This window comes from Protopterus annectens, chromosome 8.part0 (genome assembly GCF_019279795.1).
Source record: "Protopterus annectens isolate FY-2018-M chromosome 8.part0, PAN1.0, whole genome shotgun sequence".
In the NCBI taxonomy this organism is placed as follows: domain Eukaryota; kingdom Metazoa; phylum Chordata; order Ceratodontiformes; family Protopteridae; genus Protopterus; species Protopterus annectens.
Window position 1 is genome coordinate 1,800,833,291 of NC_056741.1, and position 72,089 is coordinate 1,800,905,379.

Below are 72,089 nucleotides of genomic sequence, written 5' to 3' on the forward strand. Positions count from 1 at the left end.
GTGTACATATAATGGCCACAGTAAAGCATTCCAAATAGTTTTATACAACTGCATACCAGACTAATTACTGTTTAACTTCATCTTAACAGTAGGGTCAGTCCTTTCCATCAATAAGGAGACATTGTACCTAGTAATTAAAGTCACATTGTTGACTGTGTGCAACCCATTAGAAGTATTTTATTTGTTATGCACACACACACACACACACACACACACACACACACACACACACACACACACACACACACACACACACACACACACACACACACACACACATTCTAAAGAACTTCACCTTACTTCACGCAAATGTATACAAGTCCTGCAAAGCCAAATTGCTTAAAATGAACAGAGTATAAGAAGAAAGGTTAATTTAACCCACAGAAAGGGCCACACCAGCAGTTATACTGTTAACTAAATTCACCTCAGACAGCTTTCTGTGATAAAAAAAAATAACAGTAATGCATTACAAATTTGTTACACACAAACAAACAGAAGCCACAGTATAGTACTCCAGCTCACTTCAAACAAATACATACTAGTCCTGCAAAGCCTGATCAAAGACTGCTTAAAATGAGCAGATGACAAGAGGGTATGTTACTTTCATTCACGGGCATCCCCATCCACCAATTATAGCCATTTTGTTAACTAAGTACACCTCTCTCAACATAGTGAAACACCTTATCATAATAAAGCATAATGGCCATAGAATGTATTTCAGGATTTTACACACATAGACACATACCAACCACAGTGTAGTATTCCAAATCCCCATATTGTACAGTAGTAGCACTAAGCCATAATAAAGGCTGTTCAAATTGAGAAACTGATAACTGGGAAATTACTTTAGTCCACAAGCAGAGACCCACATTCATCCAGCAGTTATAGCCACTTTGCTGAGTACTCCTCAGATGATGAATAATGGTCACAGTAATGTATTCAATGTTTGTTACACGCAACCACATGGTAGCCTGTGTAATCACTTTAAAGAATTCTAATTTAGCTTCACACAAAATCACACTAGTCCTGCAAACCTAGTTAAATTACTGTTTAAACTGAACAGATTGCAAGAGGGTAAGGCACTTTTCTCGACATCTAAGCCTCCCATTCCCAGTCAGCAATTAAAGAAGTGCTGTTGACTGAATGTAATTAAAAATATTAGCCACACAATAAATATGTTTCAGATTTGTTTCATACAAACAGTAGACACAGATTAATTTGTATTCTAGTTTGTTTTAAAAATAGCACATTAGTCCTGCAAGGCCACAATAATAATCAATCAGCTGCAGAGAGACATTTTTAGATAAAAGACAGCACTCCATACCAAGCAATTGCAGTTAATGTGGTGTCTGTGCACACCTCACAAATGCCATACTGTAATAAAATAAACCAAAATAAAATAATAGCGAATCAGACAAATAATGTGTTTCAATTCCATTTTATACAAAAGTGCTGCGGGTCACCAGTTAGCCCAAAAGCAAAACACTCTCACTCTGCAAAGTTTCTGCTGCTAATATATGGCTGCTTACCAGGATTTAAATAACTTACCTCACATTACTGCAGCTGCTGCTCTTTTTTCCACAAGGAGTCAATGATCTCTCTACTGTTTAATACATGCTGACTTTTTGCTCTCACAAATTGACTGGTTAAGTGTGCTAACCTCTGACAACAGGGGCTCCATGAGCCATGTATCCATTTTTTATTTGTTTGTTTATTTTTATCTAACAAAATGTGTTTTATGTAAAATGTAAAAACATGTATACAAAAAAGAAAAAAATGTCAATGACACCCCCGTTCAAAGTTGCTCTAGCTGTGTTGTCCTTCTGTGCTGCCCATGGAGTCCCTGGAGCTGTGGGGCCCAGGTAGCAGCTCATATTACCACTGCTCTATTTTGCTTCAGTTGGTGACTATACATATTAAGAGCAGAAAGTCTCAGTGTAACAAAAGCTGTGTTGAAATGGTCACTTTTCTTTTCTGAAATATCCTGTACACTGCTAGGATAATAGCCATGTCTACTTTGAAAATTTTCAGCAGATGTCTGTGCAGACGCTTTTGAATTAAAGTGAAGTATTTCATAGAATGGCTGGTTGTATGCATAGCCAAAGGGGATGGGGATTCTGTCTATAGCTCATTGGTATTACAAGTAAAAAATATATTTGACTCAAATATTGGATACAACAGAACCTTTAAATATCCTTAAAAAAAATTGAAACTTATTTCATTGTTCTTGAGAGTATAAGATGTACTGAAGACAGAGGAATAACATTTGTAACATTTTTCAATAAATGTTATCACTGAGATTAAAAAGTAAAAAGTCACCTGAAACAGAAAATACTACAGATGTGTGATAACTGTTTCTGCAAGTGCATGGACATGCACATTGGAAGTAATTTTTATTTAAACAAACACAGATCAGCATATAAATATTTTTAATACTTTTTTAGGGTCTATATCATATGATCGAATCACACAAATTGCGAACACTCATAATATCGAACGTACCGGACCTTGAAGTGCTTTTTCTGAGATTGTGGTACAGTGAAGAATGGGATATTTGCCCTTTCCTCACTGTAGTGTGATCTCGGAGTTGGAAAAAGAAGTTATGTCTTACCATAACATTCCATCTGAGTTGTTGATCTTCTTCCAGTCATCACTGATGGGTTCAGTTCTGAGCCCTCGGAATCGAGTCAGCCAAATACCAAGCTCGCGTGCAGCAAAAAACTCTTGAGCTAAGCTGCTACCCACAATGCCCTTCTCCCAGTTACCTCAGACCGAATTTGCATGCAACATATAGAAGAAACAGAAAAACAGAGGCCATTTCTGCGCAGAAACCCTGAAACACCACAAGGACTCAGAAGGTCCACCAGGAGCCTTTGTTGGGGGACAGTGAGAGGGTGTGATGACTGGAAGAAGATCAACAACTCAGATGGAAAGTTATGGTAAGACATAACTTCTTTATCTGAAGTTATTAATTTTCTTCCTATTCATCACTGATGGAACAGAATCCCAAACTACTTGGAGAACCTGGGTGGCCCTTATGGAAGAACATTCCTGAGAACCATTGAGCCGAAGGCCACTCTTCCCCTGGAGATCAAATCCAATTTGTAATGCTTGATGAAAATATGGGGTTTAGCCCAAATGGCTGCTGCACAAATGTCATCCATGGAAGCCCTGGAGTGAAAAACAACTGAAGTTGCGATGGCCCTGGTTGAATGAGCTTTGATTTGAACAGGTTTAGATTAATTCGCTAGAGAGTATGAAAAGGTAATACAATCTCTGAGCTATTTTGATAAAGTAACTTTTGAGACAGCACATCCCATTCTTGGACCAGAAAATGAAATGAAAAGCTGGTCCGACTTGCGGAAGGACTTGGTCCTGTTCAAGTATAAACATAATTGTCTATGTACGCCCAATGAATGTAGACAGTATTCTCCCTTGTTAGAATAATTTGGGAAAAACACAATGAGCTCAATGGACTGTTTAATAGAGAAGTCGGCCACCACTTTGGGGAGAAAGGATGGGTTAGTACGTAGGGATACTCTGTCCTTATGGAAGATTAGATACGGGCTCTTGATGCATAAGGCTTGTAACTCAGATATTCATCTGGCTGATGTGACCACTACCAAAAACAAACATTCCCATGACAGGAATTTAAGATCACATGTCACAGCAGGCTCAAAGGGGGGTAGAGAGAGAGAGAATGTAGAACCCAAAAGAGATTCCATGTCTCTACAGGTTGCCTGATAAGAGGTCTGCTATGAAAAACTCCCTTGAGAAAGGTCTTGTAAAGGTGGGTGGAGATAAGAGGAACGATATCCGAAGCGTTATGGAAATTGGAAATAGCTGCTAAATGGACTTGAATAGTAGAAGCTGATGCCCCACTGTCAAACAACTCAGAAAGATACTGAAGTATAGCAGCTGTAGGAGCTAAAAAAGGATCTAGCATCTGATTATTAGACCAGATAGCACATTTTTTCCATTTGTCTCTGTAGAGTTTTCTGGTGGATGGTTTATGGGAGGCCAGAATAATATCACTGACAGGTGAGGAGTGGATTTCCTGCCTGGCGACTAACAGAAGTGGAGAAACCAAGCTGTTATCTTGAGAGTGGACAGATTTGGGGGAGTCAGCCCTTGTGGGTGAGATATTAGGTCCTGACAAGTGTCCAGGATCCAAGGAGGTTGTAATAGGTGAGGCCGGAGAAAGGGAAACCACACTTGTCAAGGCCAGAAAGGGGCAATGAGGATCACTTTGCATCTCAACCAAATTTCTTTTTTTAGAAATAGGGGTATCAAAGGTATCAGAGGATAAGCATAGAGGAGACCCATGGGCCAAGCATGAGTCAAAGTGTGTCTTAGTGATTCCCTGTATGGGGGAAAGAGGGCAAAGTAGCTGCTGCATTTTTTGTTTGAAGGGGAAGCAAAAAGATCGCAGCAAGGCTAGCCCCAGTGGCTGAAAATTTTTGCCATCACATTCGGGTTGAGAGACCACTCATGTGGATGAAGGATGCATCTGCTCAGTCTGTCTTCAATCACATTGGATCTCCCCGGGATATGGGTTGCAATTAGAAAGCTGTTGGAAGCTATCGCCCAATGCTAAATTCTCATGGCCTCGAGACATAGGGGGTAGGATTTGGTCCCTCCCTGTTTGTTTATGTACCAGATGACTGACATATTGTATGACTGGATTACAATCATTCCCAATGGAAGGATCAGATGAAGTGCCTGCAACGTTAACAGCACCACTCTTAACTCCAGGACGTTGATATGTAAGTTGACCTCCAAGCTGGACCACGTGCCTTGGACTGTCTTTCCTTGGAAATACCCCCCCCCCCACCCTATCAGGGAAGCATCTGTGGTCACCATGGTGTTGGGTTGAGGAGTCTGGAAGGGGAAGCACCAAAGGTTCCTGTCTGTTCTCATCCACCAGAGAAGATATTGCTTGCAGGAATTGGTGATGAGGATCTGTGAGTTTAGAGGATGGAGATTGGGTACCCACTGGGAGAAAAAGAGCCATTCTAACAGTCTCATATGCAATATTCCCAGGGGGACAATCAGGATGGCTGTTGCCATAGACCCCAAAGCCTGTAGAACTTCCCTTGTAGACACCTTCCTTCGACACAGTATCACTTGTACTTGTAATCTTAATCTCTGAAGTCTGTGAGGAGGGAGCAAGACTTGGCTTGTCTGAGTATTGAATACTGCTCCTATAAATTCCAATTGTTGGGTAGGATGAAGGTTGGATTTTTCTCAGTGTATTGTGATACCTAGGAACTCTGCTAGTGCTAGAGTGTTGCGGAGGGCCATAACCAGTAGGTGCTTGGTGGGGGCAGAGAGGAGCCAATCATCTAGATATGGAAACACCTGGAATTCTTGAAGTCTCAGATGAGCTGTTACAACTGCTAAGCATTTCCTGAACACTCTGGGGGCTGTCGAGAGACTAAATGGCAGGGCTCTGAATTGGTAATGATTGGCTCCCAGCCGGAAGTGAATGAGACACCTGGAGCACTTGTCCATTTTGATGTGGTAATACGCATCCCGGAGGTCTATTGAGCACATCCACACATCCTCCCGAAGATATGGGAGAATGGATTGTATCGTGACCATGCAGAATTTGGTCTGAGCTATTGATTTGTTTAGTTGGCTGAGATCCAAAATGGGTCTCCAGTCCTCGGTCTTTTTTGGCACCAAAAAGAATCTTGAGTAAAAAAAACAGATCCGTACTGGTCTGGGGGGAACTTGTTGGATGACTTGTTTTTGACACAGCTTTCTTATTTCTGAAGCTGCTTCTTCCCTTTGACTGGGTGGAGCATCAGGAAGGTATTTTGGAGATCTTGGGTAAGATATTAGAGGGATGTAATAATCTCTGGAAATTATTCTCTGCAACCACTGGTCATTTGCAATGGAGTGCCAGGCAGCTTGGTGCAGAGAAAACCGAGCCCCGACTTCTTCCAGAGGAAAGCAATCTGGCAGCACTTTAGGACTTCTGATAAGGTCGTCCAGAGAAAGAATCCCTGGAGTCCTGGCTTTGGGGACCCCCTCTGACCCTAAAGGGGTGATTTCCATTATTGGAACCCCCTCTTCCTCTGGGGGAATCCTCACCACATGCACTATGGAAAGGGCCTTGAGATTTTTTGCACCATATCTTTCCACTCCTCTGGTTCCTGTAGAAAGAGCGCTGAGGTTTGGAAAAATGCAGGCCAATGGCAGACAAGGTTTTTCCGTCTTGCTCGCTCCTGGCTAATGTGTCCTTCACTTTAGAACTGAACAAAGCAGACGGTTCGATAGGGGCGTTCAAGAAGGAAGACTTGAAGGAGTCTGCGATGTCACAAATACGCATACAGGCGTGGCATCTCATAACTACACCTGCACCCATAGCGCTAGCCATTCCTTCAGTTGCATGGGACAGCAACCTCATGGTAGCAAGTTGAGAAGCAACTTTATTGCGCGCCCCATCAGAAACTTGACCCGCGAGGGTTCCAGAGACTTCAGAGATGAGATCCCTTTGGAGCCTCAAAAAATGTGCCAAATAGTTCAGAGACCTGACAGCAAAGGTCCCTGAAGCAAAAACTCATTTCCCTAATCTGTCCACCACCCGGGACTCTCTGTTGGGTGGATGGATAGTAGGACATTCCTCCACAAGGTCCTTTTTTGTGGCAGCCGCCACGACCATAGCATCTGCTGCTAAGCCTCTAAACCAATGGGGCTGTTCCTCTGGAGGGGAAAGTATTTTGTCTGGTCTCTGGGGAATGGCCTCAATGGTATCAGGGTACTTCCATGCCCTCTGCACGATGAGCTGGACTAACTCATCAGCAGGTGGGATCACCCAAGAAGTAGAGGGCTGAGAGCAGAAGGCCTGCAGGAATATGGATTCCTCCAAGGAAGGATTGGAGGGCTTCCAGTCACCCCTCTGCCTCAAAATTTCCAGGATGTCTCCAAAGGAGACATCATCAGGGGGGTAACCGTGGGGAACCTTCCCCATCATCATAATCTGCATCTTCAGTGAGTGACTCCTCTGGGGAGTCCATGTGTTCCTCTTACATGTCTGTTTCTGAGGTGGTTCTTCAGTGGGAGTGTCTGAGGAAGACTCAGAAGGGAGGTTATCCTGTACATGGGTCTCCTGAGGCTTGCATTCTCGGAGTCCTGGGGAGGTGGCCTGTGATAGCTGCAGCTCAGAAGGAGCAGGGGGAAGGTCCGACATAAGAGGAGCGCTTCCTGAAGCAAGCACCCCCTCTATCACCCAGAAAGCAGGCCCACCCAAAGAGGAAAGGGAGCCCAGAACCGTGGAAGACAATCTTGGAACTGGGGTCACACCCCACTCTGTGTGACCCATTTTTGGGGACGGAGCCTCAGGCAAAACCAGAGTGGGTGTCGCCCCAGATCCAAAGATGGAACCGATGAAAAAACTGGAACTGTACCTGGAGCCTGGGGTTCCACCCCCCAATCATGAGATTGAGAAAGGGGTGGTTCCGAAGGAACCAAAACCCAAAGGGGTCTCAGAGCCTCAGAAAAGGTCAATGTCAGTGCCGAGGAAAGGATTCCTCCCAAAGATGTCAGAGCTATGGGCCTTGGAACCGAAGTATCCAAGGGAGGAGAATAAGTGGGAGTCATGGGGGCAATGGATCCAAAACCCGGAGTGGGATGGGTTTTAGAAAAATTTGTAATCCCTCTGGCTGTCAACAGCTAATCAAACAGGTGCACCACATCCAATTCAGATAGACTCCTGGTGGACCTTACTGACACTCCTGAGGGGGAGTCAGATTGGTCCAAAAAAGGGCTAAAGGCTTATCCTGAAAACTCATCCAAAGATGGGGAGCACTGGGTCTGTGGTGTAGGAAAAGTTGGCACTGAAGATTCTAGCTTTGAGATAGGCAAAAAGGGGACTATCAGTGCCAAGAAAGGGCTCGGAGCGGAGGGAATAACTGGAGTGGAAGTCATTACCGGCTCCAAAGAAGTGGTCAGTACCAATCTCGTAATGGAGATGGGTGACGTCAGTGCCGAGGTAATAGCAGGCAATAAGGCTGGAGCTGAAATTACACTTGGAACCATAGCAGCCGGTGCCGGGGGCGGTGCCAACGTGGAAGTCGTCAAAATATCTGCGGAGATCACTGGAGCTGAACTCGGAACTGAGGTGGTCGGAGCCAAGGAGGCGATCTTGTGCTCCGTGGAAGACTTGTGGGCCTTATGCTTATGAGGCTTGCCCTTATCACCAGCCAGTGAAGAGGGGTCAGAATGAGGACTTTTTTGTCCTTTGATGGAGGGGTTGAGACCTCTGATGCAGAAAGAGCCTCAGAAAAAGGTGAAGAAAACAGTCCTTTCAAAATAAGTTTTTTTTTTCATTCAGCGTCTGCTGACTGAAACTGACACAAATCTGATAAAGAGGCTTCACAGACAAGTGGGAAACCCCCAGACAATATACACAATCATCATGCAGGTCGCTACTGGGGAGTTTTCCATTGCAGGAAGTGCAATGCTTAAACCCCAAAGTCTCTTTCTTTTCAGACATATCGATTCAACAAACCAAAAAATTATAGCGAAAGGAAGGAGAAGAGAAAAATACCAACAATGGTATTAAGAATACCACGAGGGTAAAGAAGGACACAATCAATACTTGAGTTAGCAATTGTATGAGCTGGGTAAGTTGTCCATAAAAGGGATCAAAGTTGAAAACCATCCATGTTCACTACCTTGCTACCAACAATGATAAGAGGAGGATACCCATGGGTAGAGCTGGTTAAAGATAACACGATATAAACTTAGAAAATACAGAAAATTTTGAGCTCAGTGAAACACTGCTATATGGATGTGTGGCAAATGAGATCTGAGGTAACTGGGAAAATAGCATTGTGGGTAGCAGCTTAGCTAGAGAGTTTTTGGTGTACGCGAGCTTGGTATTAGGCTGATGATGTTCCGAGGGCTTGGAACTGAACACATCAGTGATGACTAAGAAGATTAACAACTTCAGATTATATATTTAGTGGGGGGCACAGCCCCCCACAATAGGAAGTTCAAGGTCCAGTACTTTCGATATTATGAGCATTCGCAATTTATAAGATTCTCTCATATGATATAGACCCCTTTTTTATACTAAACTGTTAAATTTGTTAGTCTTGGTCTGTTTGGTGTGTTCTGAAAGCTCTTTGTATGTTTTAAACAGAAAATAAACATTAAATGCTGGCTAGATTGCAGATTAAATATAATGAGTGATTAAAACAGAAACACAGAAAACATGCATATAATGGCAAATAATGAATGCAACAAAAAAGGAAAAAAGTAATATTTAGCTGAAAAAAGATTACTTTAAGACACACATACTTAATTGGAGCAGACCATGTTTTGCCTGCTTCCTAGGGTTACAGGTGAGTCAAAGAAATACTGTTGGTGTCAGTCCCCTGTTGCATATCATTACACTCAAAGAACATGAGGAGCAATGCTGTACTCCCCCAATATATTGATGTGTTATCGTGGGCAGCTTTTCACTGCTCTTTATGCTTTATGCCATGTACATGGCCTCTAGGTGGTCTGGAGTTTAAGGCTGCTTGGGATGCTCAAATCTTGCTTGTACTTATACAGCCAAATATGGAACTGGAGAGTGTTTTAACTTGAGTAAGGAGTTGATCAAAACCATTCTACCCTGGGTCATGTTAAGTATGCAGATAACTCAACATTAAATAGAAATGGATTCTAAGATCCATCCCACTGTGATCTTGCAAAAGTACCATGGCCCATAAATGCATGAGGAACAGATGGACTTTCAGAAGGTCACATTCCATTGTTAGCCTTCATTGTACTGGCCTCATGCTGAAATTAAGGGTGACCAGGTCTGAAGCTCCAAACTTCCATTATGTAGGTCAGAAAAGACCAACCAATATATATGCTCAAATCCCCAGAGACCTCCAAGAAAATGTCAAAGAGCAATAATTAGAAAGCAAGATACATAAGGTCTCAAGACTTGGTAAAAATAATGTGAGTGTTGGAATCATTTTGTGTGTGTGTGTGTGTGTGTGTGTGTGTGTGTGTGTGAGTTGGGGGGTAGGTACATATCTGCTGCTGTGGGTCAAGGTTAACAATCATGTCTGTCTATCCTAGTTTTTATAATTACCTCTCTCTTTATATATATATATATATATATATATATATATATATATATATATATATATATATTTTTTTTTTTTTTACAGTTTCAGTGGTCCAATGCAGAGTCTGTTGCAATATAGGTGAGCCATGTCCATATCAATAATCATTAATCCCAGTGAGTTTTCATGAAAACTTTCTCTTAACACTGGGAGTTTAGAACCTTCTGAGCAATATAAACTAACAGGAAGAGCATAATTCCTGTTAACTGTCTCTTAAACAGCACAACTGCTCCTTGAGTATCTGAACATATTTCCTGCAGTTTTTTATTTATTTATTTCCATATGTACTTGTATTTGTTAACCTGGAAAAACACTAATCCAATAGGATTATTTCAGTCCCTGTCCAGGAGTGTGTAAATTCTCATCAGAGATTATATAAAATACAGAGGAAAGAAAATTATAAAATATAAAAATAATGCATATACACTCAAGGTGAATTAAATAAAGCATGAGAAAAGTAAATTTACAGATAGATTGTCTAGTCTTTAAGCCTTGACAGATTGTGCAAGGTGAATTAAATGCAAACCAGGTTAAGCAGAAGAAATATGTTAATACAGTGAAATTAGAACCACAAGAGTAAAGATATACACTTCACTTCTTTTTAAATGTTATCATCAATGGTTTATTTCTGAAGAATACAATGCATAGAATCACAGAAAATACAACAGAACTGGACCCTGTGGCCATTTACTGACCATTTATATTTTGCCAATACCCCCTTAGACCCTACCCCTTTTTTCAAGTAGCAACAAGTCAGCCATAGAAGGGGTGAATTTGTGAATACCCATCCCATTGTTTAACTCCTTTTTGAAGGAAGAACATCTGTCATATTGTTAAATTTGTAGTGGAAGTTTGTTGCAGAGAAGGGATAAGCATTACGTGACAAATCTCTTTCTGTCTTTCCCCATCTTGTTTTGCTTATTTGCTGAAGTAGGTTTAGATCTTTGGTTCTAGTATTAGTGGGGCTGTTTAATTTGTGGAGATACAAGATGTCTTGGATTACTGGATCCCTAATGGCCTGAAATGCAAGGCAAAGATTACTCCTAAGGAATCTATAGGAGACTTCCAGCATCTCCTGATAGCTCTTGTCTTTTAAGTTTATGATCTTTTTAGTAATGACCCTGTGGGCCTTCTATTTGCTTAAGATGCCTAAGTAAAATACATCCTAAAAGGGGCCATGTATTTGAAAAGAGGGCTGTTCAATGCTAAATATAGAGAGGTAAGACATTTTTTGGATCTGGGTCACATGCCTTGTTTCCTAACCACTGTTGCAAGTGAAGATCAAAGGCAAAGGGATTATCTATCCATATTCCAAGGTGTCTTACCACACATTAATTCTGAAGTAGTGTTATCTATAGTATTAGACAGATGAAGCGATTGTTTACCAACAGTGTCAGTGTTGCACTTTTTAGCATTTCTTTTCAACTTGCTTTCTCAGCACCAGTTGTTGGACATGTGAGTTCCAGATGAAACTTCTGTATATCAGGAGGAGACTTGAGTCCAACCCCACATTTGCAGTTATCTGCAAAGTTGGTTAGCCAGAGATCCCCATTTGTAATTGGAGATCTGTGAAGTAGATGCCGAATAGTAGGGGTCTCAGCACAGAACCCTAAAGAGCACCAACGAGCACCTTTATGTTTACTGAAGACACACCTGCCACTCTCACTACATGGATTCTATCCTTTATTCAGTTTGATACTGCCCAACTATGTTGGGGTCAATTTGGAGCTCATTCACCTTGTATATTAAGTTTGTATATAGTATTGTGTCAAAAGCCTTAGGCAGGTCAAGGTATGCTGGATGGACACCATGTCCACTGCCCACAGCTTGTGTTACTCTTTTGAAGATGTTGATTAGATTCATTAGACAAGATCTACCCATAGCAAAGCTGAATTGCAGGGAATCAAACTTTATAAGGTTCTTGATGATATTATCAATTAGGTTGGTATGATACATTTCATGGCTTTTCAGATGAGACTACAACAATCATCAAGAAGCTCAAATACTCTGAGCTTTGTGTAAGCACAAACAGAAGACCATTTTATGCAGCTTGGAGTCATTTTAAGGTAACCCACCATCTTATGGTGCAACATCCAGCTATATGGCATATAGCCAGAGCTTTTATTTATGTCCAGACCTATCCATGCTGAAATTAAGGGACATCTTCAAACCTGGAGAGAAACAATCCCATATTAAGAAGCTTGGTTTCTGAAGAAATGCTATGTATAGAGGTAATACCACTTTTGTGATACTTAGAGCTATATGATATGGAGTTTTATGTTTCTAGTAGGGTCACCTTTGGCAAATGTAAGAGTTGGGGTCAGAAAATTTACCCCTAATAATCATATCTCTCAAATGTTCATATTTTTTGCCTCATATTTTTGGTCTGTTCCTCATAAAATGTGTGGCTTTCTGGCAAATCATTGAGGACTGAAATAATTAAATAATGACATAATTTAAGTTTCATACTTCATATCTTACTAAAATGCATACTAATAAAAAACTGTTACTTTCTAAGTTTATAAGAACAACATTTAAATCTGGCCCTCATTTTGTGCCTTTGTCCCCCCATCATACCTCTCAACTGTACAGATTTTGGCAGAATGTCCAGATTTTTGGCTCATATTTTTGTCCTGTTCCTCTTTTTTCCTGGCAAATCACTGGAATGATGCCAGGATTGAAGTCACTAAATAATGACATACATTTCAGTTTCAGACTTCAAATCCTTCAGAAAATGTACATTAAAACAAATCCTGTTACTCTGGCAACTTTCTAAGTTTATAAGAGCAATATGTAAAATATGTCCCTATTTGTACCCCCATTTTGTCAAGATTTGTCCAGATTTTTTGCATTAAAAGGTTAAGAGGTATGCCCCCCCATTAATTTTGGCCTTGTCCAGTTTTCTTGTGCTGAGAAGTTGTGAGTTAGGCTCATGATGGTTCCTTCAAGGAATGAGAGAGCACTATCTGAAACAGGAGTAGTAGGTCACAAGACTGGAGCCTGGCCTGACAGTAATATTTAAAAATCAGTGCTTGGGAGCCAGGAAAATCATATAATTTGGTCAGGCTCAGGTCAAAAAAGCTAAATGGAGTCACTGTATGGGCTCATTACTCATAAGGCAAAGGGCAGGATTCATGTGCACAACCAATCAGGTAGGAGCAGGAGCAGAACATATTACAAAGGACAAGATACTGTCAGTGGAAAGAATGCAGCTTGTCTTCAACATACCGGTGACTGAACCCTATATGAAGGATCATTAGTGTGTGTGAATGACAGGTTTTCTTCCCCCAGAAGGCTGAAGCTGCAGTATCACAGGGATTTCCCACTTTCCCAATGATGGTGTAACCTCAGAGGTGGTGATTCTATTAGTAATGGGATGTGAGGTGTGCAGGGTGCAAGTTTTTTTTGCTAGTCTTTTTTTTAATGTTGTGCACATTTGACTGATTTCACTCTACTGTGATTGCAGTTTTGATGGAATCACAACAGAGTCAAATACCTGTCATGAAGCCAGTGGAAATTGCCTCTTGAGATGTAAAATGTCACTTGACAGGTGGGGAGAGATCTAGAACTTGTGAGAGATGTTCAGAAGTATATTTTTTTTCCTGTTGCATAACTGAGATAACCAACAGCCAGCTCAAATACCTCACTCAAATACTTCAATGATGTTATAGATTTGCCTGTGAGATTTCATATTTCTCTTGTGGCTTTATCATGCTTTTCCAGGTAGCTTCTTGGATAAGATTATTTCTGGTCATTCTGGCCACCTTTTTATGAGGTGGAATTTTCTTCTGGAAGAACCTTCCTTACAAGATTTGGCCCTTGTTCATTCTACAGCCATGAAAATAAGCAACATCTGCAATCTTTTAATCATTATTATTTTATTCCAGTACTGGAGGTCACAAACAACTATGCAAGGAAACTAATAATTTCGCAGTCAGTCATAAAGTAGTTAAGAGGCATTTCTTCTATAAGAAGGTGGTAAGCCTTCGGCACCATCTACCAGTTAAGGTAGCAGGCACAGCAATAAAACAGCAATACAAGTATGATATGCTTCATCATACTTTTGCTACTTGAGGACACTGCAGGACATGGAGAAACCTCCATACAGTTCTGCCACCAAAGTATGTCACTGTACCACTGCTAGGAAAGTGATATAATGTTATTCAGTATAGCTATATCTATACCTTTTTTCTGTATCTGTAGCCCTATCTATCTATCTATCTATCTATCTATCTATCTATCTATCTATCTATCTATCTATCTATCTATCTATCTCTTTATTTGTCTGTCTTTCTAGCTGTCTGTTTCTGTGTCTACCAGGTGTGGCACAGTGGTGGCTTCTGTGCAAAGAGAACACAATACCTTTAAGTCCAAGACAGAGGAGGCAGGCAAGATTTTACAGGCAGTTAGTGCCTTTAGGGAATATAATAGACAGAGAAACAGACAGGTGGTAGATTTCTGTTTACCTGAATGCTGGTTAGTGAAAGGAGTCTCCAGGGAACTTGAGTCAGAATGGAAGGCTCTGGCTATAGGCTGTTCTTATAGGATAAAGCATGGAAATATCCTTGAACCCTGAACAGGGAAGGGAGCTTTTGAGTGGAAGTTATCTGAACATGTGAGTGCTAAAACCTGCTGATTGTAAGTAATGATATACTTTAAAAATCAAGTGAAGAATCTCTGCAAGGGTAAAGTATTGTACTTGGTAATACTGCTGTAAAGAACTGCATTTTCTTTTGTCATTTTATGCAGTTTACTATGAGGAAGCAATTTTTCAGTTGCCCCATGTAAATAAACCATGCCTTCTGAAGAAACCTTTTTTCTAGATACTGTTCATTGCTATGAGTACTATTACATGTTACTCTATCTAGCTGTCTGCTAACTACCTACCCATGGTACTTGACTTGCTGGTTTGATACTTTTTCTTTTGATACTGTTCATTGCTATGAGTACTATTACATGCTACTCTATCTAGCTGCCTGCTAACTACCTACCCATGATACTTTACTTGCTGGTGTGATACTTTTTTCTTTTGATATTGTACTTTTCTCTCCACATTCCAAAGGCAAGCTTTGAGGCATTGATGTGCCAGGATTAGTTTCCCACTGCCTTGTACCCTCTGTGCCCCCATGATACTAATTTACTGGATTAGTTAATAATCAGAGAATGACTGGATTAATATACAATTCAGGAAATGCAGATAAATGTTTCTAGGTCATTAATTGCAAGGTCCAGCTTGCACCTATTTCTCATAAGTAGTGTAGGCTAGATATCCTCTCATGCAAAGAATACAAAAAGATGCAAATTAACTGTTAAAGCCTGAGAATAATTTGAAGCTTTCATAAATCTGTCATTAGTACTTGTTCAGGAGAGATGTTTAATTCATTGGTTTACACCTAGTACGTGTTTTACTAAATGAAACAAATTCCACAGATCGGTCTTTCTATCTCTCTTCTGTAATGCATTTGGTATAAGTAAGTGATGAGACTTAAGTTTCCTGGTACTCTTTCCGAGGGAGAGCCCATAATATAACCTTGCCTTCCCGACATTATTTTTAATCCTGACTTTGAGTTACCCTTGTTAATGGAACACACAATATATATTTCTGCATCAATTAATACTGGAAATGTAAGACTCTGTAAGTAGCAGAACATTATTACATCCTCTGACCTGAAAATCTTGGAATAAATCAATGGCTGAACTGAGTTCTACATTTATGATCGACAACATAAATGCTAAGTGTATGACGGTTTGTACTAACCAAGAGAATGTTGCAGCTTCAGTTACATATCTGCTTATACTTTTTACACTGGTTTTGTGTGCCTTGTCTCACAGCCTTGGCAATCCATGCTGAACAATAATATTTTTTGTATGTGAAGGACATATGTTTACTGGGCACAGAAGGGTGTACTTAAGGTTCCCTCAAGAGATGACTACAAAGTACAATTGGGAGTCATTTTTTTCCTAATGATACCTCAGTCAAATAATGTTGTCTTTAGTTGTCTAGAGCTACAAAGCATGCCACACACATTTTTTTTAAAATATATTGCGATGTGCAGTTAATCTATTGTCATGTGTACTGCTTGTTTGTAAGGGGTTATTTTCTGCTACCATGGACTTGATGCAGAGTAATGACAAAGTAGGTGAAAGTTATGATAGTTTTCCATACCTCTGAAGTGTGTGATAGCCACAAAGCCTCAGTGGTTTTTGTCATTTTCCTACATCAAGGGAGTATGCAGAATTACACAAATTCTCTCCTGCCACAAAGCTATTTTGTATAGCAGCTGGAGAAAACAAATTTAATAGAATTTGAATGATGTGCATTGGTTCTCTTGTAAGCAGAAAAGAGAGCTGTCACTTTAATTTCAGGCATGCTACCTGTCCCTTATTGTCCATCATCCACAGAGGTGGGATGATTCACAGCAAATACCAATTATTTGAGAGAAACATTTGTTTATTCTTTCTTTGTTAAGGTGGTATAACCACTAGTCTGAAGTATCTGCTTTCAGAAGTGAGAGAGCAGTTTTGTTCCATGTTATTGACTTAATATGAATCACACTTAATTCACGAGACGGCTGTGGGAATCAAAGTTGGTTTATTCATATAATCTAATAAACTATTTTGTCAGCCAAATAAACCTGTTACAGGGAATGTTATGGTATCTGAACCATTAATCTGAATCATGTGCTTAATAGAATCTGAGGTAATTGCCAGTCCTCACATAGTTTTGTTAAACTTAATATGAAAGGGTACCAACTTTTAAATGTCTGATTTCATCTTTGGACCATATAAAAAGTTCCTTCCTTGCCCTCTGCCATCCGACTTTATTACTTCTACAAGGATATTGCATGAGTACCTCCATCCACACTGGAGATACCTCAGCAACCCTAATGATCTGACTGACTTCAGCTCAGTCAGACCAAGGATTTCCACATTTCTGTCTGTGCATCAAACTCCAAGTAACCCCGTTTGTGCTTACTTATTTTGTTTACTGGGGGGGGGGTGAGCCCTGGCTGATCAAAAATAACCAAACTGAGGTCCAGCCTGGGGAGAAATGCAAATGCATGGCTTGAAAAGTTAACAGCAAAAACACCTGATGCTAAAAATAATGATAGCTCAAAGGAACAATAACAAAGTAAATGATCACAAGGTTAGTTTGAGTACAAAAAGCAATGTTTTAATATATGTCAGCTGTATTTTACATAATGAAAAAGAAGACTGTATTAATAGAAGGAATCTGCAGTATGTTTAAGACTCAAGGATCCCATTACTTTGGATGTCCTTGAGAAGAATTATTCCTAGTCCTTCTGGTGACATTTTTATTAATGGACACCTGCTTTCTGGAGATCTGACATCAGAAGAGTTCTCCTTAACTCATAACAGAGCCAAGAAGATACATTACCTCTATAAGCTTTTGAACAGTACATTCATTTGATTTCAGACAACTTCTGTTTTATATTTCTATGGACTGTTTTATCATTTTAATAAATGTTGGCAGGTTTTCAATGAAAGCAAGTTTTATCAATAAGTATGCAGTTTTCTGTAATAAAGAAATTGTATTACTGATTGTTGACAAATGCTAATTTATGGTTACTATTATTTACTGACCTTTCATCCTACATTTTAGAATTGATTTCTAGCCACGTATTTAATAATGTTTCCACTAGGGTATTCCTTATCTGCATACGGCTGAGTTTAGAGTACCATCCCCTTCTGCACTTTCATATAGAGTGGGGTGACCAAAGTGCTGTTAGATTCAGCTGTTGTAATGGGACACAACATCCTAGCAGGTGTTATCTTAATAGTCTGGAGGATGCATGTAGAGAGTCTGCCTGTCATGGCAGGCCAGGAATGGAACAGTACCTCTTTGATCAAATAGAGGACACTGTATATCAGTACAAGGTCTGTCAGCAGCAACTAAGGATCATCTTTGATCTGTGTCTGAATGTGGACCTTATTTTCACAATGGAGGCATGACTTAGTGATAACATTGGCCCATATTTAACAGTTGCTGTGTTCTGGTATCTTCATTCTGCAGTGTCTTCAGTGTTTTTTTTTTTTCCTTTAATGCCCTATCGCTGCTTTGAGTTCCTTATGAAAACACTAAGCTCTCTGTGTCATGAGTGCAGGAACAAATTATAGATTTTTTTTTTTATTTTACCATCTGCTGGGTAATGCAAAATATTTTCTGTAAGAACCCACTTCAATTCAGTATTGGTTTAATTGATCTGGTTAGTTATAGAGAATTTTAATATCAGGATCAAGTATAAGTGATGGCTTTTTATAAGAGACTTTAGGTTCCATCATTTTTTATTTATTTATCCTTTGTTGACCAGATAGGTTAGTCTTCTTTTCAGAGGTAACCCAAGGTGGTATTTATACTACTAGGGAAACTTTTTGACCAGGGCATCGGGGACCTTCCCCAACTCTTTTCATAGCGTATGTGGATAATATTATCTGTAACTCTTTAGTTTTCCTTCCAAGCATGTAGGCAGCTTGGAGAAGCTAGAAGAAGAAGGAAGAAGGAGGCGGCGACCAAGGGTGTAGAAGTTAATGAAGAAGGAAGAAGGCGGTGGCGACCAAGGGTGTAGAAGTTAATGAATAGCAGATGGAAGAGAAAGATTCAAAAAGATAGTGGCATCAGAAAACTACCAATCATTCAAGGAAAATGGAGTGGAAGGATTGGATGAGTTAGCCAGAATGCAGGAAAAGGGTGAAGCAAAGGAAAATAGTAAAAAGAAGGTTGTTGAACCGTCACAGGATTCTGAATACATATTTCAGAAAGATCTGTTCTCTGTGTTGAGATCAGAATGTATAATTACAAAAGGAAACACAAACTGCAACCAAATAAAGCACCAAAAACACCAAGAGGATGATAGAAACCACTGACAGCATTGGAACCGAACAGCACTGCTGCTAACAGTCAGAAATGAAATGATCCACAATGAAGATATGTATCTGATAACAAACATTGACGGTTGTTGAGCACTTTCTTCCCGTTAAGGGACTTCATTCGAAGAGTTGGATGTCATAAAATACCCCAGTATAAATACAATTATTTTATGTCATGTAATACAAAAATTGACCAATAACATACAAAAAGCAGATATCAAATGGCAACAGCACTCTTAAAAGTAGCATTCAAGTCAATATTAAAAACATATATAAATTATTGCATTTACATTGGGTATTTTATGACATCCAACAGTTTTGATGATGTCCCTTAACGGGAAGAAAGCTCTCAACAACTGTGGATATTTTGTTGTGGCTTACTTCATTTCTGACTGTTAGCAGCAGTGCTGTTTGGTTCCAGTGGATCAGTCATTTCTACCATCTTGTGTGTTTATTGATTAATAATTACAACCCTCCAATCAGGAGGGTTGCAGGATGCATATTGAAAAGAAACAATGAGCCTGAGTGAACCAGAAAGTGAAGTGGCAGCTTCTTGGGGCAAAATTATGGACAAAATACAGGAACAGAAGGTGAGATAAATGATAGAAAAGAAAAAAAATCATATGTATGAATGGAAAAATAAGGTAAGAAGCGAGTAGGAGAAGGAAAAGAAGAAGGCAAGAAAGAGATGGTGAAAAAGAAATGTGTTGTGTGGCTTAGCAGTAAAGAAGAGAAGAAACTTGAGAGATATAAAGCATGGAATACAGTGATTGTAGCTTTAGAAATATCACCTAAAGAGGTCAAAGCCTTTACTCATCTTAATAAAAAGACTTACTGTAACATTTTGTTTGAGACAGGACAATGTATGAAAAGCTTTTTAGAGAAGTTTGAAAAAAAAGTCTGTAATCCTTGGAACTCTTATGTAGTACAGACAATTAACAGAGAAACACAAAAAGATTGTTGTGCAGTTTTGAACTAAGGTGGTCAAAGAAGCATTAAAAGGACTTTTTAAAGGATGCACCCTGGATTTACGAAGCCCTTTATAGTGTGCAGGATTAGTCGAAGAGCTATTTTTGGCAATATGGCCAACATGCGATCCAGGAACAAGCTCCCAGGACGTGCACGTGAGATCTTAGGTAAATCCTGCACGGACCAAGCTCCTGTATGCAACATACCCTCATTTGCAGGTGAAAACCATGCAAATTAGGGTAATTTGTGATCCAGGAAGCTGGCAGCTGTCAGTGCAGGATGTGTGCAGTCTGCAGAAATGTACTCGGTTAGTAACTGAGTACATTTCTGTAAACTACAAAACGGAGCTATGACAGCTCAAAATAAAGGCTGCATATCATTGAGGAATCATGCCAATGGCTAAGAAGAAGGCCATTGGCACTGCAAACTGTTTAAAAAATAAAATAAACAACTTTTATTTTTTTTTCGCCGATCTTGCCTGTTTAAGCATAGGGCAGCAGCACACAAATGGGATTGGGGGGGGAAATCATAAAATAAACCTAAAATAAGCATTCTAACTAAAATCAGTATTCTGCCATGTAAGTCAATGGCAGGCAGAAGACAACCTGGCCAGTGAGTAATGGTTGCTAAGGGGGAGGCTCAGTGTGGGACATGTAACTATGCATTACAAGGCAATCCTATGCAAATGAGGGAAAGGTTAGTGAATCCCAGATATTCCCAGGGTGTGAGGCAGGTCCCAAGAGTGTAAGAGTATAAACAGCTGGGTGCAAGATTAGGATATAGGTGACATCATGGGGGTGTGTGTCAGGCATACTGTAAGTGGATTGGAGACCTGTGGCTCAGGATTGCTCCTAGCTTAGCACAGCTAAGCTAGGGGTGTGTCTAAACCTGCCTAGCACTCTTTACAAAGTGCAAGCGGATGTCCGTGCTGCACACCGGGTTTTACAGGAAGAAAAAGGAAGTTAAAACAGGAAAAAGCAGCTCTGTGCACATTTGAGCACTCCATTTGCACGGCACGCACACGGGCTTAAACAGGGAGGCAATGGGAAGGGAAAACAGCAGTAGGAAGGTAATCAAGGAGAATTGCCTTAGCTGACAGGTGAAATGTATTAGAATCAGCCAGTTACACAGGCAGCAGACCAGCCCAGCCCAGCACACCACTATAAACTATGAAAACACCTTTCCCCCTTGTATTTTTCAAAAACTCTGCACCACCGGTGTATACAGATGTGGAAATTTTACAAAACGAAAGCAAGAGAAAAAATGTTAGGGGCAGCTTTTGCTATCATAAACCAGCATGTGCAAGAGGCTGAGGGTGGTGAGGATGTGAATGCTGCTGAGCAAACCACAGTGAGGAGATGGAGAAGAGTGTACAGACCCAGGGTAACCTACCAAGGGCTACATGAGCTGGAGACAGTGGAGCGCTATAGGGTGGACAGGGACCTCCTACAGCAAATTGTTGAGCTGTGCCGGCCACGCCTGACACACAGAACTAACAGATGGGAACCCATCCCAGTGGATACCAAGGTATGTATAGGCTTAAGAATACTAACCACAGGTACCTTCCAAAGGCCAACTGGGGATATGATGGGGATTTCACAAGCATCAGCATCCATGGTACTCCACCAGTTCCTGGATGCCATGTCAGCACATGTTGGTGAGCAGGTATATTTCCCCATCAGCTATGAGGCGTTGGCCAGCAATATGTATCTCTTCCACCAAATAGCAGAATTCCCTGAGGTAGTGGGTGCAATAGACTGCATGCACATATGCATGAAAGAACCACCAGGTGAGCAGGGTAGAGTCTACATCAACTGCAAGTGCTTCCCCTCCATCAACTGCCAGTTCATGTGCGATGCCTAGGGCATAATAATGAATGTGTGTGCTGGCTGCCCTGGAAGTTACCGCAATTCCCACATCTGGCATCTGACGCAATTGTACAGACATTTTCCAGTGGGGACATCCAACACGGTCACCTAGTGGGGGATACTAGATATGCACTGGAGCCATGGCTGATGATACCCATCAGAAATGCACACACACCTGAACAAGAACTCCATAATGAGGCACACGCACAAACACAAATCATAATAGAGCATGTGCTTTGGATGCTCAAGCCATGGTTCCAGTGGCTGGACACATCTGGTGGAACCTTGCAGTACTCACCAACTACTTGTACCCAAATTGTCCTTGTATGTGCCATGCTACACAATATGATCCTGTGGAAACAGCTGCAGCAGAAACAGCATGGGGCAGGACCACACAGCCCCCCACCAGTGCCAAGGCCTGCACAGGTGCAGAGTGACTCAGAGGAGGAACAACCTGAGCCTGCCCCAGTAGGAAGAAGGAGGCATGCCCAGTATGCCCTAGCCTTGGCAAAGAGGCAATGCATAGCACATGCACTGACACAGTAGAGACCCAGGGAATGACACCACTCTCCAACTCGTACATACAGTAAAAGGGATGCCAAACATGACATTACCTGTGCTCAACCATGTATAGGGGGTGTACTATGTGCATCCGACATACTCAACCCTGCAGCACCACCCTCAATACTGGGACACCCACAAGGTAAGTGACTCACACATGCCAGTTGGGGGTGCACATACCCAACAACAGTCACAGCCAGCAGGATAGGTGTAGACAAACACAAACAAATGCTGTACTATGGCCTCTGAATGAGCCCTATGGGTAACCCCTCCCCCAGGCCTACACAGACAAACTACAGCAGGCCAGCAAGTTGGATGTAAGTTGTGAAGGCTAGGAAGTCAGAAACTAATATGTAGGTAGTTAAAGCTAAGATCTGTAGTACACTGGTATGCCTCTATCTAGCATGGTAGGTAAGACTACAGATTGAAATGGTGTACCCAACATACCAGTACAGTCCTAGCAAATGTGTAAATGTGTAAATGTGTAAGGTGTGCCCCGCCATCCTACGTACACTTATAGTAACAGTCAGGTGTGCCCCCCACCCCTGTGTAGAAATGTAGAAACAGTCAGGTGTCCCTCCCCGCTATGCAGAAATGTAGCAACAGTCAATGCCAAATGACCGATGTATACCCTGCAGACACAATATGCTACCTGTCGGTGTAGAACACAAAGGTCAGCACCACAGTACAAACTACCTGGACTTGATCCACACATGCAATATAGATGCCCATACTGGGCATGCTCACACACACAGAGAGGAATGAATGCAATGTCAGTCAATAACATACTGAAAGGTCATACTGGTCATGCTCACATACTTAAACACATGAAGGCCATGTCAGCAAACACCAGTGGACCAGACATATCTGGCAGTTGCAGTTCTTAGTGCAGACACATGTCAGTATGCACCACTCCTGCCTTGCACACACAGTGGATAGGAATACAGACATATATATAAGGACAACACACTATAATAAGCCAAAGGTAGACAGACATAGATGTGTGTGGAAGAGGGTGACCGTGACAAGGAGCCATCTGGGCTGGTCCCACACAGCACACAGCCAAAGGGCCCCAAACACATCAGGTGCAGGTGTCACTCACTGCAGATAATAACCACCAGTATCTGTCAGCATGACAGCATGTTGTACGTGCCAGCTGTGCAACATGACTGTACAAGGAAGTAGTCATCTAGTAGCTGTATACACGTACCTGTGGCATATGACCCCATGTGTGCCTGCATGCGGCATGTCAACCCCTACATGAATGGGTTACGGCCCATGCACACACCACCCTTCCCATAGCAGTATTATAACAAGCCTGCTGAGGTCATCCAATGTGAAATACATCTTTGGGAGAGCTGTAGCTCTGTAATCCCCATGGCGCGTCCCATAACTGCATACTGCTGTAGTGATAAACTAGTTAGGTAGTAGACCTAACGCCAGACTTGGCAACTGTGTGAGTGTGCATTTGTGTGTGTGTTTCACTGTCTCTGACTGTGTAGAGAGAAATGCTTTTTATGCAACTCACACTCTGTACAGTTCATATACACAACTTTGGCAAGGCTGCTGATGTCCCTCACCTAGAAATACACCTCTGGGGAAATCATAGCCCAGTAATCTCTGTAGCGTGACCTGTAACTGCATACTGCTGTAGTGTGATAAAGTAGTTAGTAAGGTGTTCTAACCCCAGACCATGCTGGTGTGTGAATCTGTGTGTGTGTGTGTGTGTGTCTGACTGAGTAGAGAGCAATGCTTTTTAGGCCACTTACACCCCATACAATACATATACTCAACTTTGGCAAGGCTGCTGATGGCACTCACCTAGAAATACACCTCTGGGGAAATCATAGCCCAGTAATCTCCATAGCGCTTCCTGTAACTGCGTACTGCTGTAGTGTGATAAAGTAGTTAGGTAGGTGTTCTAACCCCAGACCTGGCAACTGTGTGCTTGTGTATGAATCTGTGTGTGTCTGACTGAGTAGAAAGCAATGCTTGTTAGGCCACTCGCACCCTATACAATACATATACTCAACTTTGGCAAGGCTGCTGATGTCACTCACCTAGAAATCCACCCCTGGGGAAATCATAGCCCAGTAATCTCCATAGCACATCCTGTAACTGTGTACTGCTGTAGTGTGATAAAGAAGTTAGGTAGGTACTCTAACCCCAGACCTGCCAACTGTGTGCTTGTGTGTGTATCTGACTGATTAGAAAGCAATGCTTTTTAGGCCACTCACACCCCGTACAATACATATACTCAACTTTGGCAAGGCTGCTGATGTCACTCACCTAGAAATACACCTCTAGGGAAATCATAGCCCAGTAATCTCCATCACGTGCCCTGTAACTATGTACTGGTGTAGTGCGATAAAGTAATTAGGTAGGCGTTCTAACCCCAGACTTGGTAACTGTGTGTGTGTGTGTGTGTGTGTGTGTGTGTGTGTGTGTGTGTGTGTGTGTGTGTGTGTGTGTGTGTGTGTGTGTGATTCTTTATGTCTCTGACTAAGTGATGAGCAATGCTTTTTAGGTCACACACACTCCTTAGAATTCATATACCCAACATTGGCAAGGCTGCTGATGCCACTTACCTACAAATACACCTCTGGGAAAGTCATAGCCCAGTATTGTCTGTAGCGTGTCCTGTAACTGTGTACTGTTGTAGTGTGATTTAGAACTGTGGTAGGGTTCCATCACCACCCATGGCAGTTTTGGATGTTTTGCGTATGTTTCAATGTCTGTGTATGGAACAATGCATCATACTCACTCGCAGTACATTTCAAATGCCTTACTTTGCCAATCTTGCTAATGTCATTCATTGTGAAATACAACTTTGGGGAGAAAGCTCCATGTAATCCCTGTGGTGCGACCTATAACTGCTCCATGCTGTAGTGTGATATAGGCCTTGGTCAAGGGATCTATACCCACAAATGACAGTTGTGGATGTTTTGTGTGTGTCTCACTGTCTGTGTAGGGAGCAATGCATTTTAGGCTAGTCACTCGCAGTACGGGTGAAATGCCCTACTCTGGTAATCCTGATGATTCCAGTCACTGTGAAATACACCATTAGGGAAGAAGTACTCCAGTAATGTCTGCGGCGTGTACTATAATTGTGTAGTGCTGTAGTGTAATAAACTAGTTAGGTAGAGGTTAAACTCCCAGACATGATAGGTGTGTGTAGCACGTATCATGTGTAGAGGTAAGTGTGTGACACCTGTGGCCAATGTGGAGGGGGGGGTTTACTGATTACGTTTATGGTGGCCCTACTATATATCACAATGTCAATCATAGAAGGATAACACATGTAAATGAGCTGGGAGGCTGGGGTGCAAAGCCATACCCATACATGTGACATCAAGGCCAGCCAATTGACATTAGCAACCCCACTATTACCCAGAGCGCACACTCAACCCGTGTGTCATACACACACACATGCCTATGCAACCACCAATATGTGGGTACACTGATAGTAACTATGCAGTGATAACAGTGGGCTACAGAGGGCATGTCACCCTGCCCATCTGTCCAATATGCACGTACATGCAGACAGTGCACCTCCACCATGTTCCCCAATGGACACCTGCAACACCTGTGGTGCCTTCACATGTGACTCACAACAGACATACCATGCCTGACAACATGCCCTGTATAGACAGATGACACTGACATCAAGGAATGCTTTTGGCATGCTATCAATGTAGGTGAAGGGTAAACCTGCTGCCCATTACTAGTTCCTACCACAGGTGGGCAGAACTGGCACATCTGATGATAATCTGTGTTCACAACATGGGCCAGACACCCCAGGTACAGTTCCACATGTCACTGTACATGCATATGGGAGGTGTGCACATCCCAGACACCATCCATGTCATGATCTAAAGAACACATACATGGCATGTGGTGTGCAGCATTGGCCACACACAACAGTCACCCAGCTGACTAGATGGGTGATGCAATACCCACCCGTGTGGGAAAATGCAGTAACTACAGGCCTGGGCCACAATGCAGACCATTGTCATGTGGCCTGATGCCAAGGTATACTCATTGCCTACCCCTGTACAGCCTGCTGGCACAGTTGATCACCACACAGTGAGAATAATAAGTTAGGGGTGTGTGGGGGGCACAGCCCCCCACATTGGGGAGTGTGGGGGGGCGTATCCCCCCACATAATTGCAGTTTATGCACTATTATATACATTTATATCCATTACAAATACATTAAAACATATAACTTCAGTAAAAACTGGTTGCAGTAGCTCCCCACACCCACCCAACTTTATATTCTCACTCCAGGGTTGCACTGCAGTGGGGCAGGAGCTTAATACCATTGTCGACCAAATGTAATTTGACCAAATGTGCTTTCAGTCAAATGAGGTTTCAGTAAAGTGGGCTGCCTGAAATAATTTTCGACCAAATGTAATTCGACTAAAATCAGTAGACCCATTTATATATATGTATATCTATACATATATGGATATGTTTTATTGTTAAGGTTGCAATATAGTTGCAGACGCAGACATCTAGATGTTGGCATACATTCTCTGTACTGTTGCATGACAGGATTGGCTGATATCTTTCTGAAACAGTGAATATCTGTGTATCTGCCATGGCTTAGTGGTACATCACTTTGTGTATGGTGTGCAGGGTCCTTGGTTTGAGCCTTGCAAGAGCTGTTTATTTTGTTTCTGGGCAGAACACGGCCCGTTGGATACAGAGTGATTAAGGCACCTTAAAGCAGTTGTAAGCAGGTTTGTGTGGGTTTGCACAGTGCTAAGCACTGCCTACACAGGTTAAGCAATTTAGAAACTACCTGAGTGTATGAAAACATAACCAGTGTTTAGCAGTGCTTACCATCGCGCAAACCCATGCAAACCCACTTACATCTGCTTTACAGTGCCTTACTCATTCTGTATCCAACAGGCTGTGTTCTGCCCAGCAACAAAATAAACAGCTCCTGCAAGTCTCGAAACCAGGACCCTGCACACCATACACAAAGTGATTTACCACTAAGCCATGGCAGAGATGCATAATCATGATGTTTTCGCATACATATCATCCAGCCCAATTATACAGCACTACAGGGAATGTATTCTGCCATGTAGATGTATTTGTGTGTGTGTATATATATATATATATATATATATATATATATATATATATATATATATATATATATATATATTCATCTTTAACTGGATATAACATATCTATATATGTAGATATAGGTGTAGAAATATATATATATATATATATCAGCCAATACATTTATATATATATATATATTATATATATATATATATATATATATATATATATATATATATATATATATATATATATATATATATATATATATATATATATATATATATATATATATATATATATATATATATATATATATATATATATATATATACCCATACATCCATAGATATATATGTATACATCCACATGTCCACATATATACAGCACTAGGAATGCATATATGTCAGCATATGTATGGCTCACCTTTCAAAGGGAGAAATCCATTTGTCCGAAAGCTGGAAGGCCAGATGTATGTTTTCAATACTGCACAATCATGCAATACATCCATCGAATGTGCAATGAGCGAATGTCACTATGCATTCGCTCATTGCAGATTAGGCAATTTGGTTGCGGATGGCACTATAGTGGGGATGGGGAATATTTGCCTATCTCCACTGTAGCGTGAACTAGGAGTTAGTATATCACAGTAGGGGGGTTGTGGGGGGCCCAGCCCCCAGACGTGGGGTGCAGGGGGGCATGCCCCCCTGCATTATGATATGTATTCCAACTTGCAGTTCGAGAGTCAGCGAAGGTGCCTTTAGAACTGCTGTGTTTTGAACTGTGGTGCAGCAAGAAATGACAGGTTTGTCCTTTCGGTTTGCAGAAAGGGCCGTTCGAAGAAATGATTGTCTCCCTGTCAAAGGTGAACACATATATATCAATATAGGTATATATGGACATACATCTGTAGATGGAACTGGGAATGTAATCAAAACATATATGCCCACATGCACCATTGATGGGTTGGAGAGACCCAGACAACATACATTTGGCATGGATAGGTATCCCCCCCCCAGCCAAATACATCTGGCCTGCAATACAATACTAACCTTAGCAGATCTCATAAGCAGGCCCCTACATGACAAGGGCGGAACATGTTAACAGTACTCCATCCCACCTGTAGGATGTAAGGCTGGCATTTTTAACATATCATGCAGTACAGTCAAGTGACATGTTATGCTTGGCAGAACCCCCTGGGCAGGTGCAGTAAGTAGCTGGGATCCCTTATACAATCCAATAGCCCTACACCTGACAATGGATTCACCATTGTTGGCAGGGACATCCACAAATCCACCATGTCAGCTGGGAACTACCACCCAGTAGCTTGATGACCATGGTCTGCAGGGACATGGAACATACCAACAATGAACCCATGGCCAATGTCACTGGTTATCTCAACACACAGGACCCTGCTAAAGTTGGACCTGTCAAAAGCAGAGAATACAACCTGAACCTGGTATACCTCCTTAACCCAATCATGACAGGTGTAGATGAGGGTTAGGAGGTGCACAATACCTATGAAGATCATAGCAGGCTTTTGTACACCATCCCGCTTGTAGGAATGTGTGTAGTTGTTATGGGATCTACCTCTGTTCACAGGATATGTTTCCAACAGGACTGCTTGGCATATGACAACATACCACAGGTGCCATCCTGTGGGCCTAGAGTCCTTCACAGGTCACAGATGTGTCAATGCCCTCCTCCACAGTGTTGAGGTGTGCAGCACTACTGTGGTTGCTATAACTCACTGGGTGTGGCTGCTGTGGACATGACTGCCATAATTGCAGTTACTGTTGCGTCTATCCCCCCAAATAGCTGTCTGTAATAATGTAAAGTGTATGTAATCAGGTTGTTAGTTATTGTTTACACCATTCACAATAGTTGAGTGCCTCACACCCTCCTATGGGTAGGGCTATGCCACCGGCATTGGCACACACATGTTACTTGGGTGAGGATCACAGTAGAGTGGGGAGTGGGGCATACACCCTGCTGTTAGCATGTTCAATGTCATCCACATTGCAGACTGCATATATAGCACTGTGTGGTTGTGCCTATCTTGTCTTGGTGGGATTACATGTGCAACAGATGTGTTACCTGCATGGGGACATACCTCCATGTGTACAGTCCTGTACCTGTACTGCCTCCTAACCAAAGGCACTGTGTGTGCTGTACCCAGCCATGGCATGTGCACCACCCACTACACCTACTGGTGTCCACTGTAGAAGGCCTGCTGACACCACTACACCCATCAGCCATGTGGCACATGGACAAACACAACACAATCAGAACAGATACTGGTGACAAAAATACAACATTGTTAATTAAAGCTATGATGCATCATAGCTGCACAGATACACCTTCCAAGATATGAGCATTTCACTTTACTGCAGACAACATGCTACACACCATTAGATTGCTACACTGTTGTACAGTCACCCTGTGCATTAAAACCATGTTAGCCTGTCCCTGCATTGATGTTATGGATGTCAGGGAGTGGCACGGGTATCATCATATGCACAGGGCGTGTTGTTGGTTTGCCAGAGGCCTAGGCCGAGCCATACAATTGACGTGTGTGTGTGTGTGTGTGTGTGTGTGTGTGTGTGTGTGTGAGGGGGCTCAGTATTGTTATGGGCCACTGGTGATGTCATGTGTGCAGGTATGTGGTTGCCCTAGGTTCGTTGTTTATGTGTGTGTGTGTCTGCATGCACGAAACAAAAAAACTCAGTAGGAAAAAAACACTTTAATGCAAATAGTATTAGTATAGTAATAGTATTGATGAAGGATTGTATCTGAAAGCTCTGCTGTTTGCATTAAAGTGTTTTTTTCCTACTGAGTTTTTTGTTTCATGTATTGGAAGTTGGCATCTGTTTTTTGGCTACTTGTGTCTGCATGCACACAGTTCCTCCATGTGGCTGCCCTATACAGGGAATTGTGAGACAGCTGCAGACTGTACCTGGCAGGGTTTGCAGTTCACTGTCTCTGACCATGGACACAGGACCTGTGCCTGGCAGGGGTGCTACAGGCACTATCAGGTACAGAGCCAGACCGAGTACTGTCCCCCGAGTTTGACAGACGGCCACTGGATCCAGGTCCCTCCTGGGACTGGCCAGGGCAACGTGCATGTGGTCTGCAATGATGGGTTGTGGACAGCCCCTCCACAGTGCTGGGGCTGGTACTGCCACTACGGGAGCAGCTGTGACAGTTTGGATATCCACGGTGACCTCCAGCTGCTGGTGTTGCTGGCATACATCCATGTGGCCATCGCAACCATCCTGCCCTGTCCTGATGCATGGACATGACATTGTGGATGAGTTTCAATGTCTCACCCCATCATCTATCCATGGCCTCGGTGTAATTACGGATGGCACTTTCTAGGTCACGGATGCTGTCAGTTAGAGAGGTGTGATGAGCCTTCTGTGCCCTTAGACCTGCCTGGTGTACCGTTCCATTCATGCCTTTGCCTCCATGACAGTCTGGACCATGCATGTGGTTGAAATAGATGTGGCATGTCTGCCAGGGGCATGATGACCAGCAGTGCTCCTACGAGCACCCCTGCACATCTGCCTATGTGATACCCTACCAGACATCTGGCTATGGCTACTGTGTCCTGACACACATGCCATAGATTCCACACTGTCTTGGCCCATGCCAACCATAGGCTGTCCCTCACCTAGGGCCAATGTAGTGATGAGGTGTGCAGAGGCAGTGTGACTGTGTGCATGGATGGTGTGGATACGTGTGGGTTGTCAATTGGTAGCCCTGTGGCAGCCCCTGATGACCCTTCCTGTGCCTCAACACACCTATCTTCATAGTCACTGTCTGTATCAGTGACATCAGATTCCCTGCGGGGGGGGGGCCCAGCTCCACCTCGCCAGTGATGGAAAAACAGGGAACAGACTGTAAGACCTGTACAACACCACTAAACAGTAAGCACACACACACACACACACACACACACACACACACACACACACACACACACACACACACACACACACACATGTGTGCAAACATGGCCACACACACAGACATACACACATGCAGGCGATATACATGGCAACCCATACACTCCATCAGACAGCACCTACAGACAGCTCCCACAAACCCATAACACACACAATAGCAGGCGATGGTGCAGTACAATATCACACACAAACCTGTAATTACACATGTCAGCATGCAGGACATGTGAGGCTCAACAGCATGCAGTGCAACTGTAGTCAATCCCCGTTACCAACATTATACATGGCTGTGATGCATGACTTCTGTTTGTAGGTGATGGCCCTCCCCCTGGAACCCACTGCACCCATGTGAACAGCATTGCTGTGCATCTGTTCAGCACCATGGCATGTACTGTGCACCATACCTCATGGGTGTACACACCATTGCAGGATGTGTCTGTGTGTGTCAGGTGTATTCCCACTGCTGCTCACAGCCTCTGGGTGTTCTTGGATCACATGTGGATGTGTGTTTAGTAAATGCTTGATGTGTATTCACATATGTCATCATCAGTGGTGCATGTATGAGTGGTAGACTACCATTAGACCAACCACAGAGACAATGTACTGTACCTATGGTGAGTGTAGAGACCATTATTGACCATGATTGGGCCCTGGCCGATGTTGCCTGTAGTACACATAGGTTCATAGGTGAGTACTTGTCTATTGGTCCTGGGGCATACATAAGCCTAACTACAGGGGTTCCCTGCCATGCACCACCCACTAATGTTATTCCCCTGTGCCCCTGTCAGACTGTGGCACAGACATGCTTCCCAGGGTGTATTCCCCATTCCCCATCCAGTTGCTAAATGTTTTTGTCAAGAGGGCCAATGAGTAGCATTGCCTGACATGTATGGGTAGTCCATTCCAGTGTGCGGGGATTCCTTGGGACAGGGCCCTATCCCTCCAGTATGTTCTGTGTAATGTGTTGATTATGTTTAGGACCCTGGACCGTGTGTTAGCAGAGGGAGTGGGATGTCATTATATGTAGCATGTTCAACTGCTCTGTGTATGACATAGCTGTGTATGTTGGGCAGATGTCAGCTGTGTCAGGGCAATGTGCACTGGAGTCTAGCCACAGCTGTCTGAAATGGACTGTGTATTGCATGTGTTTGAGGCTGGTAATCCCATTAGTGAGGCGTGTGCTGTGTCAGTTCACATGTACAGCATGCATTATGGGTAGGTGTGTTAGATGTGTACATGACCTACACCTTAGCTATGACATGCACAGTGAATTGCCAAGCATTACCTTAAACCATACTCACTGCATCCGACCGCTGCCTTGCTGGTATTCCAGAGGTACCTACATTGACATGGGATAGAGTTGATGTCAGTGGCCACAGCTGTGGCATTGCTACAGGGTGGCTGCAATATTACAGTACAACAACAGCTGAAGTCCACAGTACTACAGTTTATGCATTACTGCTTATCGGTACTACACAGCAACATACCCCACATCTCACATATGCATGGTCTACCTGTACAGATGCATACACTACAGTAGTCTACTGATTTGCCCTGGAACCTTACCTGCATGCTCAATGTGTGGTGTGTAGCACCCACCTCCATGACTGTATAAGTCTGGAGCTCTTTCGAGCAGGCAGGTGCTACCAGGCTGATGAGCAGCTCCTCCAGTCTGGTGAGGGGGGGGTGGTGGATGTTATGCCCCCCATTGCAAGGTGGTCACCCCGCACCGCAGCAGTATGATGACGTACTTGCCGGAGCAGGTCACTACAATGGTGGCAGACCTGATCATAAGTATGGCTGTGCATCTCCACCTCATTCACCCTGCAGACCACATCAGTCCACATGGCTGTTCTCTCCTGCTGGTCCATGCTTGTCCATGAGAACAACAGCTGATAGTTGTAGATGATGCTGGTGATGATGATCTCCTCCTCAGCGGCACTGTAGGTGGGTTCCTTGGGTGTGCCATACTCTATGAAAGACATAATGATGGAAATATGTCTGAGCAACTCATATGTCAAGTTTACCATACTACAATGCACATATCAGTCTTCCGCCACCATATCAGCTCCAACATAATGTCCACAATACGCTAGTGGTATGTGTCCAGTATGTGTACCATTGGGCCATATATTGTATTGTACAACACTTTCTGCTATGTGGTTATAGACATGCTCCCTGTGCGGGCACTAGAGTTGCAGGGCTGTTACAGGGTATTTCACCTGCATGCCATTGTCACTGCCACTGTTTCCACATATGCATGTGGTAGGCCTGCTATGTGATTGCTACACATCTGCCATTCTGTAGTAATGGAGATATCTATGCATGCTGTTGGACATGTTCTAGGATTATGTGGACTATTACAGCCCACATATGTTCCATGACAGTTACACACCAGTATGTGTAGGGGTTATTTGCCAGCAGGAACACCACTCCAACCTAATGTGCACATGTTACCAGTCCATATCACATCCATGGCCCACCATGAAACCTCATTATCTACTGTTCCATCACTACCTTTATGTGGAACCACCTCAGGGGATGGTGTCCCCCCCATGGAGCACACAAAGACATGTGTCTGTCACCCAGTTAGGTCAAGGGTATTGGGCATAGGGAGCTCCACAGAGACATGGGGTATGTGCCACATCACCTGGAGGCATGCAGAACACATATACAAGGTTCAACATGCATGTCCCTCCTGCCCAGCGCACAGCCCAGGCACCTTTATGTCCATGTAGATGCTGTTGTGACTGTCTATGGGTGGGTAACATGTGTTCCATTTGTTCCCATGCGAGAGCTCAATGGCCGCCACATTCCAAATGTAACTACCCGTCCACAGTGTTTAACCACCACATGTGTCATATACCAGCCCTGAATGATGTCTTGCTTGTCATCCAACCAGACCTACATACTAATATATGCCTAATACCCTTCACCAACATATATATATCCCACCATCTCATACAATTGCTATGTGTTTCCAATATGGGTTACACACCTCACTCCACACTCCATCTTGCAGCCATGTACTGGTGTGTAGGTATGTTGTGTATTGATGTGTGATGTTCTCTCACACATGTCATGGCAGGGGAAATGTATTGACATGTATATATATATTTTTATATCTATATACAGATATATATATATATATATATATATATATATATATATATATATATATATAGTCAACATACACACAAACACACACACACACATATATATATATCTATATATCTACATCTATATATATATATATATATATATATATATATATATATATATATGTATAAATACATATGTGCATACATGTGTAGATATCATTTTGTGTTGTTTATATACCTATATAAATGTATAACTGTCCAAGGTTCTGTACACATACATAGCTGTGAATATGTATCACACATATATGTATCTGTATGTGGGGTGCACACGAACATCTGGACCACACTCATGTACCCTCTTTACTTCACAGCTGAACTGTTCTGCCTTGCTGCAACACAGACAGGTGTCACATGTGAACACAGACTAACATTAGGGGGGTATATATGGTGACATATTTTAGATAAGCATATTATACTGCTATAGCAGTTGGGCATGCTACGCTACACTTTAACATGACTGTCCTGCAGGTGGTGTGGTCTCTCACCCATGTGTCTATCATGGCAGTATTAATACCTCCACCAGCCATTGGAGAGATATCATGGGTCACATCTTTGCCATTCACTGCTGGTCTGCACATTTGACAGGTATGTCCCACTGCCCACAGGGACTGATACTACTGTCCAGTGCAGTTGTTGAGCACATCATTACAGGAACATGTACTGATGATACATATACAGCCTTTCACAGTATTCATCCTATTATTCTATGCCATATACTACATGCCAGTAAATGCATATCTGTTTCACATACATGTGATTTTGTTTCCGCTGTAACACAACCATGAGCTTTGTGAACTTCCGTGAAGGTTAATTTTTTTTCCTCTCTCTCTCTCTCTCTCTCTCTCTCTCTCTCTCAGTCTCTTCAGTAGTGTGATTGAGCTGGTTTGAATAAAATTCCCTGGGAAAAAAATTTACTGTTCCGTTTGTTCGATATTTTGTTGTTTCGATATTATTGGTACGATGAAATAGCATTCGCTATTTACATTGTACGATAATATGATATAGACGCGGTGAGGATTAGTTTGCTGATATCTATTCATATTCTATTCATTCATATTCATTCATATAGATTCATATCTATTGTTATGATGGCTTGGTGGTTAACTACTGTGAAAATAGTGTGCAGTATCCTGAGTTTGAGCCTTGCAGAGGCAGTTTATTTTTTTTACTAGGCAGAACAAGGGCCATTGGATACAGTGTGATTAAGGTACTTTTCAGCAGTTGTAAGCAGGTTTGCATGGGGGTAAGCACTGCCTACACAGGTTAAGCAATTTAGAGGCTTACTGGGTGTAGGACACTGTAACTGGAAATTAGCAGTGCTTACCTTTGCACAAACCCATGCACATGGCCTTATATTCGCTTACTAGTGCTGACGTATGCTTACTACTGCTTCTTGCTGTTTACCCTGACTTCTGCTTTATGCATAATGATACTGGCACCTCACATGTGCATTTCCTGCAGTACTCTATTATATATATATATATATATATATATATATATATATATATATAGATATATATATATATATATATATATATATATATATATATATATATATATATATATATATATATATATATATGTTCTTTCGTGGCAGCTGTACTCCAGTTTATATATATATATATATATATATATATATATATATATATATATATATATATGTATATGTTATTCCATGGGTTATGCAGCATACATATTACTCATACCGTGCTTTGCCATGGGAAATGGTATGTCTCAGTTACCTTCCTGTCCCCCCCCTCCTTTCTCGCTTACATCCTTGGGGCGGTCCCATTAGAACAGGTCCATCCAACCCTGGCACGCCTCGGCCCATAATGTCTTACCCATCATTCCCTCCCTCCTCCACATTAATCATCCTTCCTACAGGTTCCATCAAATCTCACCACACCACTACGCATTGCCCACTCTCCACTTCTCGGGACCCATCATGTACATTGTCTCACCCCATGGATCTTCAAGGTTCCCACACATTCAGTCCGTGAACATACATATCCTTCTTTGCTTACCTGTAAGGCATGGTATGTTACCCCGAGGACTCTTTTTAGCAGAATTTTTGGGGTTGTCCCACTAGGGACGAACATGCGTTTGTTTAAGATTAGACTTTGCAGGTTGACACTGTTTCTCCCACTGGTAGTATCCTGTCAGTAATCTGGGTAGCAGTGCTGTGCAATGCTTAGCAGGGCTTAATATTCGATTTGCATGATATTTGCCTTTTGGCATTGATGTCTTCTTCATTACATGTTATATATGTGTCTTGTATCCTTGATTCATGTGTACGTATGCTGTATGGGGTCCTGGGAACATCAACACTTTATTGCCATAACACCTCACATCTGGCCTTACTGCAGTACTCCAATTCACATATTTATGTTATGTGGCAGGTTATACCACTTCACACTGTACATAGATTCAGTTCACATGTTTGGTTTGATTTTCCTGTGGTGAGAATTAGTTTGCTGATACCTCATGTATCTATTGCTATGATGGCTTAGAGGTTAAGTACTGTGACTATAGTGTACATGGTCCTGAGTTTGAGCCTTACAGAGACAGTTTATTTCGTTGCTGAGCAGAACATGGGCCGTTGGATCCAGAGTGATTAGGGCACTTTAAAGCAGTTGTAAGCGGGTATGCATGGGTTTGTGTGATGGTAAGCACTGCTAACCTCCGGTTACAGTTTCTTATACTCAGTTAGCTTCTACTTTGTTTAATATGTCTAGGCAATGCTTGGCCCCAAGCAAACACACTTAAACATGCTTACTAGTGCGTATATATGCTTGCTACTGCTTATTTGTGCTTAAACCTGCTTACTAGTGCCGTATTCATTATGACACTGACACGTCACATGTGCATTTAATGCAGTACTCCAGTTCACATTTAAATGTTATTTAGTAGGTTATACAGCAAAAATATATAAAAAATATGTTCATATACAGATTTCACATGGAAAATGGTATGTGCTGCAGTGGGACTCGAACCGGGAATGCCTGTTCATTAGGCGGATGCTCTAACCACGACACTATTGCTGTACTGCTTCATTTGCATATATATTCCTTGTTATCCTCTTCAGCCTTTTAAGCTGCTTTAAATGTAGATAAGCGATGGGCAAACCTGCGCACCTACGGTTAGCTGTACTCAGGGTTTTAAAAAAAAATAAATACAAGGGTTTCTTTCATTTTATTTCACTGTACTGCTGCTGTTGAACACATGGGGACTGTTGGTGGGGATATGCGGACACCTATGAGTGGTCTAGCTCATTTATTTGCACTTTCTTCTGTTCTACTTTGCAGAGGCGTGTTTATTCTGAGAGCTCTGCTCTCAGACATGCCCCCTGCACTCGTCCACGCTCAGTGTAGGATTTGGAGCTCAAGCAGTGCACCTTCATTAATATGCATGGCACACTGCTGTCCTCCTCTTAATCTGCCGCTTATGTGCAGGACTAGTTTAGTCCTGCATGTCAGATTAGTAAATCCAGGGGTTTATGTAAAGAAGTTATGGAAACTACAAAAATATATGATGACAGAGATTTGTGGACAGGGGTGGGATTGTGGGGTGATTTTGAAAATGAAAAATTACAGAATTGTACATATTCCAAGAGTAATAAATGTTGAAGGTAATAGAAGTGTCATCAGATATAGGAGTCAACTAAAAGCATGTTTTTCTTTTTTTTTTGTGGAAAGAATAAGTAATTGTGATAAGACAAAATGGAAAGATGGGGCATGAAGCAAAAAATGTGATTTAATATGTAAAAAATGTGAGTAAATGAGGCATCACTGGGTAAATTGTGATGAGCAGATAGAAATGGAAGAACTAAAACAAATGCAAGAATGGTTGTATGATAAAGATAAAAGTGTAGAACATGAACATAAAAAACAGGACGCCACACAAGGGGAGAATAAAGAAAAAATAATATACAAGGAAAATGAAGATGATGAAGGTGAGGAATTGGTAATGGGAATAAGTGAAGTAGAGGATATAAGCTGGAAAACAATGAGGGGAAAAATAATTCAACAGGGAAAAAGAGTGCAAAAAAAGTACATTTGAAAGTGTGATTTTGAAAGAAAATAAAAAAGACAAGGGGTAAGATGAAAGGGTACAATAAATTTGAGAGAAGCTGAAAGTTCTATCAATAAATGTAAATACCATAATAAATATTAAAAGAAAGTTAGGTGTTTTATAATGGTGTATGCTTCTTGATATGCATGTAATTATTCTAAAAGACCCAAGAATATTAATTAACAGAAGAGGAAAGACTGCAGATGGAAGAGCTATGTGGTAAAAAGTATTGTTTGGAATATGGGAAGAGATTGGTATATTATGTAATGAAACAGATAAAATCTTAGATTAGACTTTAGAGGAATTAGATAGGATAACAATATTAGAAATAAGATACAAGAAAGATGTTTATAGAATTATTGTAATTTATGCACAGGTTACTAAAAAAGAAAGAGAGGAAATGTTTAAAAAATCTTAAATTATGTAGGAGTGAATATGGAAATAATATTAGTGGAAACTTTTGTCATTTAAGGAGAAGAAATAGAGAAGGTAATGATGTTAGGAAGATGTGAAGGAAATGAAGATTATATAAGGTTAGGTAACGGTATAAAAAAATTTAACAAGAAAGATTTAGATGACGGAGATAGAAAGGAAATTGATCAGTTATGGAAAGATCATGTCGATATGAGAATTTTCTATGAAAACTGGACTGACTGGTGGACAGGGTTCAACAAAAAAATATAAAAAGTGAAAAACAAAACAAAATCAAAAAGTGAACAAATGAACCAAAGGCAGTCTGGAAAATGAAGGAGCGAACACAAATCCTTAGCTTTTTCGTCCAAATTTATTCTTCATGAACTTCTTCAGGAAATGTTAACCTCCTAAAAACACACCCCTTAAATACACTTAAGTCATCACATGACAATGATATTTTACATCTTTATTAAAGGCATAAAAGCATACCATAAAAAATGTCACAGTATAAATAAATATACATATAAAACAAATTGTATAAGAATATATGTTAGAAAAATATGTACTTAAACATATATGTAGTGCTAGTTTAGAAACAGTATAATATGTAATGCATTTGATTCCATTTAACAATATGGCAGTAGAAATGATCTTGCATGTAATTGCTTGAAACTTAGCTGCAGTGTGGTTAACCTCTGACCCTGGCAGTAGCCAGCTCAGCAGGCTTATGTCTTTCAGCAATTATTATCTGCTGGGTTAGAGAGAAATAAATATGTATGCATGTATATCTTTCTTCCTTCCACCGAGAAGGATGGCCTTGTGAACACTATCGAAGATAGAGTGCAGCTGCTTACCAGAGAGACAAAGGAATGTATTAAGAGATGAACTGACTATTGTATTCGAACTGGCCTGAAACCTTGGAAGAAGCAACATTTACAGGAAGGCATTGTAATTGACCAGGTGCCTTGCAAGGCTGTGTTATTCTCATGGGAAAGTTTTTAAAAAGTATAACCTCAGCACTTTTTATGAATAGAATATTGTAGACTGTTATGATGTAAGTGCCCTGTGACTGACCACGTCAGTAAGGTGGGCGCAGCTTGAATGTATAGTGTATTTAAAGAAGTTTATTTCCTGAATGTAATTAGTCAAAACTCTATACTTGTTTTGTATAGTTTTTTGCCTCCTAATGTACATTAGTAAAGAAACGTTATTTGAACTTGAGCTTCCTGTGTTATTGACTGTCGTTTTGAAAAGCCTAATGATTTTTACAGTCTGATTTTAACAATTTATTTGACATTTTGGTCCTTCGGACCGGAATTCCCTTGGTAAGCTATAGGTCAGAGTGCATGGGTGGTAATAAATCTGTGCAGGAGAAGCTGCCAAAATGGTTCTTCTTAAAGTGAAAAGACCTCCGACTGAATTGTTGTGTGTAAAGAGGCTGTCCACTTTCTGATCTGTGGCTGAAGAGTGGAAGACTGGGCCCCAAGAAGAAAAATATGCAGTCATAAACGGGAGGCTCAGGTAAGAAGAATTTCCCTCTTTGTCTTTGTTTTAGATCAGGGACCAGGTTACAGTGTACTGTTATTAAGATTTGTGATAGCAGGTCGAGAATGAATTGAAGTACTGTATATTTGGTCATAGATCAGGGGAAAAAACAGAGCAAAGTAAACAGTCATTCTAGACACTACTGTGGATACAGGGAAGAAGATACCACGTGGTACAAGAGAAGGGTTACGTAACAGTCTTTTTTAAGACATGGGAAATCAGTGCACTGAGAGATCATGAGATCCGCCCCTAACGGATAATGTGAAGTATATGCAATTGCAGCGAGCAGATAATGTGAGATATTTTGCAAAATGTGTTAACAAATATGAATTTGATAGTAAACTAGATAAACTTTCACTAGTTAAACTCCTTAAACAGCTTAAATCTGATGCAGGAGGTCAGGCAAAAAAGCAGCACCAACTAGGCATACCTCAAGCACACAGGTGGATTGAGGAAGCAAATTGTAGAAAAACAGAAGCTTAGAAATTCAAAAACATTTTTAGACAACATAGTGAAAGGTCTGACAGACAGAATCTCTGAGAAATGAAAACTTAAAGCAGACTGAACTTGCATTAATCAATGCATACAACAGGAAAATGAGACAATAGATGGATATTATGCTAGATTATTAGAATGCTTTAAACAACAATTAAAAAAATGCATTTTTAAAAGGTTGCATTGCCTCTATCAGTAGCTTTATTACAAAGCATATGATAGATCACCGAACAAGCAGGCTGCAAGCCTTGCTTGAGTATGCAAGACATGCTGAAAGACACTTTAATAGTGAAAAGAAAAAAAAGGCACAAGTCTTCACTGCTGAAGACGGAGCTGAAGTATTTGTATTACAGTCAGGTAAAAAGGGCATCTAGCTAGGGACTGTAAACAAAAATAAGAAAACAATGACAGAAGGGACTGTAAACAAAATAAGAAAACAATGACAGAAGACAAAGGAGATGAGGACTGACTATATGATAGTGATAACAATCAAAATTCATCAGGAAAGGTTAATAAACAAAAAGAAAATGTGAATGTAGTAGAGGGAATAGAGGAAGTACAAACAGATGTAGAGGATAAAAATGGGGAAATTTTAGATTTAGCATTGTTGAGCCTGGAGCTCTACCTAGCAGATACAAAACCAGAAGTGACACTTCTGGTGGAGGGAAGGGAAGTCAAATTCCTGTGTGACTCAGGAGCGTCACTGACTTTGATACACCCCTCCAAGTTACCAAAACATTCTGAATCACCTGATTATATATTAGTAAAAGCAGCAAATGGACAGCTATACAGGGAACCACTCTCCCATAATATAGCAATAACTGACCCTGTTTCAGATATGACTCAGAAAAGTAAAATTGTAGTTTCTGCAAAATATCCAGTAAACTTACTGGGAAGAGACCTTGTGCAGATATTTGACATAGCAGTAGTTCCTACCATGCAGGGTATGGGAGCACAAAGACAAATGGATGCTTTTGTGGTGTGATCAGAGGGTGAAGTCTATTATTGGTACAGCCAGGACCTAGTTATGACTGGTCCAGGGGCAGTAACTAAAGAACTGATGAACGTAGCCATCAGTAAGGTACCCTCCCTTGACACTGATTAGCAGCACTTGTTACATTGTACTCTATACTACTGTAGCACACCAGGACCTGATAAGAAATATGAGCAAGAATTGTTAAAAAAAAAAATCCTGCTGACAGATTAATATTACGAACTTTATGTTGGGATACTGAGGGGAAACAGTGTAGTAAGCTGTTCATTACCTCAGGAATTCATGAAATTGTATAAGTCCAATAGACTGCCACATGTCAGTTTGACAAGAAACAAAAGTGTTAAATGGGGAGACTTAGAAAAAAAGGTAACAAAATGGGAAAACAGACTGATTTAGAAATGTCAGGACAAGGGATACAAAAATAAAAACTGAATTGGTTGACACAGACACATACAGCTGTACACTTGCAATCTAGTGAGGACAGCTGATTAGCATTTTTATTAAAAGAAAAAGAAGAGGCCTTGTGTAAAATTCCAACAACTCTGTGGTCAACAGGCAAGTTAGATGTAGGGCTTATTCAAACAGCAGGACCAGTTACAATTACCCCAAAGTCAGCTTTTAGACCACAGAAAAGACAATACCTTTTGAAAAAGGATGCAGAAGTAGGAATTAAGCCTATAATAGCAGCATTACTCAAAAAAGGAGTACTGGTAGAATCTCCTGATTCACCATGTGATACACCCCTATTTTCTGTTAAAAAAGCAAATGGGGAATGGTGGATGGTACGAGATTTACAAGCTGTAAATAATGCAGTAATACTTAGAGCACCTACGGTGCCAGACCCACATACCTTATTGAATGATTTAAAGCCACAACAGAAGTATTTTACCGTGGTAGATATAAGCAATGCTTTCTTTTCAATATCTATACATCCTGATAGTCAATATTGGTTTGCATTTACATTTCAGGGTAAAAGGTATACATATACTCGACTACCACAGGGATATTGTGAGAGCCCAATAATATTTGCACAAAAAATGGCTAGCAACCTGGCAGGGTTTACCCCACCGGAAGGTAGTCAAATTCTACTTTATGTAAATGACATCTTGCTAGCAGCACCCAGCAGCAGTGCAGGGTGGATACAGTAGCATTATTAAAATTTTTAGTAATACAAGGACACAAAGTAAACAAAAGTAAGTTACAACTTTGGAAAAAACAGGTTAGATACCTGGGATATGTGATATCCAATAAAGGCAGAATACTAGATAAAGGGAAAAAGAGAAGGAGAAAAAAAAAACAGCAATTTTGCAAGCACCCAAACTAACAACTAAGAAAGAAATAATGTCTTTCTTAGGTACAACTAATTTTTGTTGGAGCTGGGTACCAAATTATTTTACAATGGAGAACAGAAGCAGAAATGGCTTTCTGCAGGTTGAAGCAGTTAATAGCTTCTTCATTAGTTTTAGGACTTCCAAATTATCACAAACGGTTCTTTCAGACCGTAGATTGTAAGCAAGGGTACATGACATCAGTATTAAAGCAACAACATGGGGATAAGCAATGCCCCATAGCTTACTATTCATCACAGTTAGACCCAGTGGTGCAATCTTTGCCTCACTGTGTACAAGCAGTAGTTGCAGCAGCAATGGCAGTGCAGGCTTCAGCCTCAGTGGTGTTATTCCACCCTCTCACATTGAGAATGCCTCATGCAGTTGCAAAAATTCTGCTACAAGAAAAAGTTGCATACCTTTCTCCTGCTAGACATCTTTCATGTATGACCATACTGCTGAGTCAACCTCATATGAACAGTTAGCTTTACCTAGACAAGATCTTACAGATATGCCCTTGGATGATGCTGAGGTGACATATTACGTGGATGGCTCATGCAGAAGGGGTCCTACAGGGAAGAATCTGGTGGGGTATGCAGTAGTTACAGACACTGAAATTTTAGAAGCACAAACTTTGCCACACAACTTGAATGCTCAAGCAGCAGAACTGGTAGCTTTGACAGGAGCATGTACTTTAGTAGAAGGCAAGAAAGTGAACATATATACTGATAGTCAGTATGCTTTTTCTACAGTGCATGTGTTTGCACAACAATGAAGAAAATAGAGGAATGATTACATCCAGTGGAAAACCTATTAATCATGCGCAATTTATTTTGGAGCTATTAGAATCTATTCAGTTGCCTACCAAAGTAGCTATTTGTAAATGTGTAGCTCATACAAAACAACAGGATAAGATTTCAAAAGGTAATGCACGAGCTGATGCAGCTGCAAAGCAAGCAGCCTCAGACTCAGAAACTTTATTTTTGAATGAGGAATTACAACCCTCTGAGATTTTAGATTTAGACATGTTAAAAACAATGCAAATGCTTACTACAAAAGCAGAAAAACAAAAATGGGTAAAATGAGGTGCAATTTTTGAAAATGGACTGTACATTTCCAAAGGAAGAAAAACAATATTGCCGTCTAATTTATTTAGATATGCAGCTTTGTTGAGCCATGGGCAGAGCCATGTCTCAACAGGGGATGGTACAGTTAGTAAATAGAATATTCCAAACATATGGATACATAAATTATACAATAAAATTTTGTGCAGCTTGTCATACTTGTAACAAGCACCATGCACAAGGAGCATTTAAAACAAGCAAGGAAGTTTTCCTATACCACCATACCCATTCCACACTATTTGTATGGATTTCTTAGAATTAAATAAATGTAAAGGGTTTGACTCCCTCTAAAATGTTTTTGGGGAGAGCATATTATGTGCCTCAGTGGAAAGCTCTCATGCCTGCAGGGCAGGAGGCTGACAGTTCATTAGCTAATTATATAAAGAAACTGTTAATGAATAAATCTGGTTTGCAGTTTAACTCTTTTTCAGATGAAAGACAGAACAAACCGGTAAAGAACTTTCAATTTGATACACAAGGGCAAAATGGCCAAGAGTAAAGCAAATAGAAAAGCAGAGCAACCCCAGAACTATTGCATAATTATTTTGTTGGCTGTGCATTTGTTGACTATAAGTGTGACAATTTTTCTCTTATTGTGGTTTTTCCTGCACTCAACCACATGAGTGAAAGTGAGAAGACGTGATGAACTGTTTATAGACTGGCATCCAAACTTTAACACATACCTGGCCATGAAACGTGTGTATGCAGAGACTATGAACATTTCAAACTGCTGGGTTTGTACAGCTATACCAACAGCATATGGAGGACTGTTAATGTCCGCTGTCCCTCTGGGGATAAATGAGACTTGGGAAAATTTGTTTTTGATACAGGAACTGTGAGATCACAGGACAAAATAGCTTTATTTTTACCTGTCACACAAAAAGGAGTTGTATGTTTCTACAAAAGTGATACCCTCCAGGTGGGCTGGAGTAATTGTAATATAACAATGTCTTATAAATGTTACATTAAAGTCAGAAGTGGGGGTACTGTTTGTAATACTAACTATGATTCATATCTGAGTTCAATGAAAACTACATTAAATGCAGTGCGTGACAATCCAGTCTTAACTAAACAATTGTCTATTAAAGATAGGAAAATGTTTCATGCAGGGATAACACGTATTAGTACCAAAGTAATGATTTTATTTGTGGGAAAAAGGCATATGAATGGTTACCTGAGAATTGGTCCGGCAGTTGTTTTTTGGGTTATCTGGTTCCAGCAATAAGACATACTGCAGAATTACCTTTGGGTAAGATACGAAATGTAAGGGAAACAGCTCGAAAATCTGAAGGTCCAGTTAAGAAACCTGTGAATCCAGTTGGGAAGATCGAAGCTGGTTGAAAAGACCATAATTCAGTAAGAGACAGAAATAAATTGACTCATATGGACTTGGGCAACAGTGTTATATCCTGGGCAGGAATACTACCAGCCTATGGAGCAGTCAAATCGATCTGGGAGCTGAGGAAGCTATCAAGATTTCTCGAAGTAATGAGTAATGCAACTTTTTCCGCCCTAGAATTGGTGACTGATGAACTGAATGCAATGAGAACTGTTGTGCTACAAAATTGAATGGCTCTTTACTTCACCCTAGCGGCAAGAGGTGGTACACGAAGAAGAATGCTGTGCTTTTATCCCTGAGAGTCGTCACGAGACAAATAATCACCTAGAGGTAATTCAGCAAGTATCAGCAATGACTAAACCAGGCCTAAACCCACTGACGGACTTTTTCCAGAATCTGTTTGGGGGGGTGGGGTTCCATCCTATTGAACATTTTAATTGCTATTTGTGTGGGTATACTCCTAATGGGAGCATGTGTTTACTGTGGAATTTCCTGCATGAAAAGATTAATCAAAGATTTTGTTGATATATCTGTGACTGAAACTTTTTACCACGATTTTGAAATTGAAAGATTGAGTTCAGATGATGCTTTTTCTGAAGTATAGATTAAATGACTTGCCTAGTTAAAAGTCCTTAAAGGAAAAGGCTAGGAAACGAAATAGTGTTGTTTATGTTTCTGAATAGAATAAAAAGCATTAAAAGGAGGGAGAATGTTAGAAAAATATGTACTTAAACATATATGTAGTGCTAGTTTAGAAACAGTATAATATGTAATGCATTTGATTCTATTTAACAATATGGCAGTAGAAATGATCTTGCATGTAATTGCTTGAAACTTAGCTGCAGTGTGGTTAACCTCTGACCCTGGCAGTAGCCAGCTCAGCAGGCTTATGTCTTTCAGCAATTATTATCTGCTGGGTTAGAGAGAAATAAATATGTATGCGTGTATATCTTTCTTCCTTCCACCGAGAAGGATGGCCTTGTGAACACTATCAAAGATAGAGTGCAGCTGCTTACCAGAGAGACAAAGGAACGTATTAAGAGATGAACTGACTATTGTATTCAAACTGGCCTGAAACCTTGGAAGAAGCAACATTTACAGGAAGACATTGTAATTGACCAGGTGCCTTGCAAGGCTGTGTTATTCTCATGGGAAAGTTTTTAAAAAGTATAACCTCAGCACTTTTTATGAATAGAATATTGTAGACTGTTATGATGTAAGTGCCCTGTGACTGACCACGTCAATAAGGTGGGCGCAGCTTGAATGTATAGTGTATTTAAAGAAGTTTATTTCCTGAATGTAATTAGTCAAAACTCTATACTTGTTTTGTATAGTTTTTTGCCTCCTAATGTACATTAGTAAAGAAACGTTATTTGAACTTGAGCTTCCTGTGTTATTGACTGTCATTTTGAAAAGCCTAATGATTTTTACAGTCTGATTTTAACAATTTATTTGACAATATATATGTATTTTACACAACTGTGTAAACACAAATTCATGTCTTGATTAAATATTATTCAAAATGAAACTATCTAAGTGCTAAAAAGCACTTAATATTAATACTCTCATTCAAGCCAGGATCTCTGTCAGCTGCCAAACTAATTTACCACAGAGACTCCTTACATTCTAATATCAACTTAGAGTTCCCTATAAACTCCATCTGGGGAACAAAATCTATCACTGTAAAAGTGAACTTCTTAAAATTTGTACATTGACTAGCATGTTTTGCTAGGGCATTGGTGAAGTCTCTCTTCCTAATAGCCAATGTGTGTTCATAAATCCTACGTTTTAAACACCTAATAGTTTTCCCAATATAATAACAAAAACAATAATTACATATGACCATGTACACTATATTAGAACTCTCACAATTAAAGTGATTTCTCACCCAAATAGTTTTATTCAAATATCTGAAATATGTGCAAAAAGTGTTACCGATGTACCTACATTGTTTACACTTCATACAAGAGAATGTCCCTTTGACACTATTGTCATTAACTAATGAATTTTTATTATCTACTGGATGTTCCAAAATAGTCTTAACATTCTTACTTTTCATATAGGTAAACCTAGGTTGTACACCAATAATCTGTATAAGTTCTCCATTGCTCATCAAGATTTTCCAGTTGTCCTCAATAATGTATTTAATAACACCCATCTCATTCACAATAGGTATAGGAAATGAAATGGTGAAAGTAGTGTCATCTTTTTCTCTCCTCATACAACTTAGATCCACTACCCCCCCTAACAATCGGTTTAGCAACAGACCTTCTTAAGATGTTAACCTCATTCTGTAAAGCTGTAAGCTAAGCTTGACTATACCCTCTTTGTTCAAAAAAGTGTTTCAGGGTGATCATCTTCTGAAGGAAACCTTGGTCATCTGATGTAGGTCTGCTCAGACAAATAAACTGACCCTTAATTATCCCTTTCTTCATGCGTCTAGGGTTTAAGCTATCTCTGTGTAAATATTGATTGACAAAGACATCTTTCCTACAAATTTTACTAACAAACGTATTAGTGGATACAAACGTATATCTAAAAAATAATAGTTTTTTCCATAACTTCACAAAGTAAATTTAAAAAATTCAGTAGTCTGGTTTAAATATTTGACAAAAGACTCAAATTCTTTCTCATCACCAGTCCATAAAAACATCAAATCATCTATGTATCTTTGATACAAGATTATATGAGACCACTGTGGATGTGAATAAAGATACTTCTCCTCCCACATGGCCATAACAAGGTTAGCAAAGGCTGGAGCAACCCTAGCCCCCATAGCCACCCCTGATATCTGTTTATAATATTGCTGATTAAATTCAAAAAAATTATTGTCCAGAACTATGCCCATAAGTTTATAAATCATCTCAACTTTAGCATGTGTAAAACCTGAAAATTCACTTAAGTAGTCCCTCAGATATTCCAAGCCTATATCCTGATTAATGCATGTATACAGTGAATCTGGATCCAAAGATGCAAAATGGAATTCACCATGAGAGAGATTGATGTCTCTCAGGATTTCCAAAAGATGCCAATAATCCCTTAAATAGGATTTTGAATGTTGCACAATCGGATTAAGCAGATGATCCAACCACAGGGAAATGTTCTCTATTTTAGACCTCTTAGGTGAAATGAAATGAAAGGTGGATTTACATGTGATTTGTGCACTTTGGGTATACCAAAGAAATGTCTCATGCACGGATGTTTAACCAATAGAAATTCATAGATATCATGATCTATACTACCTTGGCAAAACGTGTCAAAGAGATCTGTATTGACTCTCAACAAACTGTTATTAATGATGCTTTTGTCCACATGCATGTAAGCTGTATCATTCAATAACATATTTTCAATGTTTTTGACATATTCTTTAGTGCACATAATCACTACCATACCACCTTTATCAGCTCTCATTACTCTGAGGTTTTTATTCTTATTTAAAGTACACAGTGCCTGATGATATTCCACAGTCAAATTATGCATATGAGTATCTTTTGTAATGTGCCTCATGTCTAATTCACACATATCACCAAAAACTTGCAAGGTGTTACACAATAGAGGATTGTATGCACTGTTTCTTTTAAATTTATTGTAGTTGTTACAAACCTCTTGTCTATCAACATTTACATCATGCAAAATATAATGAAGATTCAATTTTCTCAAAAAAGTTTAAAGTCAACTATCAATTTAGTAATGTTGACCAAACAACTAGGTAAAGAAGAAAGACCTTTTTTCAAGACTGAAATGACATCTTTAAATAAAATGCTGTCAGACAAATTTAAAATACGAATTTCAAAGTCAGAAACAGTTAGTTCTTCTTCCTGTTGTTCCTTCCCATTGTTTTTATTTTGTTCTGGGCCTGATTCGACCACTTGGGAGTCCATTTGTTGCCACCCTGGTCCATCAAAAAAGGACCCGACCCTCAAGAATTTCCCGAGGTAGAGGCAAGCTTAGCATATGATGCATTGTTGTTGTCAGAAATTGTTGAACCTTACTGAGCAGTATTATAAGGGACATTATTACTCGTTGCAATATTGTCATTTTCAATTGCATTGTTATCCTGGTTACTATTAGCCTGGATAACATTGTTATCATTAACAGTCATAATGGTGTATTATGTGTACTCTCTTCAGTGGCCATCCCACTGTGGCTCAAAGGTCAAAAACGTAAAACATGAAAAACACAACAAACTCAAAAAGTGAACAAACGAACCAAAGGCAGTCTGGAAAATGAAGGAGCGAACACAAATCCTTAGCTCTTTCCTACAAATTTATTCTTCATGAGCTTCTTCAGAAAATGTTAACCTCACAAAATCACACCCCTTAAATACACTTAAGTCATCACATGACAATATTTTACATCCTTATTAAAGGCATAAAAGCATACCATAAAAAATGTCACAGTATAAATAAATATACATATAAAACATACTTGTAAAACAATACATATGTGTTTTATACAAATGTGTAAACACAAATACGTCTTGACTAAATATTATTCAAAATGAAATTGTCTAAGTGCTAAAAAGCACTTAAAATTAATACTCTCGTTCAAACCAGGATCTCTGTCAGCTTTTTTTTTTAAATGTCAAGTGGTGGGAAGAAGGAAAGAAATGCAGAAATATAAATGATTAAGTCAGGTAGTATTTAGAGAGGTGTTAATAATACAAGTTTCTATGAGAAGGAGAAATAGATATATGAAATGAATCAGGAGAATATTAAAAAATGTTATATAAAAAAGGTATTTCCTACAAGGAAAAAAATACTCCATATTTGAGTAAGATAGTGAAAGAAATCGAGAAGATAATAACTGAATTGTAAAGTAATGAAGGAGAAAGGGTGAATACACAAGAAAAATATTTGAGGTAATAAAGCAGTATATAAAACATCACCAGAAGGAATAAACCAGTGTCCACAAAAGTATAATTGAGCGCTTTTGTTTTTAATAAAAACTTCTTCAGAATAACATACATAAGGTAGCTGACCCTCTTTTTATACACTCCCATAAAACCTTTTGCTCCAATTACTTACAAATAATTGATTCATAAATTAATGACATCACAAGAATAATTAAATCTAAAAGGCACATGGTTGCATGAATACAAAATACAAAACAACATTATATATATATATATATATATATATATATATATATATATATATATATACATACACACCACGTAAATACAACACTAAAAATAACCACAAATTGCATCATGTATGTGTAAAAAATATATATACATGATTGTATATAACCTTCTGCTTCTAATCTTAATATAGAACTAATAGAAATATTGCTGTTTAAACCTGGTTCTTGTGTTGCATTTGTCCTCAGCTGCCATCTGAGTTCCTTAGCCTCCAGGTAGTCATTGAGAGGTCCACCTCTTTCACCTAATGAAACTTGCTCTAAAATGGAAAACTTAAAATAATGTCCTTTATTATTTTTAATGTGCAAAGCCAAGACATTCTTGATGTCTTGTTTTTTAATATCATAATAGTGTTGATATATTCTGCTTCTAAGTGCATTAATCATCTTCCCTATGTAAAAACTAGGGCATTGAAAACACTTTGCTAAATAAACAACTGCCTTACTGTTACAGGAGCATTTTATAGGTTCATAGGTTCATAGATTAGTACTAGGCTAACTACCCTCGTGGGCCATTTCAAGCCTAGCCAATTACCCCATGTGAGAATCAAACCTTGCACCTTGTGTTTGTAAGGTAAACACCTTAACTATTATGCCATCTTCCCACCCCACTTGTATACAAATTTCCCATAGTTTGGAATATCAATCTCAGTTCCCTCAATAATGTGTTGACATTGCATACAAAATCCATATTTAAACATGCCTTTATTTCCACAATACCCCTCATGTGACCTCTCTATCATGTTTTTCAAAGTTGTGTCTTTTTTGTATACAATATTGGGCACCTTTCCCACTGTATATGTATATTCCTTATTAATGTTAAACACATTCCAATTGTGTTGTATAATTTGCCTGATGTCTATGAACTGCTTTGGGAGAAATCTGTATATTTTGGAGATCATATAGATTATCATATAAGAAAAAAGTATATCTGATAAATTCTATTCTTTTGGCTAACATGGCCTGCTTAGCAAATCTATATATGATTCCATATAAACACAAATAAAAAAATGCAGCACGTATGTCACAGTGAATAGTTTTACTAATATTTTAGTGCTTTCATTCTAGAATTAAAAGAATTTCTGCAGAAGAAGTTCTTTTAATTATGGAAGAAAAGCACTAAAATATTATTAAAACGATTCACTGTGACATCCGTGTGGTGTTTTTTTTTTTTGCTTGTTTTTATTCACTTTCGAGTATGCCAAATTGTGGAGTTTGATGATTCCACATTTTCATTTATATTGCAATCAAAATTAAATCCTGTGAGGACCGGAATTGTATATGTTAAGGAAGAAGAAGGAGGTTAGGGTTAATCAATCATATTGTACATGCAGCTTCTTTGAATCTTGATAAAGGGCTACTAGGATTGAAAGAAGTAAGAATTTAGCACATGATATGATGAAATTCAAATATAAAGATGTTTTGGAAAGAATAAGATGTGGGAAAGGATGGAAGAGTAATGTAAATGATTATACAAAAGAGTATCAGAGTAAAATATTACTATGGAAACTGAAAATAGAAAATGTAGGAAAAAACTGAAAAGAATGGTATACAAATATAATGAGTGAACACTATTATATTTATCCTTTTAAGCATTTAGAAAATGAAAAAAAGAAATGCAATTAAGCATGGCTTTCATGGTGTAAAAATATTTCTGAATGCAAAGATTTTATATGGAGATTGAAAAATAAATAAATTACCCGTTAAAGCAAATATGCCTTATAAAAGGATTCAGGAGAGGTTATATAATTATTGTGGGGAAATTTAAATAATGGAGCATGTTTTTTGAGTTGTGTGAGAGCGAGAAAATTTTGGGAGAAATTATGTGAAATCAACATTTTGAAAGACTATAAAAATGTAAAATATGTCAATATGAATATGATAGAATATGGGTGTTATGTAAATGAAAAAAAGGTGAAAGAAATTGATAAAAAGTTATTTTATGTCCTATGGACAACATGGAATGAAAGACTGAATGAAATAAAATTTAATGGAAAGTGGGTATTACCTGAAAAAAAGGTACATTTTTGGTTGTGGAAAAAAGGGTGGGGGAATAACTAAAATACATGAAACTATATTATTTTGTAATGTAAGGTGTAATTAACTGCAAATAATGTATATAATGTATGCGATGTAAATAGCGTATATAAGCTATTATAATTAATAATAAAGAACCCCTACTCATTATGTCATTTGTACTGTGTGCAGTTAATGAGTGCATCCATCTGTTCCATTCTTAGCACTGTAGCATCTGGGAGAATGGCACATAAAGATGGCAATGGATGAGGAAGGTGTTGAGGTAAATGATGATTTTGTTGTAACATTTTTAGGCTTGGAAGAGACATAAATAGTTAAAGAAGTCAGAAAAGAGGATTGAATGGTAGATTATGAAAGAAATCTTTCAGAGAGAGTTGTTTGAGAGGTTGAGCAGTGAAGAAGGAGTTATAATTACAATTGCAAGATGATATATTGGAGTGCTTATTGGAGCAGAGCAAACTGAAGATGAAGAAGGAAGTTTCATGGAGTGAAATAGTAGAAACATTCTACAGAAAAGAAGAAAATCAAAAAAAAATAATTTGTAGAGTTAGTGGGGAAAACAAAGATACAGAAAATGAGAAGACAACAGAAGAAATTGAGAAGAAGAAATTTGTTGCGAGAATCTAAAGCAAAGATGATGTGGAATTGGACAGGTATAAGATTTGGGACAAATTGGTTGTGACTTTAGGCATAAAGGAACATGAGGTAATTGTTTTCATTCTAATAAAAAAAGAGACTAGTCTACCTGACATTGTTGAAATCCCACATTATTGAATCTCAGTTCATCAACACTCAAAATATTGAAATTACACTTCACTGAAGCAGTGGAACAAGGAAGGTTTTCCATGATGAGTAACTTGTTGTACAAGACAGTGAACTTTGCCTTTTTACCAACTGTAGTGCAATCTCAGAGTTGGTATATTTAATTAGGGGGGATGTGGGGAGTGTATTTCCCAGCTGGGTGGGTTAGGGATGGTGCAGTTTAGGCTTTGTTTCTTTTTCGGTGACTCGTTACTTACTGTGGGAAAATCCTCCTTGTTTCACTGCTTCGATGGTGTGATTTTGAAATTTTCAGTGTCGATGAACTGAGATTTGATAATGTGGGATTTTGACAAACTGAGGTAGATCCAAAGAGACACATTGCAACAGTTTTTTGAGACTGTTGTCATTCTAGAAACTTTCTTAATGAATTATGGAGAGAAAAAAGCAATTTTCCTTTGAATAATTATATTATAAAGATTTTCTTTAGAGAGACACAGAAAAAAGTTAATATACAGTTTTGGATGCACATAAAAAGAGACAGTGTAAAACATTTATTGAAAAATTACTGTAATGAAGTCAAAAACATTTCAAAAATGTTCGATGATAGACAACTTTGGACAGGAGCTTGGCACTGTAATGTGATTTTGAAAATGGACAATGGTAAAATTGTATATATTCCAAATATGATTTATGTCAATGGACATAGAGCTGTTAAGTATTGGTGGGCAATTGAAACCATGTTTTTTCTTTGGTAAGGAGAGAAATTTCATGAATAATTGTGATAAAAAAGATGCTATTCATGTTGGGAAACTGGTCATAATGCAAAGAATTGTAAAGTAGCATGTTATAAGTGTAAGCAAACAGGACATGTACAGATGTGAGAAAGAGAAGAATTTAGAATGTGCAACAAAATGTAATTGCTAAAGATATACTATAAGTGGAATGCCAACAAAAAGAAATCAAGAAGAGAGTCTAGGTGAAGGGGAGAAAGAGAGTTGAACAGAAATGAGCGAGGAAGAAGATATAAAATGGAAATTACTTAAGAAGAATAATACAGTAGGGAAAAGAGTTAATAATAGGAAAAGAAAATTTCATAAATTAGAAATAAAAGAAAGAAAGGAAATGAATAATTAAAACAATTTCTTATAAATTAAAAAGCAGAGTAGTAAATAATTATCTCAATTAATGTTAATAGTATCAAAAATATAGTTAAGAGAATTGGAATAATAGAATGGTGTAAGCGTTGTGACATGGATTCAATTGTATTAGAAGATAGTAGACTTATGAATAAAGAGGAAAGACAACAGATATATTATGGCCAGGTGATATAATGTGGAATCTGGGACATGAAAATTCTCAGATATTGCTGTATTATATAAGAATGGAATTAAAATTCTAGATTATACTTTGGTCAGATTAGGAAGATTGATGGTAGTGGATTTTAGATGGGAGGGAAAGGTGTATAGACTAATAGCAATATATGCTTATGTGTTATATAAAGAAACAGAGAAATTATTTTTAGACATATTAAATTATGTTACAATGAATATAGACATCATAGTAACAGATGATTTTAATTGTAATTTAAGATCCAAAGTATATGTAGAATAGATAAAAAGGCAATGGATGAGATAATAAAATGTGGAAATTTAAGATTATAGAACTAAATTAAGAACACAGAAAGAAGAGTGAGATTTCAAACAGAAATATATTATTTTCTTTTGACAAGAACTATAAAAGTGATAATAGAACAAATAGTAGAGATAGGTTTTCAGAGCATTTGGCTATATGGATTGAGTTACATGAAAATAAAGAATGTATTAGAATAGGAAAAGGTATTAAGAGAATAAATAAAGAAATGAAATAAGAATAATCAAAAAGAAATAATAAAGTTATAGGAAGATCATTTGACAATGTCATTTTTTATAAGAATTGGTCAGAGTGGTGGATAATATTTAAGGAAAAATATAAAAAGATGCATTTAATATAGGAGAATGAGAGAAGATGAAAATATAAATAGATCAATTTAAAATAATGGATATAGTTGTCAAATATATGCGGGGGTGAAAGAAACAGGAGTGAAAAGAAAAGGTATGTAGAAGCTGAAACAATTTACAGAAGAAATAAATAAATAAAGAATTAGAACAGCTAAGTGTAATAGATGAGATAGATAAGGTAATGAGGGTAAATGTAGACACTGCAGCTGGATTGGATGGTATACAATATTAGATGTATACAGCATTAATGATATGGCAAAAGAGACATTAATAAAAGTATTTAATGAGTGGTGAAATGATGGAATAATTATGAAGAAATATATGAAGGTGTAATGAGATTATATTGGAAAAGGGAGAACAATGAGATTAAAAACTGAAGACATGCAATGTTGAATAATTGTTATTATAAGTTATTTATGAAAGTAATACAGAAAAGCCTATGAAACAAATTACATTTTATAGTAAAAGATGTTTATGGTGTTAGAGGAAAAGGAATTCAAGACATATTTATGATAATCAAAGAAATAATAGATGATATCAAGATAAGTCAGAGAGAAGTAAATTTAATAGTGGTTGATATAAATAAAGTGTTTGACTCAATAGAGCATAATATTCTATGTCAATTAATGGAAGAATGTAATTTAGTATAAAGATAAAAAGTATGTGAATTAGTATATAAAAATACTAAAATTATGGTTTTAGTAAAGGGTAGGTTTAGTGAAAAAATAGAGATAAAAAGAGGTATAAAACAGGAATGCCCAATGAGAAGTTTTTTTGTTTATAATAGTTATGAATAGTGTGATAAAAGGAATAAATGAAGAGTTTGATAAGAGCAAATATATGCAAAATGGGGGTAAAGTATCCTGTTATTGTGTCTTATACTGATGATATAATAGTAATAGCTAAAATGGAGAAGAAATGAGAAAAGTGACTAAAAATTTATATGCAGGGTTACAAGAAGTTGGCTTGAATACTAATAAAGAAAAATGTAAGGGTTTAGGGGATGAGAAAGATTTGGAAGGTATATAATTTGGGAAAACAATATCAGCTTTAGGAACTTAATTTGGAGAGTATGATGTAATAAAGGAGCAATGGAAAATATCTGAGACATTTACAGGGACTTAAATTTATTTGGAGTGGGTATAAGTTGCCTTTATATAAAAAAAAAGTATACTTGATAATTTCAGTATGGATGGAGAAAATATATTTAGCTAGTGTATATATGATTCTAAGAGAGATGGAAACAATTTATTGATATCATTTTTCAGTTTATTTGGGGATCTACATGGAATCCAGTTACAAGAAGAGTTTTGTACACAGTAAAAGACAAAGGAGGTTTGGGTCTATTGAATACCGTAGTGTATGTAGCACCTTTAGATTTATATAAAGTTTTGAAATGGTTAAGTGGAAAAGAGAATAAGTTAGTGATGAATATATTGAAAGAAAAATATAACAAAGAATGGAAGGTAATTAAAATAAATGAAACGGAAAAGGAATGGAAAAATGGAGAGGAAAGGATGAATCAAGAAAAACATAATTGTGAGGAACTTAAGTATAGATAAAATTGAAGAAAATAGGAGAAACTAGTGCAAAATTGTTATGACAAAAATATTATATGAATCCTTGGGAACATTTAACCAAAAATTGAAGCCATAAAGCAATTACATAGATGGTGCATGGGAAATGGTTCATATCAGTTTTTTTATGGAAATTACAAATTAACAAATTACCTGTTAGAGGAAATAAGCCTTATAAAAATATTAATGAGCTTGTTTGTACTGTGGAAAGTTAGAAACATCAAAGCATTTTTGACATGTGAAAGGGTAAAATATTATGGGAAAAGATAATAGAAAGTAAAATAGTCAAAGAATTGAAAGATTATAAGCAAATAAGTATGGAAATGATTGAGTATGTTTTTATGGAAAGCATAGTAAATAATATGTTAATAATATGGATAAACATATTTGGTTTAATTTGGAAGATTTGGAATGAAAGGTTAAATGAAGTTATGTTTAATGGGAGATGAATATAGCCAAATACTATACGAAAAAATCAAGTGGTGGTTATGGAGAAAAGAGTGGGGAGGTCTGTGGGAATGTAAAGTAATGAGGAAATGTAATATGAAATGTTAGCTCTTCATGTAAATATGCAAATTTGTATATATGTATTTTATATGTAACTTGTAAATAAAAACCTCTACTCTTTACAGTAGTTGCGACAGGTTTTGCCAGCAATTATGAGCGCACATCCCTGTCTTAGTACAGTGGCGGTTGTGAGGACATCTGTGCATCATGGAAGATGGAAGTGAGGGAGCAGCGGTGAATGCTGGCTCAGTAGATGGCATTATTGTGGAGTCAGAGGTTTTGCTTCAACTAAACCTTTTTGTTAAGTTAAAGGAAAAAGCTGATGGATGCATTGTTACAACTTTCCAGTTGGGGGGGGGTTGCGGGATGATATATTACAGGAAATTATTATTCAATGCAAACCTAAGAATAGCAGTGAAGCATCATGGGGAATAATAGTAAAAATAAGGGAAGAGGTAGTGGAGGTAGCAGATGGAGGAGAAAAGAAGAAAACCTATGTTGATGGTGACAAGTACACTGAAGGGGAAAATAAGTGAACAGAATAAAAGAAAATAGGTAGGAAGACTGCAAAGTAAATGTGAAGCTCTATTAAACATGTATGAAGTAAGGGAAAGCTTGTTACAATTCAAGAAGTAATAGCATTTATTCTTATAAATAGAGAGACTTTTTGTGACATGTTTGTGACTGTGCAAAAAAAGAAATACAGCAATCCACGGAATGATTCTTTTATAAAAACTGCATTCAGAAAGACAAAGAAAAAGTTACATATACAGTTTTGAGCAGAGGGTGAAAAAGAGACTTTAGAAAGACATTTGCAAAGTTCCATTGGTAAAAGTTTATGATCATAGGGGATTATGGACTGGGGGTTGGAACAGTAATGCTATTTTGAAAATGGAAAATGATAATAACATACATATACCAAGTGTTGAAAAAGTGGAAGGGAAAATATGTTTAGTAACATATGGGGACAAGTTAAAACATGTTTTATTGTGGAAAAGAGGGCATTTTGTGAATAACTGTGAAAAAAAAACAAAAAAGAATATTTAGCAATGGATTATACAGAAACAGAAGATGTAAATGAAAATAAATTTGAAGGAAAAAAGAGGTTGAAAAAAAGAAAAGGATGAGATAAAACAAAGGGAGAAAATAAAAATGACAGAAGTAAAGGAGGCTAACAATGAAAAGCCAGACAGAAGTGTAGAAAAAAATTCAGAAGTTAGTGATGAAGAAGATATTAATTGGACTTTGATGAAAAAGAAAACTTCTATAGATAAAAGGGTTAAAGATTGGAAATGGATGCTTAAAAGTGTAAATGAAAAAGAAAAAAGAAAGGAAATACAAAGAAGAAAAAACTGAAAGGAAAATGTATAATATATGACAAATTAGAAAATAAAAGAAGGGATAACTTAAGAGTATTATCAAGAAATGTGAATAGTCTTATAAATATAACAAGGAAAATAGGAATATTAGAATAGTGTAAAAATGTGATGTAGATATAATTATATTAGAAGATATTAAGCTTATAACAAAAGAAGAAAGATTACAGACAGAAAATGTATGGAATGGGCCTATAATATAGAGTCTGGGAGATGAATCTTGTTCTGGAATTGCAATTGCAGAGAACACTTAAAATATTAGACAAAATTTTGATTGGCTATGCTAGACATCAGATGGCAAGAAAAGATATATAGAATTCTAGCAGTATAGGCCTATGTAACAGTTAAGGAAAGGGAAGTTTTTTCCAGCAAATATTAGAATATGTTATAATGAACATGAAAATAATAACAGAAGATTTTAATTGGCATTTGAGAGAAAAAAGGGAAAATATATAAAAATAATGAAGGAAGTAATACAATTTGGAAAGTTGTATTTATGGAAAGGAGAAGGGTGAACGTATAAAAGAAATGTGTTTAAAATAGAGATTGATTATTTTATATTATCAGAAGGGATAAAAATAATAAAAGTAGCATTAGTGAGGACAGGATTTTCAGACTATCTAGTGATATGGATAGAATCTGAAGAAAATGAAGAGTATATTAAGATAGGAAAAGAAATAAAAAGAATAAATAAAAAGGAATGGAATATATAAGGTAATGGAGAAGATATAAGTATGCAGTCATGGAAAGAACATTTAACAAATATACCATTTTATAAAAATGGACTGTGTGGTGGATAGTATTTAAAAAGAAATATACATAAACTTGTTTATGTTGGGAAATAGAAGAAAAAAGAAAAAGAAGAATATATGGATGATATGAAAAAGTTTTTAAAAATGTAGAATACAACAAAATTGAATTGTATGAAAAGGAAAAAGTAATATATGAGAAAAATAAGTACATAATCAAAATTTTGTTATTTAAACAAAGACATTACAAGGAGAAAAAGAAGAGGGATCAGCATATTTAGGTATAGCAGTAAAGGAGAAAAAATGGTGTAATAAATAAGGAAGAAAAATGTTTAAAATTAAACACAAATTATGGAAACAGTGGTAGAATATGTAGAAGAGATGTATAAAAAGAAGGAAAGAAACCCAAATTGATTGGCAAGTTAGATAATTCACAGATTTAATGAATAAATAATTAGAAAGAGAAATAATGTTAGAAGAATTAGATAAAATAATTAAAAAAGCTAATATGAATTCATTAACTGGTTTAAATGGAATTAGTTATGAAATGTATAAAAGTTGAAAGATTGGCAAAAAGCTTATTTCGTAAAGATTTTGAAGGAATGTCTGGAAGAGGGTTTAAGTATAAGGAGATTTGTAGTGAAATCCTAAAATTCTTATGAAAAAAATGGAAGACAGATGAAATAAAAAAATTGGAGATCAAAATTATTAAATAATACTGACTGTAAGATATTTGTGACTATTATACACAAAAGGATGGAGAAGCAAATAAAAAAATAGCAGATAGTATTCAGTATTAAAATTAGAGGTTGTCAAGAACTTTTAATGATTATAAGGGAAATAGTAGATGACATTATGAAAGGAGGAAAAGAAATAAAATTAACTGCAGAAGATGTTAATAAAGCCTTTGCTACAACAGTGCATGAAGTATTATGGAAGTCTATGCATAACTACAATATTAGTAAGAAAATTAAAAAAAAAAGTATGACTACTCATAAAAATAATATAGTGAGGATACTATGTAGTTATTTATTTGTTTGCATTTGTTTACCAGGAGGTCTACTGGGTCAGGATGAGGCCGTTTTCAATAGATGCCTAGGGAGAAAAGCTCCAAAAACAAACAACATGATAAAGCTACAGAATCAAAATACAGAAATCAAGCAGTGATGGTACAAAACACTATATAACAGAATAGGTGATACAATAAAATAGATAATATACTAGTTATACAGATGTTAGATTTAAGTATGCAAGGCAAACAAGAATACAATTGATGATGTGGGATAATAGCAAATGTGTGAACAATACATTATTGCAGTTTTGCAGCAGACTAAAGATTCCGAAAGTAAGGTATAGCCTTAGAGCTATTGCTATATAGGCATCAAGACTGAACAGAAGATTTGGTAGGTAACTGATATAGTAGATTATGTGTGACTGGATGGCACATGTTGGACTTAGTAAGTTGGAAGCACTGAATGTATATGAGGAGTCTGAGCCATACATGAGATGGAGAGGAAAAGTAGGAAAGCTAGGAATATTAAGTGTTTTTATAGTCAGTGTTGGTACATGTACATAGCCAATGGGAGAACAGGTGTTGTTTCAGCAAAGTCTTAAAGCATTCAGGGGTGCTAGTAGACCACATTGAAGGAGGGAGAGCATTCTATATTTTTGCTATAGCATATGGGTAATGCATTTGAGTGGCAGAAAGGTTAAGTTTTGCTACATTAAGGAGCATCTGATTGACTAATTGCAAAGGTCTACATTGGGTGATGCATGGTCAACAGAGAGTAGAGGGCAGGACAAGTAGCTTATGAGCAGCGGTTAGTTGCAGGTATGTTAGATGTTGGGGAAGTTCTAGCCAGTTTAGAAGTTGGAGTGATATGCAGTGGTGGGAGGAGTGTTTGACGCTGGTTACAAATTCTGCAATTTTATTGTAGCAGGAGTCCAGTTTGGATTTAATAGAGGGTTGTGTATTAGTAAGGAGAGGTGCACCATAGAGCAAGGATGGAAGTAGAAAGGAAGAGGCAAGGGATAGTCTTTCCAGATTTTTTGAGATGGGAGAGGGGATAGCAATTGGATGGAAGTTAGATATATCATTATTATTTCCACCTTTGTGGAGAGGAAGGATAAGTCCCTTTTTCCATATGGTGGGAATGAAGGACTGTTCTGTTTAGTAGTATGCTACTGGGATAGGCTGATTTTTGGAGGAATTCTGGTGGTAAGTTATCTGGAGCATTTGATCCAGGTTTAAATTTCAGCAGGAGTTGTTTTATTATGGTGGAGGTAGGTATGGGTATGAGAGAGAAATTTGGTCTTGCTGCAGCAGAATGGTCTGGGGGCAGTGAGTTGATTAGTAGGGAGTTGGTAGTAAGGTTAACTATACTGTTTTTAAAGAGAGAGTTAAAAAGTGAGGCAGTTTCAGCTGGGGCCAAGTCTGGATCAGGGGCAGGATTATCAATTTTGCCTGGGTAGAATAGAGACTTTATGAACCTCCAGAACTTTTTAGGATTTTGCGTATGGTCGTTTTGCAGTGTAATGTAGTAGTTTTGTTTGTTTTGATGACAAGTCACTTTACTTGATTTTGCAGTTGTTGTAATGAGCGGTCTGCAGGGCTTTTACTTATATGCTACAATTTTCAGGCCTTATCCCTATCTATCATAAGTTCTTTGGTGGAATTGGTAAGCCAACTGGCCTGGTTGGCTTTTGGTTTTCACTCTCCTGTGTCAGAGAAGAGTGAGATTGTTTAGTACTTGGAGAAATGTTGAGTTAAAGAACTCAACAGCATCATTTAGTGGTAGGACTTTAAGCGGATGCCAGTTGATATTTCATAGGGTATTGTTAAAGGGAGTTGGGCAGAAGTAGGATAGATCTCTGGTATGCTTATAGTGGTGTATATTAACCACGGAGTTGATTTGCAAATTATGTATGCTGGTATGTGATCACTAAAGCTGTGAGGTAGAGTACCAGTGGAGGAGATTTTGCTAGTGTCAGAGTCAATGATCCAGTCTAATATTGAGCCTTTGTTTTTGTTTTTGCTGTATCTGGTTATGGTAGTAATGAGTTAGGTGCATTTAAAAAGGTTGATGCTGTTTGTTGGGTGATGATGTATGATCTCTAACCACTACTAATTAATGAATGGTTAAGAAGAAAAGTAGAAATGAATAATGGGATTAGATAAGGATGTACAACAAGTAATAGTTTGCTTTAACTATTAATTTAATAGTCAGACTAAGAGTAAGATGAGAAAAGCAGAATATAAAATGTAAAATGTGTAAAAATTCCAGTTATAATGACCTATGCAAATAATATAGAAGTTATAACAAAAAATTCATTTTGGATGGAAAGGGTAATTCAATATTTAATATCACTATTAAAAGGAATAGGGATGGATCTCAATAAAGAAAAAAGGAAGCAGTAATAGGATAGTAGGTATACAATTTACTACAACTGAGATAAAGATTTTGGGAATATAGTTTGGCATTAATGAAATAAAGAATTGGCAATGAGAAAATATAATAAGAAATATAAAAGAAGCATGTGCATTATGGAAGACATATAAGTTATCTTACAAAAAGAAAGCACATCTGGTTAATTCTGTGTTGGTAAGCAAAATGGCATATTTGTTAAGTGGTTTTATGATTCCAAAATATACAAAAAGGAAATAATGGAAATATTTTTCTTTTATATGGAGTTTGAGACTGAATCCAGTGAAAAGAGAAGTGTTGTATAGAAGGTAGTAGTTTAGGATTAATAAATCAAATAGTATGTGGGGCTTCTTTAAATTTATATAAACTATTAATATGGAGAAAAAATAAGGAGAAACTAATGGAAGAGTTATTTAATTGCAAGTATAAAGATACGTGGAAAGAATTTAGACCTCATAAAAGAAAAAAATAAAATATTATAATGAAGAAATGCAAAATTATTTAGAAAAGATAAGAATGTGGAAGATAAAGACTGATGATGTAAAAAAAAGAAAGAAAATATGGTACAAAAAATAACAGCTCAATCATTTCATGTTAATCTATGGGAAAATCTACAAGTAGAAAAGATAAAAGCTATTAAAGAAAGAAAGAAAGAAATTATGTAAAAGTTAGGTAGAATGCAAAGCTTTTTATGGAGGTGAATTATAAATAAAGTTCCTGTTCAAAGTAACTTGCAATATAAAAGAAAAATGAAACAGTTTTTATATTGTGATGAAGAGGAAATGGCAGAACATGTGTTTTTAACATGTGAAAGTTATGGAAAAATGTGTGAACAAAATGTATTTAAATATATGACAGAAAAAGATATAAATATGGATATGATAGTGTATCTATATTATAAGAAAATAAAAAGAGGAAACAAGAAGAGATAAAATAATATTTTATGTTTATTGGGTTATTTGGAATGAAAGATTAGTGAAATTACATTTTATGGGAAATGTTTTTTTCCAGCAGTTATAAAAAGAATCAAATGGTGGTTGTGGAAAAAGGAGTGGGGTCTGGAAAAAAAGACATTGTGAGTGAGTCTTCATTATAAACATTGGTGATAGAATATGTAAATATGTAAATATAAATAATATTGGTGTAAAGAAGTTGTGAGTAGAATACAAATAAATGACCCCGTCTCCTTTTAATAGGTGCCACGAGATCTTTTACATCTACTTGAGCCAATAACAACTCAGTAAGAAGGCAGTGTTACATATAAATGAACAAGTACTTCAAAACCTGTGATGTTAACTTACTTAAAATTTTCATCCTCTTCCTAGTTATGTTGTAGGAAAATCATTTTATGTTGCCCAACTTATAAGTAAGGGCATGACATCCAGATCCAAGGAAGATATAGTACTACTCTACTCTGCCCTTATTCGACCCATCATTTCCCCCTTTTGACATGTACCCAACTAGGCATATGCAACATTTTTAATGCCCACAGAGTTCCTCACCAAGAATCCAGGGTGTTAATATACTGTCCTATACAAATTGCCTTACAGCCCCATCTCTATACTTGGCCTCCTACAGGTTGTTGACAGTTGATCTGTGTTTGTATTCTTAGATCCAGCCCTGATGGAACTTTTGCACATCCACAAAATGAGCAGCACCAGACACAATAAATCCAGGGATTTGAACTTTGCTTGTGACATAAAAAGAACATGCTGATGAAAAAGATATGTGCCCCCATGCTCTGAAACAGGCTCCCCATCAATGTGAAGCAGAGTCCATCTCTAACCTTATTTAAGCATAACCTTGAACACTGGATGGGAAATCTCAAATTCATCCCCAGTCTGACTGACATGTTTCTTATAGATAGTAGCCAACAGTAAACATTCCCTAACTAACACTGGACGAGTAATCATAAAATCATTCCCAGGCTAGCCCCTATGTCTTTTATAGTAACATTCCCTAACTAACATACCACCCACCCAGCATAACTTTTTAGCAACCTACTATTACACCCTTCCTAACAAACATACCCTTCCAATAAAGTTGCACATTATAAGGGGATACAAATGGGTTGGATTGCATGGCTAGGCTTATAAAGGCCCTGGTGATCATTTACCTATGACGCTATGAACTGTTTCAGTTTTCTTCTCTCTATCAATTTTACATTCATTTTTACAGGTAACTCTCTGAACTTGTTTCAGCTTGGTGTGGATGCCTCTGGCATGGATGTGGAACCAGTCAGTTGGTATGAACACTACCACAGTTTCAACAAGAATGATTGTAGGTGAGGTAAGCATTACATTTATTTTTCTTTGTAAATTGTCAGACATTTTACAAAATGGAATTTGTCTTTGTATAGAGAGGTCTCTGATAGTTTAAATCAACCTGCCAGTGTTTTTCAGGTAGACAGAAGTCTGTACAGACCAGTGTGCCATCCGCTGTGAGTCTGTTCTTCTTTTGAATTCTCCCTCTCTCACCTGAAGAAACAAAAGCAATAATCCCAAGCTGATTCCCAAGAAGCAGTTCCTAAGTTCACCAATGACTGGTAGTCGACTCCAAGATGTTACAGATTTTAAAAGTAAGATGGAAAAAAGGATTAATACTTCAATATTACAGTGTGCACTAAATGAGTGGGATGATATGAAACAGAGGCTAACTTACACTTCAAGAGTGTATGGGGAGCGTCTTCCCAGCATACATCTCAGTTGTACAGATTTTTGCAGAATGTCCAGATTTTTGCCTCATATTTTGGTCCATTTTTCATAAATTATGATTTTCTGGCAAATTAGTGACCAGTCATTAAAGAGTAAAGTTAGAAAATAATGACAGCCATTTGAGTTTCAGATCTCATATCCTTCAGAAAATTCATGCTAATGCAAAACCTATTATTCTATCAACTTTCTAAGTTTGCAAGAGCAGTATTTCAAATTTGTCCCTATTTTTGGGCCTTTTTCCTGCTATTATATATGGCTTTATCCAGATTTCTTGCTCTAAGAGGTTGAGAGATATGCTTCCCAGTTGGCTTTAAATACCCAGTAGAATGAGCAGATGAGACGAGATGAAAATGGGAGGAGGATCCAAAGTCAAATTTACAGTATGGATGGGCAGCTTAAAAGCCACTAAGTTTATGAGTAATATTTATAATTTGCCCTGATGTTTGGCCTTTGTTCCCCCATTATTTTTGGCTTTGTCTAGATTTCTTGCACTTAGAGTGTGAGAGGTATGCATGATGACTGCATCTTTAAGAGACTGGAGTACAAAATACACAAATTTGCCCAGTACTGAGACTGATGAATGTATTCATGATAGCAAGTGTTTACTATTGACTTGAGAAGAGCCAATGTTTATGTTAGAAAAGCTAGAAAATTGAGAATTTAGATGACATTTATGTATTACCCCCTAAGGTTTCCAAGATGTAAGAGGATACAGGGAGAATAACACTATTATCAAGACATGTTGATATAGTCACTGATGAACAGGGTAAACAGTAAGAGTACAATATAAATTATGAATCTGAGTTTTCATTTATAAATGATTATAGTATTAAAAACAGGTGCTACATCTAAATAAAATAACAGACAAATTAGCTGTCAGCTGTTGCCATCGACTATATCCAGATAACACAAGACACAGATTAGTTGTCTGCTGTGGCTGTCACTACATCCAAATAACATAGATTAACTGTCTGCTGTTGCCGTCAATACACAGCAATTAACCGATAGGTGGTATTGTAATGGAACATGGATGAAAGCAGAATTTAAATTAATAAATACAAAAGTATAATACGTTATAAAATAGAATTAAAGGGAAGTACATAAGTATGTTAGATTATTTTCATAATATGAAGTGGATAAACACTGATGAACTGGCTTAAACTCTTCATGTATTAACTATCTAGTTACAAGCAGGGATGTTTAGATACATGAAAAGATGAGCAGCATACCTGTAGCAGTGAAAGCAGCAGCAGCATGTAATATCCTGTCAGTGGCTGAACAGGTAGCACAATTGCCTTAGGTGCTGGCAGATCATAAGGCTGTAGATTTTATTCCCACCCTGGGTAACTGGATTCACTGCATGCCTAAGATCATGTTAACTCTGGTAGATGTAAACAGATTCTATAACACTTACAAAAAAGAATAGGAGACTTTCCTTGGTGCCCTTGTGAAATTTCTCCAAGGCTACTAGCTTAGTGGGATTAACTTGGACAACAAAGAATAAAAAATAAAATAATTATAAAAATGTGTTTATACAGATTTCAAACATAAATGACAACAGAAGTACTTTTTTCTCATATATGTCATGGACCTTATTGATGAGATTTAGGTCTGCTTACATCAAAAACACAACCCCCTGTATGTTGTATACTGTAGAGTTGTTTAAATGTACAGTTTATGCATGCATTGACTGTGATAATAGTGGAGAACATAACACCAATGTATCACTATCTATAGATACCATAAGGCTCTACACAGTAGTCTGTGTGTGCTACAGATCTGCTTAGTGCACAATGCACCACTGAATGCAACTTAAGAGGTGTCAAAGCTACTGTTGCATATCCTGAGAGATCACTGCAAGGAATACTCCCCTGTATGTGGTAATGTGTGCAGGCCTAGTCAGCAGGGAGCTTTGTACAGAGTAGATGTAAGTCAATGAACTGGATTCCAGCACAATGCCTACTGTGTCCAGACAATAGAAAGTAAAGTGTTTTGAAGCTGTACTGCTTCGAACTGTGCATCCAAAGAAACAATACCATGAACTGCATCCGTGGAACTGTGCTATATACATTCAGATGCTGTTTTGGTCACTTTACTTGTTAATGCACAAACACAGCCTGTGTAGTAATGTGAACTATCATATCCCTGGTAGCAGTCATCTACCAAACACATATGCAATGAGAGAGTGTACAAGGTAAAACTGGATGTCCCTGAACATATGTGGGTTATGCCACATCCATGTAATATTGCTTGTATGCAAAATGCACTGAAGCTGTATCCACTCCAATAACCTATAAGGTAGTATTTAGAGACAGAGCCATGCTTGCTTGTCTCATGCCATAATCCTGCATACACTACACATTAGCATGAGACCTCTCAACTATCAGTACTTTAGAATAAAATTCCAATTTTCATGCCCAGTTTACCCCTGCATAGGATGCCCCTATTTTCAGGCTTCACTTTCTACTTTACATAGTTTTCTGAACCCCCCCCCCCCCAATCACACATGATTTTTAAAGCTATCTAGTACACAGGAAAGCAAGCTACATGACCAATATGCTAGCAGAAGCAATAACTTAAAGAATCAACAGAACATCTGCATCTTCTTTTTTCAGAATCAGAAATAAATCACTGTGTGATAGAATTTTGCAATGCATTTCATTAAAGTCTACAGGTTTTAATAATGTGCTTATATTTTTCCATTGTTTTTTGTCTGGCTGTGCTTTTTAAACATGTGTTTCAGTGTAGTAATCTAACATTCTTACTAGAACTGGAAGTTTATGCTAATTAGATACACACATTTTTAACAGGGTCTTCCTATTTTTCAAGGGCCTTTGTTCATTGCATTCAGTATACCAGTGATGTGACATACATGTGGTACACTGCTCTGCCTTTTGATTGGTGAAGACTGCCTACAGTGAGATGGAATAATGCTGACACCAGAAAGGTGGCAAACCATTATTATGTTTGCAACAAGGTACAGCATTTATAGGCATTATGGTGGGACAGTAGTTAAGATTTCTGTCTCACAGCTGTAGGGACCAGGGTATAATCCTGACCTCTAGTAACTGTCTGCTTGGAGCTTGCATATTCTCCCTTTTTTTCATTGGTTTTACTCATGCACTTTGAACTGTAAAGGTGTCAGATGGTTACTATGGTTCCAACAATGTGCATTACATGCAGGCAACGTGACAAATCAGCATTTAAGATCTTGACCTTCAGGGTCCAGGGATCAATCCTGATTTCTGCTCATTTTCTGTACAGTCATTGCATGGTCTCTATATAATCTGCATGGGTTTCCTCTGGGCACTTTGTTTTTCTCCTACACCTCAGAAATGTGTTGATTGAGTGGATACCCTAAATTGTCCATAATTTACTCTTGCCTTGTGGGCTAGCTCTTGGCTAAATGACTGAAAAGGGTTTGCAGATGAATTTATTTACCTGGAAAAAATGAATAAAGTTAAAAATACATTAAAAAGGTAGCTAGTTGCTACGTCTTCAACACACAATTCTATGTGGCTGTACTACATCATGTCGCCTGAGCATGTGCATATATGTGGATCACTAAGCATACATAAGAATGAGTGAACACACAATGATATATGTTTGACTAAAGTCATTATGTTTATATATAATGCCTTATATACATATGCATGAGCAGAAGATGGGGTGATCATTTTTACATATATACATAACATCATTGGTATATGGTGTTGCTACATTTGGAGTGGGATTCATGATCCTTGTAGTCCACACATTTATCTACATATGTCACTGTATAATTCAAACTGTAAGGAGTGGCCTGCATGTCCATTTTGTACCTCTCTATTTAACTTTGTGCCTTCATCAGTACATGTTGGTTAGTAATAACTTTCTGGACTGCACTCCAACAGACATGCATTTTACAGTATGATGTACATTTCACCAGCGACATTAGCTATGCTTTAGTGCACACAGACAAATGGTTCTTCACATGTCAGAAATCTGTAATTAGCAACAAAATCAATCCAGAGACCAAGAACAGTCACACTGGTGGGAAAAGACTTCAGAGTTGAGTACTGCTCAAAACATAAATTTATTACTTAAAAAACTCACAGAACAAGAATAGAGGTTAAGCGCTTTCCTGCTCTGGTAACTGGACTTTATCAGAACTTCCCACAAATCTGTAATTAGATTACTGTCCTTAATAGACTTAGCAAACAAGAAAAAATAAGCTTTCTATTTTAAGCCTTGATATAGGTAAAGCTTTTAACTCCCTAAGTTGGCTGTATCTGTTTAAAGTTCTGTAGAAATACAATTTCTCCCCAAACATTATAGGATTAATTAAAAAAAAATTATATGAAAAGTCCATAGCCTGTGTAAAGATTGGATCTTATCTATCTAGCCCATTCAAAATATTAAGAGGTATTAAAGAGGGGTGTACCCACTCACCATTACTCTTTGCCCTGGCTATTGAGCCTCTTGCAAAGTATGTTAGAAATAATGACAGAATTAAAGAACATAAAGTGTCCAACAAATTATCCCCTAGGATACAACTGTTTGCTGATGACCTACTAATAACTTCTAATGATATTGAAAATTCAGTAGATCACCTATTAAATAATCTAGACTTTTTTTGCAAACATCTCTGGTCTAAAACTGAATCACAACAAAAGTCAGGCACTTCTGGTGAATACAAATGTTACTATGAAACTTAGATCAAAAAGAGATATAAACTGGGAAGGCACACATTATATATCCAGGTATTATTATTGAATCTAATTATAAATAATCACTCACATCTAATTACCAACAACATATAAACTCAAATACTAGTCTAATTGACAGTTGGAACAGACTCTTCTTCACATCTGAAGACAGGCTAACTTTAATCAAAATGATACTGTCACTTAAAATCATATTCATTGTCCAAGCTCTAATAATTCCCCCACCTGTCAAAATTAAACAGAAAATTAATAACTTATTACTTAACTTCCTTTGGTATGCCAAAAAAACAAGAATTTCTCTTCTCTGGCACACCACATGCTGGGATGAAGGAGGTATAAGGTTTCCAAATAATGATTTTTATTTAAACTCTGCATTTATTAACATAGTGTTGCTTTGGAATAATACTTCTTATACACCATATAAGAAATCAACACATGAAAACTTACTTCTAAATAGTAATAGGACTTTGCTTGACTCAAAAACATACAAGTATCTTTATATAGATTTTAAAAAATAAATATTCAAAGTAAAAGGTCAAAGCTTGTTCTCACACCTCTTATAAGCCAAATATTGCTGTTGTTTAAAAAGTGCATGTTTTCTAATCAATTAATTAAGAATTTATTAATAATTATGTTTCCTATTGCTTACACAAATGAATGTTTGATATCTTTTGTCAGCTAATAAAATAAGTTCTGCAGACTATTTAATCAGCAGATATGTTTGAAAAATTTCAATTCTCTGGACATCCAAACTTGTAAAGATTATATACATACTAAGCTGGTACCCTCATTAGAAGCATACAATAATGCGTCTTTCGGCTTTTCCCGGTTAGGGGTTGCCACAGCGGAACTCCAGTCTGCTAATGATTGGTAGTGGATTTTTACGTACCAGGTTACCAGCCCTGATGCACAACCTTCAATGAAGGCATGCCCCATTCATGTATGCCTCCACACAGAAGATGCTCTAGCTGAGAATCAAATGGGACAACATCTTGCTATGAGGCGACAATGTTACCGCAGCACCACCACCGCAGTACAGAAGCATACAATAATAGTAACTCAAAAATCTAGGATTATATCTCAACAATTATTAATAGCTCACCTAAGAACATTTTATACATATCTGTTATTAATAAAAATTCTCAGAAATCATTTTAGCA